Source organism: Triplophysa dalaica, chromosome 14, assembly GCF_015846415.1.
Source record: "Triplophysa dalaica isolate WHDGS20190420 chromosome 14, ASM1584641v1, whole genome shotgun sequence".
In the NCBI taxonomy this organism is placed as follows: Eukaryota; Metazoa; Chordata; class Actinopteri; order Cypriniformes; family Nemacheilidae; genus Triplophysa; species Triplophysa dalaica.
This window is the reverse complement of record NC_079555.1, coordinates 9,546,191-9,618,279: the sequence shown is the minus strand read 5'-3', so window position 1 is coordinate 9,618,279 and position 72,089 is coordinate 9,546,191. Positions and strand designations below refer to the sequence as shown.

Here is a 72,089-nt window from a genome sequence, read left to right as displayed (position 1 = left end):
CGTCGTTCGTTTGCAGAGCGTAAGGATCTGGCAAGTACATAAGTTTGCACAGTTATGAAAGAGTTTTGTAAAGGCCAGGGAAAGTATTTGTACGTGTGGACAAAGTCTGTATTCTTTGATGGCAACACAGAAGCATATGGAACTCTAATTGAAGGTTTTTGTTTTTGCCTTTAGGATTTAATTAGCACAGATTGTTCTTATAGTTATTGCGTAACTATTGCATATTGCTCTTTTGACATTGCGATTAATATGGATGTACTGTTGTGCAAAACTGCAATATGGCTAGTTAGTATGTTTTTTTATTTCAACTGAGAAATTGTGAAGAAGCAGTGGGCAGTGAAACATTAATAATGTTTGATGTCATTGTTTAGATGTAAGGATGATACTTAAATATGATGTATGTTTGAGGTAAGATCTGTCTTTTTGTTGTGGCTAGGAATTTCTGACTGTATTAAAATTAAATTCTTTCATCGTTGGAATGATCATTTTCATGATTCTAACCCTATATGACTTTCTTTCTTTCTTCTGCAGAACACCAAAGATATTTTAAATACTGTTGGTAACCAAACAACATTGGTCCCATTGACTTACATGTTTTAGTTGAATAAATGATGAAATAATTTTTAGATTTCAATTCTATTTTATTGTATTTTTGGACAGCTCAAACCTTTTCGAAGTTTTTAATTTGAACGTTTTTAAAGAATACACTTCAGTACCAGCTGTGTCGGGCTTTGCTGAGCGGATTCTCCAAGGTTTACAAGGTTTATTATCACGTCTTTATCATGGGTTATCAAAATCAACACAATGCTATTTTTCTTCAACAGCAGCACACTTGTTGCCGTCAGACTGTTTTAGACTCTTTAGTCCCTCTGTATCCTCTATATTGCGCATTTCCCCAAAAGGATAAACGAAAGAGATTATTTCAGTATCAGTGGAGTTAAAAGCAAGTGAGATGGCGGGGCCGAATTACCCGCCTCCGTCTCTTCATGTGTAATCAATCATGGACCTCCGTTCAGCCATGCTGTTTTAAAAACAGCTGTAATCTGTGGTCATTGTCGCCAGAGTAGATTGTTTGGCAAACTATTACCATAACTGTCAGGCCGAATCAGAAAAATAATCTCATCACTCCGGACAGATGCAGTTCCCCTGCATTATTGATACGGTCATCTCGGAGAGAGAGAGAATTATAAAACATAGTTCTATTTACAAAGGGAGATTGGCTGGGTCCTTGAGAGTGAGTGAGAGGGACAGGTACTTCCAGGAAGTGAGATATAGGCGGTCCAGAAGGGAGCAGGAAGGAAAGAAAAAACGAATTTCTTGCCTTCTTGGGGTCACCTCACCCCATGGGCTTGCTTTCTCCGCGAGAATGAATCACCCGGATACACAGACTGAATACTCAAAGTGCTTTGCCTGCCTCTGAGGCCTTGACACTTAATATTAGATTTTACCCCCTTTTTTATTGCAAAATGGGGTGGCTGGGGTTGATCTCAATAGCAAGGTAATCTCTGCATTTACTCTGGGAAGCAACAGCATGTTAGCATTCTAATATTTTTTTCTTCTACTTTGTGTTTGCGGAAGTTTACAATCTTGCTTGGGAAAGTGTAAAGTGAATTTGTAAGTTTGTTGGTCATTGGTAGACAATAGACAAATATACAAATAATGTGCTGTATTTTGTTTTAATTTGCATTATTGATATTTTACTTACCCTTGACTTTTCGTGGCCCTTGTTTAGCATACCTTTGTAGCCATACATTATAGACGCGTATAAACAATTATTAATTATTCATTTATTTTATTCAGATTATCTTATCATATATATATAATATTATATGATTATCTTATTTCGGTTTTGCATGTAAAAAGTTACCCCAATCTCCCTATAGATGTGCATTTTGTTAGTCATGTCCGTCCTTTGAAAGTATGACGTCTAAAGCATGTTGTACTGTAATATATATTTGTCTCACATCATTACATTTACACTATGCATCTGGCTGACGTTTTTATCCAAAGCGACTTACATTTCATTGTCCTATACATTTGTTTCTAAGTATGTGCAATCCCCTGGGATCATACCCACAACCTTGCGTTGTTAACGCAATTCTCTTACCACTGATCAGGTGTACTTCATGTACGTACTTCAAGTCTGTTCCTCTTGACCTCTGCAGCCATGTTGGGCCTTTCAAAGCCCTAAATTGCAGGTCTGCTGTTTGACCAGTTGCCAAACTTTGTGTTGTAAAAACGTGTCCTTCGCTGGCACGGGACGAAATTTGGCAGGATAGCATACAGCGGCTTACAAGATCAACATATGGAAGGACAAATAGTCTCTCACCCAATGCATCAGGTCTGTGCCATCTTCCCGCACAAAAAAGGAACATGATGGATGTTGGAAGATGAAGGCTGGGAAGGATCCAAGCAAGACTCTCAGCCAATAGTTACTAACAGCCGGGTTAGAGTTACAGCACCCTTGGCTTGGGAGGGCTTGCCAGAAATATCCGTTGTCAGGGTGTCTTGATGTTTTTATAAAAGTAACCCAATGCCCTTTGCCGGAATTACTTTCAGTGGCTAATATTTGCATGTTATGTCGTCTGAGATTGATCAAAACTTTGATTCAGCCTCGTTTAGCCCGAGGCTCGCTTTGGAAATGAAAGTGTCCAGGCTTATTAGTTTATGAAAGCCTCTGTTAATGGCTCAATAAACTGTATCTCTTTGTACTTGTCATTTGTAATTAATCGGATTTGTGGAGCACCTTATTTTCTTTCATTACCAAACTCAAAATTCCTGTCAATGCGGTTTTATTGTTATTGTATACTGGGAGTAGAGTTTGAGCTTCGAAAAGGAGGGCTGGAGTGAGCCGTTGGTTGCAACTTGTAACCTCACCACTAGATGCCAATACATTTCATACACTGGACCTTTCAACACCCACAGCAAATTACAATGCATGTTTCATCTGTTTCCATACGTGCGATTATGCCCCTGAATTACACGCTTTTTTAATGATTAGTGCATTAATAATGGAAAAATGATCAGTCCCTGTTTCCCCCCCGACACAGCGAGTGAAAGTAAATGTGCTTTGTCACAATTGATCATTTCCGAGGGGGAAAAGAATGTCTGAATCAATTGAAACTCAGATTGAGAAACATTTGCTCTGGACGCCAGGCGAACCTTGCAGTACGGCTGGAGGACCTGAGTGTGATAAATTTGTCCTTATTATCCCTATTGATGTTTAAATTTCTTCGGGGCTGTAAGTACACAGGCACCAGGCAGTGACAGAGGTATGGCGACCTCCTTCGATCCATAATTTACACCTGTTAGTGGACTCCCCTATCGTTTGTGAGTACACTCAGGCTTAAAGGTTAACAAAAGAGACGCTGGACCGGCTCGGCTGCCGTGGCAACAGATCAATGTCAAGTAAATAACCTTTTCTACCTTATTTCCCGAGCAGTATTGATCCGTCTCCCCCCTCCCCGTTTTTCTTCTCCATTCAGCGTTTTGTCATGTCTCTAGCCAGCACGGGACACGCAACAGCAGTTTCCTATTGGAAGTGCAAAGCCTCATTTCATGACAGCGCTGGTTTGAATGTTTTTTTTGTGTTATGGATCACTAAGGGAGTCGTTTCTTGGGGGGAGCTTGTGAATTCTTTAGATTCAGAAGTGAATCTTGAATGAAACATACAATATATTGCTTTACGGTGCATTTAAACAGTCAAAGATTAAGATTGTGCCATGTAACTGGTAGCAAATGAGCTTTTATAAAGCATAGGGTCATTTGATAAGCTTCATATATAAGACAAGGAAAGAAACATTAAACGGAAAAGAGTTTTTCTAAGAACAGGTTGAATAATCTTAAAACAGGCATCTCGAGAGGCCACAGTCGGTCACAAGTGTTTCGTTCACTTCTCTTTTTGCTCATAAAAGCGCAGAGCCATGGCGAGAAAAGATGAAAGTTATTTTCTTCGAGTGAAAGCCAGAAACGAATGAGGTCAACCACAACTTAGAATAGAGAGACCCTCTCCACATTTTCCCATTGCTCTAGTTAAGGATGTACTGCTCAGAGAGATTTGTAATCGTACAGTCCACTTGAATCAAAGTTTTCTTTCAAGACGAGAATTCTGAATGAGCAAAACAAAGTCTTCCTGGAAAAAAGAGATGTGTGAAAGGGATGGGATGTTATGTGAAACGTGTTTTATTCCTTTTCTTGCCACTTAAAATATAGAGGCTTTTGCTAAACGTTTTTTAGATAAATCAAAGGAGCTAAAATGGATCTCGCTGATGTTTGTGACAATGATTTCTAAGAGCAAGGTTATTGGGTTATAAAGAATATTGGGATGTGTTTGCATGGTGTTAAAAAACAAAATTGAATTACCCACAGCTACAAATTCATTTTAATTTATCCTAAAATTGTGGATTATATTTGGATTAACAAATCTTCTCCTATTGAGTTTATGAAGTATTTATTATATACATATACATATTTGAATTAACAAACCTTCTCCTATTGAGTTTATGAAGTATTTATTATATGCATATACATATTTGGATTAACAAACCTTCTCCTATTGAGTTTATGAAGTATTTATTATATACATATACATATTTGGATTAACAAACCTCCTCCTATTGAGTTTATGAAGTATTAAAACTTGTATTTATTATCTCTGCAGCCAGGGTCAATCAGGCAATTGTTTGGTACTGAAGGACACCCTAGTGCACTAGTAAGTGTAAATCCCTGCGAGTCAGCTATCTCTGGGGTCGCTACAGCCATCTCAAAATGTCGCTAGATTTATGCATTTGGTCCCCCAAGGTATTTTTTTTTAATATATATGAATCATTTGAACAATTTAACGATAATAACATGTACAATATTATGTTAACAATTTAATATTCCAATTATAAAATGTGCTTTCCTGTTGCTAAGTGGTTAGAGCATAGCGCTAGCAACAGCATGGTCATGGGTTCGATCTCAGGGGATTGCACATACAAATCTAAAGTATAATGCAATGTAAATCACTTTAGATAGAAGCGCCTGCCAAATGCATAAATGTAAAGTATTAGTATTCATTATTATATGACTTGTTTCAAAATAACATGTACTTTTTTAGGCTAATTATGAGAGATGATCAAATCCTACATGAGGAATATTGATCGAGGTGTGTTATTAAGAATACATACTTACTTTTTTATGACTTAAAGGTTCACCCCAAAATTCACCCGTATGTTGTTTTAAACCTGTATGATTATTTTAAGTTCACCCTTAAAAATAAAATTATGTAATACACATGTGACTTTCTCTGGAACACTAAAAGGAGAGGTTACTCCGAATGTGAGGGACTGAATCTCAGTCACTATGACTTTATGCAGAACACTAAAGAGGATATTTAGAAAATATTTTTTCCCTACTATGGTAGTCAATGGTGACCCAGAACTCTTGTTACACACATTCTTCCTAACATCTTTTGTGTTAAGAAAAACAACGTAATACAGATTGGAACATGAATAAATGAATGACAGGCAATTTTTGGGTGACCGTTCCCTTTAATATTAAATATAATTGAGTCATCAGTGTGAGTTTAGGCAATCTAAGCCCTTGGTAGTGCCCAAAATACATAGCGATTCACTGCGTAGTGAGTGACCAGGCAGATGAATGAGACGCACCCTCTGGATTGTTTTGTCTAGGCTGCTGTCCAGTGAACTCCTATTGATTTTCCCCGGCCTGTGCGAATCCCACTCCAGCATGAGTGATTATCAAGCCTTTTCCTGGTGATGACACTGCACTTAGGTTCCATCAGCTCAGGCTCTCTTTGATGAATGTGGCCTGCGCCATGACTCCCTCCCCCCATGACATACACGCTGGGCTGCGATCGCTTGTTAGTCGGCGAGCTCTTGCACTGTGCGGTAAGAGTTCCACATCAAAGCGGTGGCTACATGCTCTGTTCTACCATCCGCCTGGCGCTAACCAAGGGTATACACGCTGTATGCAATTATTCATGACCGTTGAAGTCGGCCATGGCGGTGTGTATAAAGAGGCATGCAAATACCAAAGGGTCAGACTCTATTTCGTGGCTACATGGATTTTGCGTGGTGGATGTGAGGCCGGTCTGTAAGAGGTGTAAATAAATGGAACTGACACGAACGGAGAGAGGGGGAAAGAATAGTGTTGCTTTCCAGATGCCATAAAATTTCTCATTTCCTACTCTCTGAGTGAGCAAATCACTCACACGCTCTCTGTACAGTTGTCACGTAGGAAATAATATGGTTGGAGACTAATCCTCTGTGGCTGCTTGTCCTCGGCTGAACTTGTACACACAGTTGTGTACATCTGTGCCCCAGACACAGTTAGATCCTGAACTTCTATTGATTTTTAGGGGCCACTATGGGTGAGAGAAATAGCGCTGAAACAGAAGGTGAATGGGGGTCTGTGTTCATGCCCTTGTGCTACAAGAACACCTAGTTTTGCGTGTTTGTCGGAACAAGTGCTCTCTGAGGAGAACAGCGAACCAACAAAACAAATTAAATCAGAGGGCAAACTAGGAGCGGCGGGAAAGAAAAATACCGGGCCATACAGTGCGCTAACAAATGGTCACACTTTAATTATATTACCTGTAATTACAACAGTGGGCCCACATGGAATCTGTGCCATGGTTTACAGCAGACCTGTTAAAACAGAACAGCACACAACGTTCCCCACATGCCTGTTTATATAATATTTGGGCTTATTGGTCATGCTTTGAGCTACTGATAAGAGTCTAATGTGCTTAATTCCGGTTAACATATTTTATTACATCAAGATCCGTTCTGTCAAGTATGTTCCCTGAAATCAGTGCAGGAAATGAGGAATAAAGTTGGCACGTTCTGTATACAGCAATAATGGCAAATAATAACATTTATGTTAAATTATTCTGTGAAACTGCTTGTAAATACACTTTAGAAGTCAAATTACCATTTAGTGTCATTTTTACATTTTAATAAAAGCATTTGTGACCCTGTCTGTAAAAAATACAGCTAAAGTAATTTTGGTGATTTAATCTTCTCTAAAATGAAATAATCCTATATAATTTAAAGAACTTTTCTTAAAAATATAACCTTAATGTTTTTAATAAAACATGCATGTCAAAGATTAAAATCGATGTTCAGGAAGCATAGGTGGACTGTATCATAGGTGGAAGCATAGGTGGAAAGTACAATCATCTGTACTTTATCAGAGTGTTTTTATTAGGAAAAAATTAGGGAAGATGTACTTTAATATTATAGTATGCAGACGTGTAAAGAGTCGTTTACATGGAAACGCTACTTGAGTAAAAGTACAGATACCTTGCAGTGAAAATGAATCCATTACTAGGTACAAGTCACTAATTTCAAAATGACTTGAGAAAAAGTCTTAGAGTATCTGATTTTATCAGTAGTCGAGTATTTTACTCATACTGAATGTAGGCTCAAAGCAGCACTAGTCCTCAACACTTATGTCAGAGATACGTCAGAAACGGTTTATTCGTCAGGAGAGCAAACGCATCTAACTGAACACCTCAAAATTGCAACAAATCAAGGTCATAGCCTACGTCTATTACATCCAAGTCTCAGTTAAGCTCAAGTGCAAAAAAAGATCTCTTCAGTAAAACGGATAAATAAAATAATGTTAAGAAGAAAATAACAAAAGTCAAAGCCTTTTTGCACATGACATGCTGGTTTTGGCCTTATTGCATAAATTAAGCCATGTCCACAAGTTCAGCAAGTAAGAGCAAACTGCACAAGATATAGTACCTTTAATGCCCTGTAAATGGCAATATTACTTCTTCTGTAGCAGAAATACACTGTAAAGAATACATATTCAGTACTTATTCAAATATGTTTTCAAGTAGAGAGTAAAAGTTGCTAATATCTTTGATACTCAGTACAACTCCAAAGTAGCCAAAAATATACTTAAGTACAGTTACTAATTACATTTACTCCAATACTTTATACCACTGAGAGTATCATAATGTAGCATATATCATACTTTCATTTCTGATTTCTATTTCTTTTCTACATTATCAAAAAAAGAAAACATGCTTATTTAAGCTTAGATAAACTAAGCTTGGCTCTGTACACTGTAGTAGGCTTTGTGAGATATGTTTTTATTGCTCTTAAGCTTTTTGTTGTCGTAATGTTTGACCCAATTGCTTCCATTGTTTACCCAACTTGTAAATCGCTTTTGATAAAAGCGTCTGCTAAATGACTTAATGTAAATGTTTTTACTCCACTACATTTCATAAATACATGTTGTTTAATTTACCTTTGATATTTATGTACTTTAAATATCCTGTAGTCTTTTCTTTAACTCAAGTAAAAATATTTGAGTTAAACACTTGAGTTAATGTACTAGATTTTTATGTAATCTATAAAAGGTAAATAAAAACTTTAAATAATAAAAATATAAAAGGTAAATAAATAATAAAAAGTGTGATATATGCTATGCTTTATAATGCAGTGAAAAAGTTCAAATCTATCAAAGTAAAACCATTCTTATATAAACTACAAAACTACAGAATAAATACTTACAGGTCCAGTGGTTAATTTTTTGAGTATCTGTTTACAGAAATGCAATTTAATATACATAACTACTGTATGTCTTCAGATGTGTATAAAGACGTTACATAATGAAGTGTTATGTTTTTACCTTAAAATGAGCTAATCCTATCTACATACACTGTGGGTGCCCTTGCATGGAATTTGCAATGTTGATTTTACAGTAGCCCTAAACGGACAAACTGCTCTACAGTGCACATTTCGTAAATACGTTATCTTCTTCTGTAAAGAAGCGTAATAATTACGACACGTTTGTCCTCTGTCAGTGGCTGTAGTGTTTTGAAAGAGACAGGTGCCGTGAGCCGTTGGTTGCAATTCGCCACCTCACCACTAGATGCCGCTAAAATCTCCACATTGCTCTTTCAAGTACTGTTCAAAAAGTATCTGTATTATATACAATGTGGACACTTCTATAGTATTTCCCCAGTGTTTTGTTTTCTGTGTGCTCTTTTACAAAGCATTTGGCTTTTGTGTGCATTACATTTGTGTTATGAGAGATTTTGATGTTGGCTACAGATGCCAGAAGTGTTGTGTTTTACACAAACCGCATTGTCTGTTCATACAGCATCAGTAGACATGAGCTCAGGCAAGATTTATCTCCATGACCTGTAAGCCATAAGTCTGAAACTTTCCTTTCCTTTCTGTTATGTACATGACAGATGTAAAGCTTAGAATGGCTTTCTCATATTACAGACTAGGATTCCCCCTCGCATTGAGCCCTAGGTTACGGAGCAAAAGTTTATCAAAGAGTCATTAGAAGGCATAAAAACACAATTTAATGTGCATTTGAGTGTGCTCCTCTTATGGGTCTTGAAATGAATATTCCGCAGAGCCATATTTCATCGCGAACTCTTGACACGCCAGAACAAAAATGGCATTGAGCCGAGGCTACAGTGTGAAACAAAAGAGTGCTGCGCTGAAGGGCGATTGAAGGGGCCCTTTGGCTGCTATTCTGGAGTCTGCGAGCATGTGCCGCAGGTCCAGTGACAAAGAGCACCTGCTGGTGTCACAGAGCTCCGGGGGTGGCTGGAATACGGTCGGGTGGTGGGGGGCGGAGTTGTTGTCTGAGGGAGAGTCATGGATGCAGGGGTTATTTTCAGTAATGCGAATTCATTTCAGTGACTGGTGCTTGGAAGGGACCACCAGTGCTTCGGTTTCCGTCAGCTTAGACCTTGTCATTCACTTTTTAGCAGGTGAAAAATGGCGAGCGGTTCCCTGGTTCTTCAAAAGGTGTAGGGCTTGCTGACAAAGAATAATGAGCCAAAGTTCATGAGGTTAGTGCACACCACATGTGTGGTGCTGTAGATGTTGGATGCGTACAGTTACTTCATCAAACGGTGTCATCTGTCTGGCAAATGTAGTGCTTAAAGGCATAGTTCACTCTTAAAATAAAATTCTGTCATCCACATGTGACTTTCTTCTCTGGAACACTAAAGGAGAGGTTACTCAGAAAGTCAGGGAATGAATCTCAGTCACTGTTACAATATATGAAAAAAGATGACCCACAGGAAAAAGTTATACATTCCTTTTCAAGTAAACACTTTAACTTAAGCTTTCTAACCAAACATTTCAACATCAAATCTGCATTGTGCACCCAACTAGAACATAATAGATGTCGTTTCTACACATTAATTTCCTGTGCTGAGGCGGGAGGAACCTCTAAATATGTTTGAAATACTGCAATAAGAGAATGACAGAGATTGTAGTGTAAAAGCCCCAAACTTAACCAGCTCCCATTGTATAATTATGTATTCCTACACTCCCGGCTGAGGTTTGTGCTGAGGTTTTGGCAGTGTATCAAATGCATTCATGCTTAAATCAGTCTGTGGTTTTAAAAGAAGGAGAAAAGACACACATGAGAAGTGACAGCTCAATCTCTGAATACTGTCTCGCGGCGTTGTAGGCAAAGACAGTGTCGCTTTCTGCTTCTCGGTTAAATGGTATCCTTGGGTAAGATAGCTGGTGGCTAATGTTAACAAATCATTTGAGCTTGTCAGATAGGTTAGAGTTACATTCCTGTTTAGATCGGAGTGGTTACAGCAGTTAATAGAATATTATTGGCACTGAGTCAATGACATATAAAGTATACAGCAGGTGTGTCACTGATAGAGTAACTCTAGCTCTGCATGCGGCCTATTTTTTGCAGTTTAAAGGGATAGTTCACCCAAAAATGAATATTTTGTCATCATTTACTCACCATCTCGTCATTTCAAACCTGTTTGACTTTCTTCTGCAGATGATATTTTGAACGGCCCCATTTACGTCTATTGTTTGGACCAAACCAATGCAAGTCTATGCGTACCGCCATGGTTTGGTTGCCAGAATTGTTCAAAATATCTTCTTTTGTGCTTGCAGAAGAAACAGCCATAAAGTTTTGAATTTACTAGAGGGTGAGTAAATGATGACTGGGTGAACTATGCCTTTAAAAACAGTTAAAATATTTTCAGTAACACTTGGGTTTGAAATTAAAGGATTTTTTTTAGAAAGTGATGGATTTTTCCAAATCTTGTTTTCGAAAGGTTGGCAGTGGACGTCAGGGTGCTGCGAAGCAGCAGTTAAAGTGTTGGCTGCAAAATGAAGTCAGGCCTCCAGGTTTTTCTGGGAAAAAATGTTCTTCATGGTCCAAGGTCAATGACCCGCTCTGTAGCGCTCTCCAGTCCACCTCGGGGCACCTGCTAATGTCAGGCCACTTTCAGATTCCCCAAATCGCAGCTCACTACTGGTTATTTTCAGCAGCGCTTAAGTGATCTCTCTGACCCAAGAGGTCTAACAACGCTGCTTTTTTTTCCTTCACCAGAAGTCAAATGCCATAGCATTGCCCCGGGATCAAAGCCTTCAAAGTCAAACTCTGCTTAGGCAGCCATTGAAATCAGACCCCTGAGCCCAGTCGAGGATGCGGATGGCGCAGGATCACGGCCGGGCTTTAACTCAGATGGTAGCCGTGTGGCGGGGGCAAACGCATTCTCTCCCTCCTGTGAAATAGCTTTTTTATTGGGGTCAAAGTATAGCTAACTGTCGCAGCTCTGAAGGCTCATTAAGTTGCACCTAATGGACGGAGTGTTGAATATTTCTGTAAAGCTGTGAACACTGTGTTTGTGTTTGTTTTCCATGGCCTCATGGCACATGTGGCTCTATTTAGGGAAATGTTTTTCGGGAAGTCTTGACAGTTTTTGTATTACTTTTCCACACTAATATGCGATGACATGCAGCCCTTGAACTTGTAAGAGCTAACTAGTGGAAAATTGATAATAGACAAGGATGTTATGACTGGCAATTTGTTGGACCAAAAATGACGAGCTGTTTGTTTTCAAAGTATTAAAGTACAGGTCATTTTTATTTATTTGTTTTAGAAATACATGTCATTTTTCTTTAAAGTAATATGTTAACATTCAATGGTGTTTTTAAAAATGTTGGCCACGTTCCTGCCGACTCTTCCTGCACTCTTGACCTCAGTATGAATTATGTGCTTACAAACATATCATCAAAGTTGTCACATTTTTTTTAACTAAATCCTGGGCCGTTGAGCACCGCTTACACACAATGTCTCCTTTCGTCCCTCCCATGGATGTCGATCTGTGTGTTCTTTCCCTTTCCTGTCCCCTACTCACCCCGTCCAATATGCAGGAAATGGCGTCTGGCCCCTTGACAGATAATGTGACACACACGTGTGCGGACGGAAACCGGGGCCGTGAGCCACAAAGGGCCACAGTGGGTCCTGGCCCCTGATAACATCAGGGAAGGAGAAGTGAAGAGAGGTGTCTGCGGGAAGTTGCCAGGTTTGGGCCTGGAGAATCCCGGTTATCTCCCAGTGGAGTCAGGAATTGGAGCGTGGCCGTCCACGGCGGCAGGCCAGGCAATGGACTGCGGGGACCTTTGTTTGTCATCACCATTTCCCCTTCATCCTGTGTCTTGACCTTACCGAGTTCCTTCCAAGCTGTCATTGACTGGTCTTGTGTAAAGATTGGAATGTGGTAAAGATTGATCAGTATTCATGGCTCCTTGTAATGAAGGAATTTGATTAGTTAACGGGTATTTGTTCTGATGAACACAGAGAAAGATATGTGGAAGAATGCATGTAACTAAGCAGTTCTTGGACACCATTGACTACCATAGTTGGAAAAATGATAATGGTAGTCAAAAGTGCCTCAGAACATTGTTCAAAATATCTTCTTGAACCGAACAAAGCAATTTATGAAGATTTCTTTCCTACTATGTTAGTCAATGGTGGCCAAGAACTGTTTGGATACAAGCATTTTTTCCAAATATATTTTGCTGTTTTCATCAGAACAAAGAACCTTGAGGGTGAATAAATCAAGAATTTTCATTTTTGGGCAAACTGTTCCGTTAAGGAAAGAAAGTGCGTTCAAAACTATTTTGGCACTGCTTTGGCATTCTTAATGAGACATATATACATTTTTTGATTACTATTTTTTTTTAAACTAGGTCTATAAACTGTGTTCCAGCCATTTTTACATCATCAACACAAATGCACACTGTTAATAGGGTAATACATTATGCACCTAATGTAAACTTAGTTTAGTATAACATGAAATACATGTGCATCCTCTAAGCATTAATAAAAGGCAATAAAGCTGCCTTCTCTCAGTCATGTAAGCAAATCAAACCCAGATCTTGGCTTTGAGGTTAGCAGTACATCTGCAAAATCAATGACCTCAGCATGCACACTCTGTACTGTACGTCTGTTGCAGAAACCCAACTTGAGGCGAATGGAAATGTAGCCAAATCACTTTCGTTTATTCTGAGTTTATAATTGTGTGTTTACCATATTGTAGTAGAAACTTTGCACATCCCTTTCACCTGCTTGGTTTTTATTTCATAAAGGCATTTCTCCTTTGTCCTCTAAAAGGGAACTTTCCTCAACTCAAATTTACAGAGAGATGTTTCCTGGAAGAAGCCCAGGTTCTCTCCCGTTCCTCTGGATCAGACTAATAGCCTCAAAAGCTTATTTCCCAGAGTAAAATAATTTGATTAAAGGTTGTTTGCGGAATGATGCCATACCCGTCATAATCTTTTGATGTCTGCCTATAGCACAATGTTAAACCAGGCTTGTGAAAAGATGTGCAACGTCTTTTTTTCACCCCTCTTATTATCGACTCTTGGCACTCTCTCAGTTGTGTCTCTACAGGGGCAGACTGCTCTTTATTGTGGGTAACTTGCGGCGGAGTTTGTGTCTGGCCACCCGGCGAGGGAACTGATGCGGCATAGCAAAAGCGAAGTAAATCATGCCGGCGTTTTAGACGCAGACTATAAAGTAAATCTAGTGACATTTCCCTACTGACTCCGTTTACATTCCTGTTTCCTTAATTCTGTCACTCCCTTAGTTTTTCTAATGCGCCAGTAAATCTTTCAGGCAATGAAAAAAGCTAAGAGACTGATTCATGAGCCATGCAAGGTGTTGTGCCTCATCAATGTTTCTCTTAAAAATCTGGTTCCACTTGTAAATTTCGCTAGCGCAGTCATTAGCGGTCCGTGAGGCATGGCAGCCGCGAGGCTCTCCTTTTCAGCGGGCTTCACGGCAGCCAAGCCAGTAAATTCAGCTGACGTTTCTTACATATCCAAAGTTGTTTTTGTCGTTCTGCCTTTTATGTAATTGCACTCTTCTTCTGCTTTCAAGAAATCTTGCCCGAAGCAACGAGAGGTTGAGATCTTTTTCAATAACGTCCAAAGCAATAAGAACCACCTTTCTCAAAGAAGGTTGATCTCATTAGGAGACAATCCCCATGTCCACGCTGCTCACAGTTTGCCAGGAAGGAAGGTTCGGGCGGGGGGAATAGCTTTCTGTCCCCTCTGGTCGTACATAACCGAAGTGGATGGGGCGGGAAGTTAAGGTGGAGGTTAAAAAGTGCAGCTGCTCCTTAAACTTCAGTCCTCTACTATAAGCATGCCGTGATTTATGAGAGTCTCCAATGGTATCTCTGTCCAGATCTGTGCTGCCTTTCAGGCCTCTCTCATCCTCAGCTTTAAACTCATCAGGTTCTTTCAGGGCCCCTCGTTAATCCTGGACCCTACAAAGAAAGGTACGGCTGCAGAGAATTAGGGATTTGGGCCCTCCGCCCTCTGCTGTCCCCCGCTGAATGATGAATGATAAACTGATGAGCAGACCTAATCCAGAGGAACCCACACCCGCTGACTGCCTTACATACACCATACAGATGTACGCCTGGGTGGAAATTTGCCATGAAATCGGCAACCGGTTTGTGGAGAATTCCTAACATGATGGTTTAGTGAGTGAATAGGTACAGTTGACCCCTGGACTCGAGGGTTGGGAGCAACATTCCCTGGTTATGCTTTGTTGCATAATAGTGGGTGGGCCACCAGGTAGCCATATTTCAGTCTCTTCCAATGAGAGAGATCATTTTATTATTTTACATTTTATTGCATTAGTATCTTAAAGGGATAGTTCACCCGAAAAACACAATTTTTGAGACATTTACCCTAATGTTATTTCACACCTGTATGATTTTCAAAATTAAACATTTTTACTCGGACTCATGTGTGAACTGCATGACTTTTAAACATTTTTTTTTTCTTTTTTTTTTAGGAGTTTTGAAATGAAAATATGATTTACTTACCCGCATGTCATTCCAACATTCTTTCCTCTTCAGAACACAACAGAAGATATTTTGGAGAATATTAGTGTCCCAACAACATTAGGAACCCATTGACCTCCGCTGTATGGACATTTTGTCGTCTTGAAATTATAAGATTCTATCTGAAATATTTTTCAATTTTTATGTCATTCTTATACCTATTTTTATTTTGTTTTATTTCTTTACAATGGGTAGATTTTGCAAAGTCAAAAGTAACGGAAACACTTTTAAGCTCAATATCTCAAACCTCCTCAGAATGCAGATAGAACCTTATAATTCCAAGGCAACGAGAAACTTCTTCATGTTTGAAAAAAGAGTCCTACATGTTTTGAATGACTTGAGGATGAACCAATGACGTCACCTTTTCATTTTTTGAGTAAACTATCCCTTTAATTGCATTTTCTGAACTTTATTTGAATGCCTCTCAGTTTAACAGTAACTTTAAAACCAACCGCTACTCTCAACCTACAGTTATGGTAAAACCTCTCATTTTATCTGTAGGTAATGATATAGTAAAGTGTTATGTAATATGATAATTTGGAACCTTGTGTTTAAACTTGGGGCAAGCTCGGAGCCAGCGAGAGCCCTCTTTACGGTTTTACCTGAGGCTTACCGCACACACCGTTGCAGGTTTATAATTCTAATAGCATGTAATTTTCATCTTGTCTTTGTAAATTAGATGATAATGACACGGTCAGCCAGTAAAAGTGACAAACCTATCCCCACCGTGCGGAGGGTCTTTTGTTAGACGATATGCTAAGTAGCTGTGATGGAAGGCTTGATGACAGTTGTGCATATTGAATGATGTAAAGCCGAGGCAATTTGCTGTCATCGCCAGATAAGCAGACAGGTATAAAGCAGAACGGGGAACGAACCGCTGAACAGACTAATAGACTTAGGTGGCTTTGAGGACCCCCCTGGCTCGACTCCGCCAAGAAAGCCTTTTGCCTTCGGGGAACGTTTTCCCGCGGCGTCTGTGCCGGTGGCGTCCGTCATCCAGCAAAGAAGAAAGTGATCTGTGTGTCGATATAAGATGACATAGTCGCTTTCAGTGACTGACTCTCTGTTTTTCTTCCTCTTTGTTTGTGTAGGGGAAAGGAAAGCCAGGCTGCCAGAAAGCGAGAGAGTTTGAACATATGTGCGAGATCAAAGGAGTGACCATCATTATTTTTTCCTGTCAACATTCTGGCATCCTGTTTAGCTCATACTGATAGAGAACAACCCCTCCCCGCTCACATCAAACATATGGGGAGACAAGGACATCAGATATCCCGTGTCAAAATGTGTCTCGCGTACTAAAGATTGTACGTCGGAATATGTATCGGCGTTGGGTTTTGAGTCCGGAGATAATGTGGTGTTGTGTCTTTCAGCCTCTTGCAGACTGCATGCAGCTCTTGTAGACACATGGAGTGGTTGTGTTCCAGCTGTAAAGTGCTTACGCTTAATCCTCTGTTGTTGCCGTTCAAAACCGCCTTTTATTCTCGAAACCGTCGCACTGCTTGTGTGCAAGCCACGGCCGCGGCAGAACAGAACCGGCCAGCGGTCTTTATTCTCGTTCATCTCGACTTCTCCAGCTTCTGGCTGTGAGCATGACAGTCTGTTGTGATCTCTATGACAGGATCCCGGTCCCCAGGGAGCCCCTAGAAGAACACACACACGGTGTCACACATATGTGCGCGCACACACGTACACCAACCCCCCATCTCTGTCTTCTTTCTCCACCTATCTCCCCTTGTTCTCTGTCTTTCTGTCTCCATCTCCCTCTCGAATACAACAATCCTTTTCCCCCTCCTTCTCCCTCTTGATGTAACCTCTCTGGCTAGACACAAAGAAAGCGAGAGAAGGGCCCTTTAAGGTGGAGATTGAGATCTCAAGTGCTGACACAAGAGGAGGGCCGATGGGGCTCGGGAGTGATGTCTTTGTATTATGCTCATGGTCTCATGGTGCACATGGCCGCTAGATTACACTCTGATCTAATGCTGACAAAAATATCCAGAAGCAGAAGTCCAGGAAAACGCCTCCGTCGTGGCTTAGAATAACACGGCAGAAAGCAAATGCTCGTTTCGGCCACTTCAGAAATGAAATGAGATTTTGCGTTTCGGCAAATGAGATCTGCAGTTTGCATGTTGATTTACGGCACTGAAAATGAAGCACGGTTAACTTTACGACCGCTAAGGAACGGTGCTTTGTTGTTTGCTTGTTATAGTGCATAAGTATTCTCATTGGTGCCTTTTAATGGTTTTTAATGTGTTTCATTGCATGGCCAAAATATGTGGACGCCTCAACGTTATACACACGTCTGCTTGTTAACATTTCAAAACCATCCGCGTTAATCCTTCTCTCTACTGCTATAACAGCTTTCACTCTTCGGGGAAGGCTTTCCACTAGATGTTGGAACATGGTTACGGGGATTTGCTTCTATTCAGTCGCACAAGCTTCAGTGGGGTCTGGCTCGCAGTTGGCATTCCAATTCATCCCAGAGGTGTTCGGTGAGGTTCAGGTATGAGCTTTGTGCAGGCCGGTCGAGTTTCTCTGTACTAGACTCAATAATACATATTTTATAGGTCTTGTTTTGGGGATGGTGTTGGAGCAGAAAATGATTTAAATAGAATCAGAAATTATTGCCAAATAATTAGAGCTGCAGTTTTATAGGATGTTATGTCATGTTGTATGGATTTGTAACTGTAATTACTGGGATTACACTAGCCATGATGTGTGTTGTAATTGATTTGTTTATTGATTTTAAATAATACACTCTTAAAAAAAGGGTGCTTCAAGATGCCATAGAAGAACCATTTTCGTATAAAGAAACTTTGTTTACTAGAAGATTTTTGTAGTGGAAAGATTACAAACAAGTAAGATTTATATTTTTGGATTAAAAGAAATTGCGTTAATGTTTCTTCTCTTGAAGGTTGTGAAGAACATTTTGAAGCAACTTTTTTGAAAAGAATGTAGATATGTAGTTTCTGCATCATAAGCATTACCAAATTTCAGGTAGTTTATGGTAAAGCAATGTACGAAAGACTATGACTGCTTGAATTTACGCAAATCTTTTAGCAATGAAAACATTGCACTTCTAAAAATGTATGCAATGCTGGTCCAAAAGAACTTCCTGTTTTCAGTTTTTTAAAGGTCCAATATGTACGTTTTTGGAGGATCTATTGACAGAATGGCAATATAATTTACATAACTATGTCTTCAGAGGTGTATAAAGACCTTACATAATTAAGAGTTGTGATTTTATTATCTTAGAATGAGCTAATTCTCTGAATATGCACAGCGGGTCCACTTGCATGGAATATGGCATGTTGTTTCTACAGTAGCCCTAAACGGACAAACTGCTCTTCAGAGAGTGTTTCCTAAATACATTATCTCCTTCGGCAAAGAAGTGAAAATGTGACAACATCTTATTTCTGTGTCAGCCACCGAAGTGCTTCGAAAGGGAGGGTTGAGCTGTGTAGTCAGCCATTGGTTGCACTTCGCAACCACACCTCTAGATGCCGCTAAATTTCATACACTAGACCTTCAACACTACACAAACGTTTAAACAAAATACGACCAACAGAACATGTATTACCCAATCAAAATGTTAATCAAATATCTTTAAGATGTAATTATAAATGTAAGATAAAAAAATGAAACCAGAGGTGCTTCTGGACCGGTGTTTACATCTGGCAAAGTGGTCTGCACAATGCACCGGATTTTACTTTGCACCAGACGTCTCCTAGAGGCAAAAAAAGTTAATTTTAAAAGATCTATTTGAAATAGGGTGTTCTCTGTTGGCCAGCAGATACGTAAGAATGTGTCCTCCGTCAGGCACTATACCTAATCTGAAATGACTTCACAAATGCCTCTGTCAAAGCAGACAATCTAAAAGTAACTTGATGATGATCTCATGAGTGCAGGCACCCTTCCCCATTTGAAACGTGATTATCCATCGGAGACTACAAAAGTGATTTTTGTGGAACTTGCATGCATGGAGTGATTGAAGCTGGCGTCAGGCATATAATGTCATACTCTGTCCGTGCTGTCACAATCCATTACTTCTAAATGGACTTCCGTCTTCTTGAGTGAAACCTAACAAAAACAGTTGGGACAGCAAGCAAATGTGCCGTCCACATATTTTTAGTAATGCACTGTACATTCAATTTTAAGGCTGTGGGTTAGTTTCCAGCCAAACCACGGAGGACTGCTGTTCGAGTCTGCGGAGGAAGCTGATTTGACAGAGATATCTGACAGCTGTGATTGTTGGCTACTCAGCCATCAGATCAGCCGAGCGAAATCGAGTTGAGAGAAATAGAACATGATACAAAGAGAAACAAGCTGATCGGTTTAGATCTCCGCCGGGCAAGCACGGCACGATTCTCGAACAAACGTTTTAACAGTCATGTCCTCTTCAGGTGAAGCCGGTCACAGATGCCTGTGTCGGCTGACTGTTTGGGTGACATCTGGAAAAAAATACATTTGGTTCGAAGAACGTTTGAAGTTTGCGTTTTCTTGCCGGGTTCGAGCGGACAGCCTGAGGCGTGCTAACAAGGATGGACACAGGTATAATAATTAGCTTAGCGTAGTGTGCTATCCGCACACACACAACTCTTACAGCATGATGAGGGCCTCTAAAGTCTTATTACTGTTTTAATGTAAGCACTCTGCAGGGAGAGAAGCGCCGCAGGCACACACATGAAAGACTCTCAGCTCCAATACTTCACTTCTACGTGTTTACATAAAGGACCAGGCTAAGAGAGCACACTGCGGTGCCTGAAACACACACTCACACGCCACTCTTTTGCTCCAAGGTAGAGAGGAAAGTTTGAAACTGTACGATTTAAATTTTGGCTATGTTTCTAATGAATATCATTTTGGAAATGGACTATATCTGCAGAAAAGGTTGAGTTAAAATGTATTTTATACTGTAGTAACTGTGTTTTTTGGTGTATTGAGTACTCTTGGCAAAACCATGGTTTTACCACTATTACTTCTTTTTGTTTGTTTCAACTGTAGTAAAACCATGGTTCATTTTTATGAGGGCACACACACTTAAAAATGTTGTGTAATTGTAACCCAACATTGCGTCAAAAATGGACAAACCCAACTGTTGGGTCAAATTAATCTAGCAAATGGTTTATATTTGACACAACAATGGGTTAAAACCAGCTATGTAATGTGATACGCAGGTATACACCGTATACCTAGAAAAGATAAAGGATTCCGTATGCCCACTTAATAAAGTGTCATCATTTTGTGTCAGGAAAGTGGACCATTGGTACAGTAGCGAAACAAAAGGAGATCATGAGAGTCAAGCATTTAAACTACACTATTTCAGTATTTTTGTAGGCTTGCCCCTAAAGCTACTGCCGCTTCGGGTGATGCCTGCAGGTGGTACAGAAAATGAGGTTTGGGTCACAGGGTCGCAATCGTGTTTCTCTGTTCACCGGTGTATTATACATGTATTATACTTTCTGCTGATAACTCCCCCCCACTTTTATAACCACTGCGTATTCTTTAATAAAATGGGCATATTTGTTATCATTAACATAACTATAAGGATATTGTTGGTATGAAAATTGCATCTAACCAGCCAACTTCACAAACGTTAGTTTGTGTGGTGAATCAATAAATGAGGGAGAAAGGGAGAGAAAACGTATACTACATTGTTCATAATTGTTTTGGATGATAAGAGAGGAGAACTCCTGGCCAGCCTTGTGAAAGTCAGGCTAGAGACACTGCCAGCAATCTATAAGTCCAACGAGTGCTTGATAAAACTGCTTGAATGTTCATTGTTAATTGTTAGAGTTAACCATCAATGTCAATAATAGGTTAAACTTGCACTCATAAGTGTGACCCAGTGTGTGAAAACTAGGCTAAAAATGTGAGAGTTTGATTTTAACCATTTTATGTCTTCATTTAAGTTTTTATCATGGCCTTAGTCAGTCAATCAAACTAAATCAAAATCTAAAGATTATACTTTCACAGGATATTCTTTATATTTTGTTGGTTCCCCTGCTGAAAAAGTAATAAAACCCTGTCCCAAACAATAGATGCATATGGGAATCAATAGAACACCCATTAATGCCAAAGACAAAAAAAAGATTTGTGGTTTCATAATGGTATGTCAATGTCAACCACTTTTATTTATGTAATGGTTTCTATATTTTTGTAGGGTGGGTTTATGTAGAACTAGTATATCACAAATAAATTACTCTATAGCGAGGCTTTCACATGGATCAAACCTGACTACACCACTGGTTAATAAACCTAGCAGTTTGGGCTGAAACAACCGCACAGATTAATTCATGACCCAAATTGTTGGGTTTTTCTTTTTTAGGAGTGTACAGCTGTGTAAAAAAATTGTTTTCCCCAAAATTAAAATCTTTTTATTGTTTACTTACCATTATGTCTGTCCATAACGTTTCTCTTATTTAAAGATCCATATGCCCTTATCAAATATCAGATGGTTTTCTGCTTTTGTGTTACACAGAAACAAATAGAAGCATGTGGCTTTGAAACCACATGAGGGTAAGTAAATAGTGACAATGTTTTCTTTTTTGTGTGAACTGTTCTTTTAAGAAAGTACAGAAAGATTGTGACCCCTAGTAAAAAACATATTATACAAAAAAGGATGAGAGAAGAGGGAAAAACACATTTTGATATATTGCCATGATTGTCTCACAAACACACACAAAGGCCTGCATGCAACCATATTTTGAAACGTATTATTCTTGCAGAATCCTGTGCCTTATGTTCCAGAGTTTGGATTGAAACGCATCTTTTCATTAGGTTCAGTTCCATCTGTTAAAGCCATACCTTACCATTAGGGATCACGGTGATAATGCCACCTCTGTTACAGAGCTGCTAACCTTATTATACATCTTTCAGATACAAGACATCTGTGAGCCACTTCTCTCATTAGGCGTGTGATGTATGGATGCAACGGCCTGTGTTAGGAGTATATAACGTCCTATTAAAGATAAAAAATCATCTTTCTGATCGACGGCTCTGCTTTGAGTTATTTGTCTGGGAGTGACGTACAAGCAGGAGCTGAATCGGACATAAATCCTCACTGTACATAAGTTCATCCCGGTGAGCTGCCTAGAGATGCTGTGTTTTAAGTAATCCCATAATGCATTGCAGTTAGCAAAGAAAATAAAGATTAAGTGAGGGAAATGTTCCTTTTAAATGGAAATTTATTCTATACTCAAATCATAAATCTTAAAATCAGACTTTTTTGCACAAAATGTGAGTGGGCCATGTGTATTCATGCATGTTGGTGTATGACGCTCATCTTGTAGTGCAAGCATTAAATTAGGTTAAAATGCAGAGCATTGCTGCCTAAATAAAATGTTGCTAGTTTGCTCACTTATGAGGTTCCATTCTAGTTAGATAGCTGCCTATGCAGACAGCAGGTTTACATCAAAGTGCAAACTGGAGATGCATATCAGAGGTCACTACGGAGAACTAGAAAATTTCCCATCATTCTTTTTTCCTCTTCATTGCATTGTCACCTTTTAACTCCTCCCACAATTCTTCATTTTTTTTAAATGCACCTCACATACTTTGCTGTCATCACACTGATGTTTTTGTCAGGTCTGGCCTTGGGGGTATTGGAACAGCAGGTTTGTCCTGTATGTTTTTTTCCCCTCATCTTGCTGTTTTTCATTATTATTGGTATCCGCCTTCGTATTTGAGGCAGGCACAGGGCTTGTGCGGAGAGGAGACCAGAGAGGCAGTAAAAGTCAGCAGTGGTAACCTTGTCCGCCCATGGTCACGGGTCATTTGGCAAGCGCGCCACGGAATTCATTTCACTAAGAAGGGGAGAATGCGAGGGGAGCGTGAACGAGAGGAAATAGGAGGGGACTGAGAGGGACGTTGATGGAGCAAGAAGGAGATTATGAATTTGAATAGCAACAATTGTATGGTTACGACGGATTGACATCTCTTTTAACCTTTTTAGTTAATAATATAAGTGACAGTGTTACAGTAATGACTGAATATTGGGCTGTAAAATACTTGTTTTGTGGGTATATGTGATGGATAATGTTAGGAAATGTCATTGGTCATACTTTTAGGCACTTTCATTGCAAAAGAGATATCAGTGTTTATAAATAATTTACAGTAATTATCAAAATTTGCTTCATGTGCATGTTCATTGTCGAGTCTTTGAAAAGAGGAACAGCTTATAAAGTGTGAACAATCTTTATTACAAATGTTAAGATAATTAAAACTATTTTTTTATGGAGGAAATGTCAGTTAAGCTTATGTGGAAAATTCTAATTAAAACATTTCTTAACAATATTTAGCTTTTTTGTCACAGATCAGATTTTTTTACATTTATCAACATAATTTTATTTGTTCAATAGTTCAATAGTTAAAAATGTTATTGATACTTTAATGAAAAATGATAGGAGGCACAGCAACTGTTTTATTGTATCACGATGATACAAAAGTTGAGAATAGACTGTACCAAAATAATGATACATTACTTTTTTATAAAACATACAATTTATAAAGACCCATTTCAATTGCTTACCATTCTAAAGCGTTGCGGAATGGTTAAAATTCAAAATTGTACTTTCTTCAAAATGTAAAAAGCACCTGTTTCATCAACTAATTCTGTTTGCTTTTTCAGTGAATAAGTATTTATAATATGCCATCCTTTCCTATCTTGGATACTCCATAAGTTATTGTTTAATGCAACCAGTACGTCAATAACAAATCGACTAGTGTAACTGTTATTACTGCTCCGCCACTTTGTTTTCCGAAGCAAGAATCAAAAATAATATATTTGTTTATAATCCATGTCCGGTTCCGTCTAAAACCAATCTTCCCAGCTCGCATGTGTGAGTTTATTGTTGAGGCTGTGCTGAGCGTTGACACGTACATCTCCAACAACAGACAGGAATATTAGTATAAGGCATTCCTTGAGAAATTAGAGCGCATGACTCAAGTCAGGACATTGTGTATTTCACTGGCATAGACGCACACATTCCTCTCCCCTCTCTGTGGCATAATTGAGACCAATTGGCCGAGACCTAGGTGTGTAATGAATATTACAGACAAGATAGTTACACAACATCTCGAGCAAGCATTGTAGCCTCCCTCCCTAAAGAAAGACAATAGGGTTTTGTATTTACTCCCATTTCCTTCCCTAATGAAGTCACAGATTAAAGCGAAGTGACACAAAGGGTTGACTGTTCGCAACGAGAAGCACCTATCCAAACAGAGTGAGCGAGGGTAGGCCGTTGCAATTAACCCTCCGGGGCCGGAGAGGGCTGGGCAGATTAGCTCGCGGTGTGTTACAGTATGACACTGACGCTCTTGGCTTATTGTCATACTGCAAGTCATCCAACAAAGGTGCTGATGTCATAGGGCATCTTTGATTTTTTTACCGATATGAAATAGGACATATTTACATCCGTAAGCATAATGTATAAATAATACAATATTCATTTTAATGTCAATTTGCGACTTAACACTAGGCTCCTCCATAAATACTATTAATAAGACTACCGTTACAGTGGCATATAAGCATTACTCATTTCAGACATATAGCCACTAAGGATACATGCGCAAGCAGTTTTTACGCTGATCACGGTTTCCATTGCTGTATTAGGCTGTTACCGCATGTAATAGATGGTCAATATTTGAGACCTGCAGTATTTCAGCGTTTGGAGATCTCCCGTCACCACACACCACTGCTCATGTAGTGCCCAAAGCTTAATTAAATTGCTGCAGCACGCTTAATGTGTTATGATATGATACAGCCCCCCCCTTCCACCCCACCCAGTCCTCCACTTCTAAATAAGATGTAGTGTTAGATGTACTGTAAGTCATTCCGTTCTGTTTTGCACGGCTCCCTCCCATTAGCACCTAACACTTAAGAGATCACCGGGTAAATGATCGACTCTCACGACAGTTATGGGTCTCTGGCTGCAGATGACAGGGCTTTTTAAAGACGCTGTAAATTATTTTGAAAGTAAAAGCAAAGTCTTGCTGGAAAAGGGGGGGGCGGGTAATCTCACCATTAACATTTTTTCTATTAGAATGTGTAATGTTGGCATTTAATTTATTCGCCTCTTGCCTTTACGGTGATGTATTTGTGACCTTTGGAGTTTTTCCGCGCACTTGTGCAACACGACCGTTTAATGTGCAGTTATGGTGGAGCTTAAGTTTACACAGCTCCGGTCTGGTGTTTTGAAATGCTTGGAATACATTTAATTGGAGCAGTATGGGGTTTTATGGAGGAGCTGTCTTTAGTTGCGTGCTTTCCCAACCTATTGACCCGGAGGCATACACCTGGTATGGGGTCAGGTTACAGCCTGGCTTCCAGGCTTGCAGGTCAAGACCTGGAGCTTCACACACACTAATCCCTTGCGTGGCAACATACTTGATTCAAAGGACTGGACCGAGCACTTCTAGTCATCCTTGGAAAATGACAACACACACACACACGTACACGCATACAACCTCTCTCCCTCTCCATTCCCCTGTTCCTTCCCCAAAGTGATGATTTAACTCTTTAAGGATGTTGAGGGTCTTTTGTGGGGCATTAGCCTGCTGAGAATTATGGGCTTAAATGAATTATGATGAGTGCATCTGTATGCACAGGCAGCCTGGTGTGCTTTCAGGATGGCAGTGTGTGTGTGTGTGTGTGTTAGAGAGAGGGTGAGAGCACATGTGCATTTAACCCTGTAGGGACTGAGCAGCTCGACATATTTAAGTCTGCTCTCTATAGTCCCTGAATGGGGTTTAAAGCATAAGGACTCATAATAGCGGTCTTATGTGATTCACTGCCTGAGCCGTGCTAGTATACTGGTAAGTAACTGATAGGTAGAATTTGATGGGATGAAAATCAATGAATCTACATTGTCCATTTTAAAGTAAACAAAATCATAGAAATAACTTGAGGATCATTTGTAAAAGAAATCTATATATCTAATACTTAATAAATGTAGCAGGTTTGTCAGCTTATATATAAATAATGCATGTGAAGGTGTAAGTGTGTTCATTTTATTTTTTAAGAACTAGGTCCCTGTGTTTTACACCATTGTCGGTTTAAAAAATAAAAGAAATAAATCCCATGAAAAATAACAACCCACGAACAATAACAAATCATTTTGGCACGTCCAGTGTGAAACCGTGGGATAATGGAAGAGCAGACACGTATTCCTCCAAATGGGTGAGACACTCTAATTGGATTCATTGAGCAGAATTAGTGTCTCCCAGCTTTCACCCAGCCATCTTAGAGCCAGCTGGGTTCACAGACACCCCTTGGTGAACTGTGGCCCCCGTCTGACTGATACTAATAATGTACACCAGGGGGAGCAGTTATACTGCAGTTCCAGCGTCTACGGTCAGGGCACACAAACTCTTTGTTTCCTGCTGTGAAAGCGGCTGCAATCCATGAAACACAGAATCAGCATTGAGATGGAATAATAAATACTGTTGGATGTGTATCAGAGTTCTTAGTGGTTCACTAGAGTTTGAGAGAGAAAGGAAATAGATGCAAGATGTTTTACAGATACACTGTTGTCTGAGGTTTTCCGGTGTCTCCCTCGCTTTTCCTTTTGAGGAGTCGTTTTATTAGACAGTGCTGAATACACATAACATTTATTTTTTTCCTTCAGTTTAAAATATTGATTTATTTTATTTAGTCTATATGTATATATTTTTTGACTAGTAGTGTTACTGCAGTGTGAGCGTGTATGTGTGTGGGCACGCGTGTGTGTACTTGTGTGTGTGATTGCATTTTGGGCACACTTGACTGAATTACTGTCATTTAATATTTAGATCATATGACTACATTTATGCTTAAATGTTGACAGTTGTTTAGAAAATTATTATTATTATTAGTAGTAGTAGTAGTGTTGTCATTATTATTATTACTTTTTAATTTAGATGTATATGATAATTTTGTATTTGTAATTTATGTTTGTATTATAATTATATATATATATATATATATATATAATATTATTTAATTGTATATTTTTGTTTATTAAAAAAAATAATATATATATATAAATATATATAATGTGTACAGTGTGTATATGTGTACAGTGTGTATATATTTATATTTATACATAAATGATATGATAAATAATAAAGGTATATAGATATATAATAAACAAAAATATAAAATAAATGATGATACAAACATAAATTACATTTTATATATATATATATATATATATATATATATATATACTGTACACATTATATTCATTTTTTATCACTGTTATTAATAAGTATATATTTTTTTTACTTTGCAGTCTCAGGTTGATGCTTCATAGGTTGGTTGAGAGATGGAAAGAGTTCAGAGTTACTTTGCAGAAGCTAAAATACATCATTTTATAAAATATATGGTTTTGGTAATTTTGTATCCGAATTGTATACTATGTGTATTTGACTGCTTGCTTTTGTGTTATTATAGTTTTGATCACAGTATAAAATAGAAAGAATAGTGCAATGTAATGTTTTGTCAATTATAGACAGATAGAAAGATTGATTGATTTATGGACTGTGAAATAACACTATCAGCTCCCATTGTAACTTGGAAAAAATCAAGAGCAAAGCCCAACAACAACAACACTGTCTTTGTTAATATCATCACTCGGGTAAAGTCCTTGTTAGTGGCTGTCAATCACGCCGGCTGCGGTTTGATTGGGTGCTCGGTCTAGCATTGAGTGGCAGCTGCAGAGAGATGACATAAGTGGCCGGTTTAGAATTTTCTCTCTTTTGTACATGTCCTATTGTGGTGTGATATTGGTGCCTGTCTGCTTTTAATGCGGCAGGATTACTCAGCGCTTTCACACTGTCGCTCAATGTGGCTCAGAGACGCCCTGCTGAACTATGCTCTCCAACCATCATCTCCACCATGATTACCTGTTTCAACAGCACTGCGCCTCACTCGCTCACGGTTAGGAGCTCATCTACTCAGGTCTGCCTGATGACAGCAGCGGGGCTTCTGTTAGCAAATGAGTCTGCGAGGGGAATGTTGTGTGATGTTAGAGCCGGTAGAGAGGTGACAGTGGAGAATGTTGCAGATGCGTGTATTAAGCCACTGACTTTCCAGCAGGATCTTAGAACAGGATTGTCAACAATGCTCTACGAAATTACACGAGAATTGATCCGCGCCGGTGGCGAGTCGCGTGCGTCCTTTGTCCTGTAGCCTATTAGCGGTGTGAATTTTAATCAGAGGCTGACTTAGTGCCGCTACGTTTCATGGCACTTCAACGCTGGCTTCCTGTCTCGTCTAATCTCGTGGGAAACACGAAAATCGAGGCAACATGGCGAGGCTGCGCGTTACTGTCTGCGTCTGTCTCACGCCATTCAATTTCCTATCATTTTATAATTCAGGTATATAAATTAGGTAGGGCTGAAACGTAAGCAACAAAATAATGGAGGCTTCATAAGTGAGTAAAATCCAAACAGGATTTTTGCTTTTAAGCGTTTGTCGGGATCAGGTGAATAGCTCTATTACTCCACTTCTTAAAACCTGTTATAGTGCCATATAATTGACATATGGCATTGCCTCCATTTTGATCCCGGACATTTATGGGACTGTAGTGAGCGTGAGGAATATCTCTGGTGCCCTTGGTTTAATAGAAAGGGTGCCAAACCTTTCTGTGATAAACAATCAGGACAAAAGTCTTTATATTTGTAGTATCTGAGGTGTACCCCTTTTTAAAGTCAGCCCACGGCCACGTTTTTAAAACATCAGTGTTTCTTTCTTTCTTTCTTTCAATTTTTTGCAGAACAAGCTTTTGTGAAAGAAAAAAAACTCACGTTAGTAGTTGACGTTGACCCTTTTTTCATTGGTGATCATTGAACCTTTGCTTTCATGATCTCTCTTCCTCGCCGCTGACTTCCTGTCCTCGCTTTCCCAAACTAAAGGGAACGCGGCGGCTGTCCGCCGCCTCCGTGTTCCCTCTCTCCCACTCTTTTCTTCTCTCCTGCCAGGAAAAGCTCTCGCTGGTGTCACATTTGACTGATTGCTTGTTAAGGCTTCATGCTCTGGTGTCTCTGTGTAGACTGTGGCCTCTGAGGATGTGCTATTCAACATCCTCTCTAAGTCTCCCTGATAGATGACATGAAATACTGTAGGAGTATTAAGAGGTTTTAGGCTGGAATGCTGTCTGCCATTTCTCCGCATATATTACTCGCTGTGATTATTAACACATATTTTAAGGACAGCCTTGTAATTGACCTGACGGTTTCCAAAATGTAAATCAATTTAATGCCCTGAACTTTGCTTTCCCCCCTTTTATGAATTTATTTTGAGTGGGAGTCTAAAGAGTTTTTTCGTTTTTCTCGTGGTGTTTTTTTTCTGCTAACAGGGTAAAAATGGATTAGGCTTAGGAAATGGATTGAAAATATTTTAATATAAGCACTTTCCATAATAATATCACTCAGCAGGTCTGATAATTACAAATAAAGGTTACAACAGAAGTAAATGAATGCAGACGTAATTGTAGTCTAAATGTTTATGCACAAAATGTGTTTAACACCGAAAGGAAACCATTGCAAAGTTTTTAGCAGTCGCAGATGGAAAGGAGCAAGATATCAAACTTGGGGTCTGAAATGTACCAAATCTCTGAGAGATTTTTCTTTGTCTGCACTGCTTGTGTATGCACGTTGCATTACCTCAGATGTAATGCGTTCAAAATGTTAAACAAATAAGAGAGGTCTTTCATCAGGGGCTAAATGGCAAATTCTATTAAAAACAAAGTTATGTTGGAAGTTGACAGATGGGTGCAATGAAAAGTTTCTTTTATTTTGCGAGGATAGATTTGAACTTTTGACTCGTAAGATCAAATCAGAAAGTGTGACCTTTGAAGTCTGTGAATGACAAACTATGGTGCTGATAAACAAATTGTTTGAGCGAAAGTGCAGTATAAATTATTTATAATAATGTTTGGAAACAAATGTGTACAATAGATGGCTTCAGGCTTGTAGTTTGGGATTTTTCCTTAATAGTTTGTTTTACACTTTTAAAATAAACTCTTATTGTTACTATTACTATTATTAATAAAAACAACAAAACATTTTAAAGACACACTAAGAATACAAAATGTGGTTGAAATTTAAAAGCAGTGAAAAGTTCAGTACATTTAAATCGACAACAAGAATCTGTATTTTGCATCTTTTCGTTGTTACACTTTAAAACAAATTGTAAACTAAGTTAATGAAACAAAACTTCATACTAATTTGATCTTTTTAATTAATAAAAAAATGCCTTTTTCCTCACATATTTTCCATTATTTATTATCCAGCATGTTTTAGACATGGTAAGGTTGTTTGGATCTTGTCATGCACTATTCCCACACCATCGAGCCCTGAGTAGAGGTATGTCTGTGATCATTTGACTGTGACTGCTGGAAAAAAGGCCCAGTTTATCTTGGATTTAGACCCATTCCTGGTCATTGCCGGTGAGAGTTTGTCTTGGGCTTGTGGTAGGGGGCGGGCGCCATTTACACTTCTTATTTAGCCTTTTTCTGAAGTCTGAAATCCTAATGGTTAGTCTCCATTTTCAGCTCCGTGGCGGTACCCCCACCAGAGCCCTGTTCAGGATATCCACTGAGCCGTTTGTGTGTAAAAGGCCTTCCCTTTTCTTCGGCTCTTAACCACACAGGCTCGACTTCACAGGCCGGGCGACGGCCCGTGGACAGCACATGAAAAACTAAGGCGGCATAGCCTGTCCCTGCTAAGTCCTCGACTAATTAGCAAAAATGGTCTCTTTTCTACTATTTTTCCTCCCCCTTTTAAGCGTTTAGTCTCGGGGGGTATTGAGAAAGAGAAAAGAGAGAGAGAGAGGGAGAGACAGAGAGTGAGAGAATATAACAGAGTGAAAGCATAGATGCAGACGGTGTGTGTGAGAGAGAGAGAGAGAGAGAGAGAGAGAGAGAGAGGGAGGAGAGGTATCTGAGCTCTCAGCTGGGCTGTTTTGAAAACACACTTTTGAAATCCTCTCCCTTAATTCATGCCTTTTGTTTTTGGATCTTTTGTATTTGCCAGTTTGACCATATAACATCATACATCTGGTCTATAGCTTGTTTGGGGCTTTCTCACCCAGAGACCTATTGCCTCCTCCTGAGCTCAAATTCAAGTGATCGTGTAACATAAAAGCGTCTAAAGTGTGGGCTTAGAAACACAGTGCAGAGCTAGACACAGAATGTGGACTAAACTTAAAGCATTTCTCTACTTGTTTCTCTCTCTTTTTCTTGTCTGCTTGTTCCTCTTCTTTTTTGTTTCGCTTTTATTTAAATCCACATAGAAATATAATTAGTATTAATATTAATATTAATATTAGCAATATTTAGTAATTTATCTTTAAGGTTGTTTGTTTGCTAATTTACACTTCAAAAAGTGGACCAATGGTATTGATGACTCATGCTGCACAACACAGACTTTGATCCAATCAAATACATGTTTTGCACTAAAAGTCTGCTGAATACGAATAATAGCTGATTGTAGATTCTTATTGTTGCAGAAAGCATAAAAAAAGATAAAATAGGCCATAAAAATGGAAGGGGAGGAGCATGTGTAGAATTCTGGATATGATGGGTGTTCTGTTTCTGTTGAAATCTGTATATTAGGTCTTGCTGTGACCATAATACAACATTCATATTCATTGTAGTAGATGCGTTGAGGTGACAATTTGTTTTGCCTAAACCTGATGAAGCTAAATAGGTTAAGCTTACAGGTCCTCGCTTGTGCAAACCGTAAACGGAACATCAATTTGTCAGCATTATTTTCCCTACGGGTTAAGAGGGTCACGTCCAAATAAATGAAAATGCAAAATCAGTTCTTTCTTATCAATTGCAGGAAACTTCATGCGCAGCAAGAAAGCCGCTCAAGGGCTCTCAGAGGAAAAGCATTTGTTTGCCTTGTTTTGGCTGTTCACAAGTGAAAGGATATATTTTAAAGATCACCTTTTGTTTCGTACATTGACGCACCAGTTGCAAGGAAGTGGTACAGATATTGTAGTGATGAATGATTGCAGTTGTTATTATTCTGTAAAACCTAACACCATTGTTAACCTAAAAACATGTGTAACCTAATTTCATTGATCATGAAAGTGTCGTTGAGTGTTCTCGGCGTCATGTGTGAATGTCTCAAGGGGACTGTGGGAAACAGGGCAGGCCACTGTATGATGCTGTCTGTTTTGACTGCACACTTGAAGTTCCACTTCCTGTTGTATTAATGCTGTGTGTGGGATTAAAAGAGCTTGGTCTGTAATTTCAATTATAGAATGGAGAGTTGAAATACTCATGAGCAAAATGCAACAAGAGAGATTAGTGCGCTTATGAGTTTGTGAGTGATTGTGTTGGGATGTCTGTTTTCTTGGAAGGCATTCATTAATTTTCTGCTGTAATAAACCAGTATACACAATGTTAAGAACCAGACGCGTTGGTTTGAAGTTTAGAGTCCCATTATAATTACTATATATATATATAAATAACAGATGTAACTGATCATGTAGAGTCATAATAGTAAAACGTGCAATTTAAGTATGCTATAAGGGGTTTTAGAGGGTTATAATCTCTAATGTATGTATATAAAGGTTGCTTATTATTCATGTATATATGTGTGTGTATGTACAGTTTGTATATGTATATACACACAGTGTTTTTCTAAAGTATATATATGTCCGCATGCACACCCACATCCAGTTTTGTTTCTATATAGAAAATAGACAATTAATCGCAATTAATCTCATCCTGAATAAATGTTTGTGTTTATGCAATAATATGTCTGTACACATTTATTTAAGAATAAAATTGCATGTAGATGTTAATGTTTATATAAATATAATTTATATTATGCATAAACATTTAATCTTTTTTATATTTCATATTTTAAATATAGATTGTCATATGCACTACGCACAGACATATATTATGTAAACAAAAACTTATATCCTGGATATGATTGAGCGTGATTAATCGTTGAACAGCCCTATTATTTACCTATACTGTCATATACTGTGTATTTATATATATACTGTAGAACTGGTCCAGGCCTTAGAGTAGGTTATATATATATATATAACAAAGTAGCTTCCATTAGTGTATTAGCAAATCCATATGTACATGTAGGCCTCAACATTGTAGTCTGCTACAAGGAGCTAATCATACTGGGTGGGAACCAGCTCATTTCGAAGGGGATTTTACCAATCGCCTATTGGCGGCTTTACTCCAATGAGAAAAGAGGAAAGAAAGAAACAGAAAAGAAATGGACTAAGGAGGTTTCTCTCACAGCGAGCTGTCACCCACCGCACATAAAGGCCCTCATGATGGGCTGAGTTAAGCACCCCAATATTCACTCATTTGAAGGGTTTAGGCCACAATGGCAAGGCCTAAAACACCCATCACAGGCCTTTGGGACTGCAACTTTTTTTTAACACCCTTTCTCTTTTGCGTTCATCTCCCCCAGTGCATGAATAGCTTGCCAGCAGAGTAGAACAGCCCACCTTTTCTCATTAGTCTTAGCGAAGGGAATACCCTGTCTCTTCAATAGAAGTGCTGCTGGTTAAAATATCATTAGCCTGAATCCGGATTCAAAAACGCGCTGCCCAAGCTCAATTAGTGCACTGTGCAATGGAAGGTGCCACAAAGCATCCGCAGCCCATTATATCAGGACACAACTAAAATAAACCCTCACAGAGAAGTCTAAAAATGTCATCTTTGTATGTGATCCGCTTGTAATTTGCTCTCAAGCTATACAACGGATTGAACTGTTAAAGCCCAGGCCTTACAGTAGGGTTCATTTTATCTTTTCAGAATGAATTTTAATGATCTGTGATGAAGTCCCCGCACTTCAGGTTGTGTGTCTTGCATTCCGGACCGTGGCATTATCCGGAGATCAGCTCATGTGCGGGTCCGACTGATGTGAGAACATTTGAGAAGAGACTCAGATGCTTGGGCCTGAGGCCTATAAACCCTGAGCCTACACAAGCGGAGAACCCCATAAATCAATAGGGGAGAACAGCAGGGCCGAAACAAAGCCCCCCCCCCCACGCACACCTCCCTGACAGAAACGCAGACCCTGGAACACCGCCCAAAGAACTCACACACGCACACACATGTAAGCAGATACATACAGACATATACAGGCTCAGCGGACTGATACATATATCTACGAAATGCAAACTTCACGTCTCTCCTTCACACACAAGCATTCATATGCTCCCAACCTCAAAAAGGATCCCCTAGACAAGGATAGAGCAGAGAAAAAATGCTCTCCACCCCGGCAGAGGGGTTATAAATTAGGAGTTGTCAGTATTACAATGTATATTAATAGTCACACCTCTTTTTAATGAGTTTGGCATTGAGAGCTGAGAGGAAATACAAGTCATCATGTTGCAGCTCATGCACACCCCGATGAAAGAAGCTATAATAAATCTTGCGGAGCAGGGCTCACCATAAATATGTATCGCATAAGGCATCTGTTTTACATTCTGCATATAAATCAGCAAGAGTGCTGAATAGCAATGAATCAGGCTCCCGACGCTTGATTTGATAACAAATTGACTATGAACCTGGGAGGGGAGAATTTAAAGCTCCCCCCTCAACCGAGGAAGTAGTCAGAACGAACAGGTAGAAACCCCAGAGCCCGCCTCGGCCCGTCCCGCCCGCCCCCTGCCTGGGGATCAAAGGGAAGCCCTCGTGGAGGTGATGTCAGGGAAAGGGGAAATAAGAGAGCTCTGACCCAGGTTTCTTTATCATCTGTGAGCCGTCGGCTGGCACGCTTTGCTCCTGTTCCCTTAAGTCTGATTCCAGGAGAGTGCGCATCGGATTGTGTGTAATGGAGTGTTTGCCTGAGATATACAGCAGTCTACAGAGGGGGTGTCAGGATAGAAATGACATGCTTTTGTTATCGCAAACAAAACAAAACATGGATCATAGCACCTTTCATTCAGTAGGCTATATCAGATTGATATAATACATAGTTTACAATCCAAGACCCTGTCTGTTTATGCTATGTGATTCTTGGCTTTGTGAATAGAATAGAATAATTGTATTGTCGTTGTACATTGTATAGTGACATTTTAAAGGGGTAGTTCACCCAAACATTTAAATTCTTTCATCATTTAAAACAATATTAAAAAACTGTTCTGAGGCACCATTAACTACCATAGATTCCCCCCCCCCTACCATGGCAGTCTATAGTGCCCCAGATCAATTTGGCTACAAACATTCTTTCAAATATCTTTCTTTGTATTCAGCAGAAGAACAAAATGAACACATGTTTGGAATAATGTGAGGGTGAGTAAATAATGAAAGAACTATTAATCTCCCTTTAAAGTCTCTGTTTGCACAAATATGTACATTATATAATTGTAGGCACATATACACATTATACTCATAACAACAAATCTATAGAATTGTAGATTGTTGTCCGCATCAACATTTATACATTTTAAAATGTCCATTCCTTCCATAGATATACACAGAAATGTTAATGTTCTGTTCAGAAGGCAAACCTGTTTGAATATATAGAATCTATGATATAAATAGCATTATAGCACTAGTAAAAACACATCAACCAATACTGACCAATACAGTCTATCCATAGAAAGAATTCCTGTTCAGCTTTGTTGCTGTGCTGCTGTTCTTAACCAGGTCAGTTTTAACCCCCTTTTTTTTAGCTTATTGCCTTCGTGACGTGGTCAGTCAATTATATTATGAGGAAGCTGAATTCGAAGATGGTCATCTGCATCCCTTGTGACTAAATGTATGTGTACAGTAGATGATGCCTGTCTGATCTTACAAGTCACTGCAGGCAGCATCTCTCTTGTCACTTGTGTGGTCTTATCGTGAACTTTTTTGGGGGACATTTTATACTTCTGAATCAGAGGCTGTGATTCACTAAAAGTCAATTTTTGTTAAGTATTTATTGTAGTTTTTCATTGCAGTGTTATTGTTTGGTTTGGATGACAGATTAGGTTTAGTTCAAAGATGTAGCACAACTTGGAAGCCAGATTCCCTGTCTTTCATTACACAGCGTTAGGCATGTCGAGATCTGTCCTGGATAGATGGTATTAAGTCTTCTGACATGAGAACAATACGAGTAAAATCAGCTTGATTAGGTGGTTTAAACACAACTCAGAATACAAAGACTGGAATAATAAGACTGCTAGCTGTTTGTATGTATGAGGTCAGATTGAATAAAAACAACAGAATCTAGGGCTTTGCTCATTCAAAGGAGTAGTTGAGAGATCAGTACACTTACATGACATTCTGGCTCGACGCTTCCTTACCAGCACAATGTATGAGACAATGAATATATTGTGTCAGTGATTATGTAAGCAAGTATCTAAGGAGACTTGAAAAACTAAGCTTCAAGGGGAAATTTGGTTTCAGATTGAAAGTAGTGACTGTATTGTTATCGCTTGGATATTAGGTTGTCAATGTAGCTTCAAATACAACATACTGTACTGTACTAACATAGATGTAGTGTCACAAATAAACAAATAATTGAATTCAGTGATTTCTTTATAGACATTTGCTATTTACAGTCAATGATGATTGATCAGTTTTGCAAGAGTGTCAGGAGTGGTGTACAGTAAGTCATGTGATATCAACATGTCTGCCCCCATGAGTCTGCGTCTCATGTTATTGTACATGATTTTAACAATATTTTGAACAGTACTTTTTATGTTTTATGTTGTTATTAAGGGATTTTTTCAAGTTTGCGCAATAAAACTTGTTTCTTAAAGGTCCAGGTTATGACATTTAGCAACATCTAGTGGTGAGTTTGTGAATTGCACCCCTCCTACCTCCCTTTCGAAACACTGCAGTAGCCGACACAGGACAAAGATGTCATCATGTTTGCGCATCTTTGCAGAGGAAGACAATGTATTTAAGAAATGGACTCTGTAGAGCACTTTGTCTGTTTTTTAGATTAGATTAGATTCAACTTTATTGTCATTACACATATACAAGTACAGTGTAACGAAATGTAGTTTGGGTCTAACCAGAAGTGCAATTAGCAAGTGCAGGATATACAGTGTGAATAAATACAGAATACAATATTAGGAAAATACTATAGGCAACTGTTTAGGGCAACTGTAGAAATAACTTGGCAAATTCCATGTAAGGGGACCCGCGATGTATGTAGATAGAAATAGCTCATTCTAAGGTAATAAAAACATAACACTTCATTATGTAAGGTCTATATACACCTCTGAACACATAGTTATGCATATTATATTGCATTTCTGTCTATAGATCCTCCAAAAAATTACACACTGGACCTTTAAAGAAATAGTTCAACCCAAAAAAAGAACATTCTGTCATCATTTACTCACCCTCTTGTGACTTTCTTACTTCTGCAGAACACAATAGAAGATATTTTGAGGAAGGTTGGTAACCGAACAGTGTACATCTATTGTACAGACACAGAACCAATGCAAATTACTGGGTACCACCATTGTTCGGTTACTGACATTCTTCAAAATATCTTCTTATGAAAAGCAAGAAAGTCATACCGATTTGAAATGACAAGATAGTGAGTAAATGATGACAGAATTTTCATTTTTGGGTGATTTCTTTAAGCTCTCTGACATGATCGATGAAATAGAATAGACAGAATGTGGTTACAAAATCTCTCAATATTCTTTCGTTTTATTTCATGACATAAAACCCAATTATCAAGATTTTTTCATGATTCAGTTGCTAACTAGTTGCTAAAAGCGACTACTTTTTTTGGCAAATCTCTAAAAACGTAGATGCGTATTCATTCATTCGGATTTCATAATTACTTACAAGGGAACATCTTTTTAATAAAGTTTGAAAGAGCTGTCGAGGCTTGGTGTTGGTGACCTTGATATTGAGCGACTGTGTAATCTGTTAGATCATGTTAGCTTTTTACTTCTGGCGAGTATTGTGTTAATTTGCAAAGATTATCTTGAAAAAACGGGAAAATATCATAAACCTTTATTAATCACAGAGGTTATTTTTTTGCGATCTTCCAAAAGTCAATGGGAAAAATGCAGAAGGGACCACTGCAGTGCAAAGTTCCGGGTTGGCGTCATCTCTGTGTCTCCGTATAGCAGTGGTTCTCAACTGGTTTGGCCATGGGACCCACATTTTCCCATGGTCATCAAGCCATGGCCCACTTTTTAGGACATATGACATCATATGTTGTTCGTCCAAAAAGATCAAGTGACTAGTACTTAAATACTAACACAAATGTATGCCTGATACTGATGAATGAACAGCTTTTAAATGAAGGTTGAGGTTTTTTAGTAGCAGTCCCAAACTAGTTTTTTAAGAAAATTGTTTATTTGAGCCACCACCGTAATATAAACATATACAAAAGTTATAACAAACATATAACAAACTTAACATTTGCTTCACACGTTGCATGCCATGCTTTTAGTTTCTTTCGCGCTTCAGTCAAAGACTTTCTGCATTTGCTTGAGTATAGCACTGTGTAACATCTGACAGGGCAGTCACACGATAGTTTGTTTTTCTGAGGTTAAATACTTTTTATTTTGTAACAAGTTAAGAAAATAACGATAGAATAATGACACTGACTTTCAGCTTGACAACATCTCCCCTAAACGCAGATATTGAATTGGTACAGCAAAGGCTCACTCGCTCTCAGGCATCTGCCAACAGCTTTCACGCACGTCCTTCAAAATAAAAGTCATGCATCAGATGAACATTTAGAATTACCTTTTTTTTTATGTAGTTTCTTTGAACGGTCTTGCGACCAACCAGTTGACAAAAAACCCTGCCGAACACTAATTGGATAGTAACTATGATTTATTTATGATAAAACACAGCCATAACCGAGATCTGCATCACTTTCCATCACCTGTAGCTGTATCTTTTTTGTTGCTTAGCAACATTCTGTAACTGTTTACATACCAGGCACTGTTTACAAGTGATCATAAACAAGAGCACAGCAGTGTATTATTTAAAGAAATGAATAAACCTTCATGGCGTGATGTAAAGACATCACATCAATCTTTAATGCTTGATTCCAAAGACATAATTGAAGTCAACATTTGTATGCAACTCCACACAGCCTCTAATACATAAAATCTCACATGTTCAATTCTTGCAAACTCAGCGTTGTAGCTTAAAAACACATTTTTACAGAAACTCTGATATACCTCTCTGAAGATGCGTTTTGGCATTGTGAATATCTGCACAGATGATTGGTAAAGCCTCCGAGATAGCGAGCATGTGCATATATGGAAGATAATAGGAAATCCCGAGCTTATGCTGCAGGGTGGGCCTGAAGTACAGTGAAGCCATTGTTTTTTTCACAGTATGTGTGTTCTGTGAGAGTGTGCGCTCGTGTGTGTGTACGTGTGAGAAGATGGGAAAGAGGAAAACAGGCTGCGATAGAGCTGTAGGAAGATTATTGTGAGAAGAAGGGGGGAAATAATCATCAGAGGAAGCCCAAATGGGATCTATCTCCTCAAACATACAAATGATCTTGTGTTAACAGCTGGGCTCCAACATCTGTCTGCAGAGTCACATGCCCGGAGAGCAGATGCTTCTGCTGCCTGGGCTGTTTGTTATTGTGCTTTGTGTTGCCCTTGGGCTGGGCAGAGGAAGGTGGGCCCTTTTTGTAACATGTTGTATGGCTGCGGGGCTCAGACTGTACATGTGAGACAGACACAGCAATCAAGTTATGATCAAACGTCGTTTGACTCGGAGCCTTTAGCCTTTCACTGTTACGCTGTACGAATTATCGGATTTCTGTATTTTTCGTGCTCGGTATCTCATGTGTTCTCATATTCAAGGCTGAGTCAGTACTTTTTGTCTATTTTAGTCAACGTTAATGCGATTTGAGATGAACTTGCAAGAGCAACAGCCCAAGTGAAACCCCCCCCACCGCACTTCTAATGAAAATAATGCATGTAGGTGGAAGATATCGGCTGGCGACAGCTGTAAGACAATTCGGCAAGTGTCAGGGTGTGAATTTCACAGCCTACCTTCTTATATGTCACTGTAAAATGTAATGATATGAAGTGGGCCGCAAAAATACCTCCCCTGATAAATGGCGAGGCTAAAAGTCGACACACATAAAGCCGCCTTATAATCAGATAATAAACATCTTTCTCATCAAGCCAGGCAAAACAAAATCATTAGGCAGGGGACTGCAATTTACTTTCCCTGACCCTGTATCGATTACGCAACGGCTTCTACACAAATATCAAAGTAATTATTGATTGCCGAAGGAAAAGAGAAAACATAACAGCTGGATCCATAATAGCCGAGTGTGAGAGAGAGCTTGAACGTGTGGAAAGAATAACAGGGGCAGAAATATGATACTGGTGCTGTGGTTGAGAGCATCACAATTGGAGCAGCACTGGGACATGATTAGATATATTAATTACCCAAGCTGGCCCTAAAGTGGGTTTGGACACGGAGCCTCAGTGGGAAAGGAACTGGGAGGAAGTTTAGCGGCAAAAAACATCAGACGCTGTCGAGTCCTTCGAGGGAATCTTCCCACAGCCCCTCTCTCGTTCCTCTGGTTGTTGTTTTTTTTAGACGTTCCTCATGCTGAACGGGCCCGAGGGTTCTCGTCTGGATGGTGGGGTTCGTGTCTTTTGTTGATCGGGATCAGCTTCTCAGTTAAAAGGTGAATTAAAGGGCTCCATAACACGAGAGTACTAGAGAAAACACAGATTTTATTGTCAGGCACACTAACATGTCAAAAGGATTTTAAATGTCTGTTTGGATTGGAGACGTTTGTGGAATAATATAGTGGCTTTATTTTAAACTCATATTGTCTTGCTGTTTTTTTATTTTATTTCGTGGCATTATCAGAAAGTTATCATGTTGTTCAGAGACATTAGAAACACAAAATTAAGGATAGTGTATCATGTTGCTGCGCGAATTGGCGGTTTAGTCTATGAAATGTCTTTTCTTCACCAGGATAAACTGAGGTTCTGACGCTGGATATGTGCAGTGGTTTTAATTTACCTGCTGTTTTATTGGTCACTCTCATTGTGTTTCTGACCACAAACTACTTCAGGCTTCAGGAATGTTCATATTAACCAGTACATTTTTTAATATAAACCATTACCTTTTTTTTTGGCACTCCCTGTGAACAATAGGTGGCCTATTACAGTAACCGGCCTATGTATATAACTCCATAAAATAATCTACTCTCTGTACCGTACAGTATATGGCCTCTAGCTGACAGACAACACATAAGTAACCCACATGTTTTAACTTACATTCATCGCTTGCCTAAACTATGAAAAAATAAAATCTTATATACTATTTTAAGTTAAAGTGGTATTTTACAAGAGCTAAAAAAAACTATATAGCATCATTTATTTAACTTTATAATTTTTTAAAATTGTATTCTCTGGTTAGCCTTGTCTTTTTAGGGTTTTTAGAAAATTGGTCGCGAATAGTCGTTTACAGAATAAAGGTTTTTGTTTACATAATTTATATGAGTGTACTGTGTTTAATAATTATGCATATATAAATACACATGTGTGTGTATAATTTTATGTAGAAAAATATGTAGATATTAAATATTTATATATAATATAAATGATATATAAATATAAAATGTAAATACAGATTTTTTAAATATATACATGCATTTGTGTGTTAGTAATATATTATGTAAACAAAACATTTTCTCAGCAAACGATTATTCGCAACTAATAGTTATGCAGCCCTACTATACTTCATTTATTTTAACACAATATTTTGTGCAAATATTTGCCTTCTATCTTTTTGATGTTAAGGTTTTCTGCTCATTTTCTATTACTCTTAGTTTACAAAATAAATGAGAAACACAATTGCTCGTATGTACCGTCTAAAAAAAACTAAATCAATATTGCAGCATGTTTATTAGCTTGCTAATGTTAACACTAGTGTGAAAACAATGTTCGTTGCATCAGCACAGTAACTTATCAAGGTGAATGCTCACAGGACATTCTCAGATTGAACTTTGTTGAAAAACAAATAACAGGAGCGACAGTACAGCGGGAATATAGGAGCTAAGGAAGGAGAGCACTGACTCGGGGAGGAGTTTTTCAAGCAACTTGATTCACACCTGCACTCTCTCCGTGGCAGCACGTTGGGCTGGGGTCGTCTGTTGCACGGCAGGAGGATTTGGGGATGATTAATTGCGCTGTCTGCTGAATGGAGCTCTCGAAACAGCGGGATTCTCTGCATATGTAAATACAAGCAGTCTCAGCACAGCACCAAGGAGCAGGATTAACAAAACGACTCTGCTCCCAGATTCCGACCAATTCACCAATCTTTTCTATTAGCACTGACAACCCACAGGCGTGTGAGAAATCCCACAGCCCTTTCATCTTCCCAAATAAAAAACACATTAAATATTAGGCAGCTCTTGTCGTGCACAGTGGAGCAGCCTGAGAAATGTAAACCCACAGCTTAGCACCATTTCTGCACAATTGCTACCTTGTAATGAGAGTATAACATCACTTAACACAAACCAAACATAAGAGTTGTAAAACCTGCAGTATTTCGCTTCAGTGGTCTTTGCTAAAACAAGCAACTGAGACTGAGTATGCTACGACCCTGGCGTAAATGTAGTCATCTTGTTCACCCAGGTTGGACCTGGGATGCAAAATAATCAAATAAAACTAGCGAAGGAAACACTTGAGAAATTGAGCATGAATAGGAATATTTCAGTATTGCATTGTTTTGGTAAAAAGTATTGATAGTCTCACGCATAACATAACGTACTTCAATTTTTCATTCGAGTTTTGGAGAAAAGAAGAAAGTTTTAAAATCTGTTAAACACACTGTAGCATCACATCAACTCAAACTTAATTATTTTTACTGGACCGAAATCCAAACGTACTAAAAATATAACCGAGCAAAGCACCGAGGTCCAGCACAGATAAGAATAACAACTGAGTGAAATATCACAATATATCACAGTTTAAAATATTTATACACAGCATAAGGATATTATAGTAACATGACCCAGTTATTGACATAATACTGTATCGTATTGCCAGGTCTCTGCTAATTCCCACAACTACAATGACTCTTAAAGATAGCCAGTAAAATTCTCCCTCTCTTCTTCGTCAAATAAATAAGGCTGCTAAAATATTTCTACTGTTATTAATTATTCTACACTATTCACTGAATTTAGGGCACTTTAGGGACATTTTGAAATGGTTATAAATCCTAATTTAGAAATCATTATCGCACCTTTGTTTTACGTTTTAGAGGGAGAATACGCGATTATGGATTGTTATTCACAATTTTAATTAGCACTGTAAATTATGAACGGAGAATACCATGGAGTTGCAGTCAATAAATTAATCTTAACTGCTCCTGGTCTCCTCTTAACCCGCTCTTTGTTTACAGAAACTCCAGCTCTTCTTTAAGTATGAATTAAGGGGTTTCTATATTCCCATAATAGCCCATTCATTTCTCCTCGATTTATCCCCAGGGTGCACATCACCCTAGGAATTATTCATTTTGGCCAAATGTCACAAAAATATAGTTAATCTATATGCAATATATTAAGGAGATACATCTTGAGATTTCTCTTGCATTGCAGGAAGCATGTATTGTGTATATGTGTAAGAGAGAGAAAGGGAGGGTGAGATTCACCATAAATTACGAGTGCACATTTTGCTTTTCATGGTATTGATTGTACATGGAGGGGATAGTTTAGATTGGAAGTTTATTCTTCTTTTTTTGGTCACTGGATCCCAGGGATGTTATAAATTCCGGGCCACTTTCATCAGAGGAATATACTTTTCGCCTTCATGGTGACCTTTAGAAATCCCTCTGAAACGCCAGACACCCCCAGAAGTCAGAGATATCACATTATCACATTTTCGTTTTTTTGGTGAGCTTTTATTCTTTTCCTTTTCTACTAGAATCCATACTTCTTTATGGCATTTAGAAAGGTCAGACATGTGTTGAACATCCAAGTTGTTAATGTTTGCAAAACTTCTTCTCATTGATAGAAGGGAATATGGCTGGATTGTGTCTTTGAACACAGTCAGTCAGTTTGTTGTGAATAGCAAGCAATACGCAGTCACACACATTGTCCCGTAAAAATAATTTGTCCACTATGATGTTCAATGTGTAAATTATAAATCTTTTTTGAAAATAACTAAAGGCTTCCAAAGATTAACAAGATTATTAAGATGTAGAAGGATTAGAAGATAAATTGGCTGAATATTTGTGCGTTTTGAATGCGATTGTATGTTAAGGGTGAAGTAATTGGCTGCTTTGGAGTTGAACTGGACATATTGAACTTCATTTCCTCCGGAAGCCTAGTGACTCCCAGCTGATCTGTCCGCCAGAAGCGGAGCAGCATGCAGTGGGAGGGTCATGAATTACTGTACGCCACAGATACATTTAATTTTCTTTATGGTAACAATTATCCTCACCCCAAAATTCACCCTGTTCTCCAGAGGTCAACAACCCATATGTGCAGCCTTTGTTCTGGCTCGGCTGAACTGTACTTTACCCCACACACAGGTCTGCTGCATAGCTGTGTGAATTGTGCTAACATGCATGAAAATATATTTCTCATCATATATTTTTACAATTGTTCATCAGTTGAACCATAGTTGGAGCGTAGTAAAATAGCAGCAGACACTTGCCAGTTTTTACATAAAACATCAGTAATAATATTAACAAAAATATGTGAATATACTATATTAATAATAATAGACTGGAATATATTATTTGATCAACTCTTTAGGTATTGTTGGATTTAGGACCATTAATTGAGGAATAGTATTGTATTATCAGAAAAACATAATGCATATAAGACACTAATTAATAGGAGGTTATTTAGAAATAACCTAATAATGTGGATGTACTTGAACTGATATATTAAAAATAACAGGATCTTTGTTAAAGGTCCAATGTGTACTTTTTTGGAGAGAAAACGCGACTGCATCTTATTCCTGTGTCAGCCACCGTAGTGCTTCAAAAGGGAGGGGGGGCAGAGTGAGCCGTTGGTTGCAACCACTAGATGTTGCTAAATTACATACACTAGACCTTTAAAGACTATTTTGTTTACCTGTGGTTTATTATAGTGTAACTAGGTTTTATGTAGATTAATCAGTATTTTGTACTGTATATTATCAGTCCATGATGGTTTCTAAAACAAGCATTTTTGTAACATAAAAAGGATAAAGTTGAAATAGGATCTTTCCTGACACAGTTTCTATAAGACTAAATGAAGCAGCCTTACAAAATTAGGTTATGAAATCATACTGATCCTAATATACACTCTATAAAGGAAATATTGTGTTGAAGATTTAACTCTAAGAAGCAAACACAATATAAACAGCAGGTACGTGTGTGGCACGCATGCTGGGAGCTTAATTAGTTTAGTTCGGCATTCATCTTGAAGAAAACCATGGTTCTTTTGATGCACCGAAAAAAGGCACACACATGCACACACACCTCCTCTCTGTGTTGTTAAATCACTGCTTCACCGTAATTTGACAGTTTAGTATTAATTAGTGAAACACCCCATATAGTTTAACACACTATTATTGATGACCAACCTCACTTAACTCGCCCTCCCTGTGCAAACCCCAGTTAGTTAGCCGCTCTCTGGAGTATCTCCTACTTTAGCAGACTGCCACTAAATGCATTATATTCTCACGGCTCCATCTCTCATACACCCTCCTCGCCCTGGGAGTCTGAACCAAATGCATAATTTAAAAAGTCCTTAATCTGCGATGGCATTCCCATTTGGTCGCCAGCAGACTGCACTTTATGATGTCAGCTTTCTTCCACAAAGGTCAATAGCAGTTTTCTCTAGCCTTTCTCTCCCTCCCTCGTTTTCTCTCTCTCTCTCTCTCTCTCTCTCTCTGAGGTCTGGTGTAATGCGCTTTATGGGCTAGAGTCCTGACACCTGGTGACATGATAACCTTCCCTCTGCTCCAGTCTCGGCTTTTTGCCGCTTTCTTGTCACTGTGCTTTCAGATGTTGAAGCCGGGTCATTATACACCATACGCATACACCGTTCTGTCATTATAGACACACAAAACCCTTTTTAGCGTCAAGAAGTGGTGTTGCCTTTTCGTGTGTTTTATGAAGTCGTGAGCAATTTACCACTGTAATTTATTTGATGGAAAAATCCTTGGCTGTATCCAAGATAAACGTGAAGAGAATTTAAGCTGTTTGTAAGTGGAAATGTCTAAACACTGTGGAGAGGGATTCGCTAAGAATGAATTGCACCCATTTATAGCGTTGTTTATTTTGACACTGGCTGCGTTTAAAAGCTTGCCATTGTGTTGGTATTTCATGTAAAAAGTGGAACTGTTTAGTTTTTTATTGTCTGCACAATGGAAGACTGTGGCACTTTAGAAATTATTATTTTTGCAGTAGGTACATTTGGTGATGCAAAGTACACAACAGCTAAATTCGATTAATAATAAATAAAAATCAGTTATTGAGTACTTAAACAATCAATGTTTAAAGCCGTCTTACCTTAACTCAATTCACAATGGTCAGATTATTATAATGATTTCTAAATTGAGCTATTAGATATTAAAATGTTTTTCAATGTCATTCAAACAAAGATGGCGATATTGAGGATTTAAAAGAGTAGTTCACCTAAAACTTAATCTCCATTACTAACCATCCCAACCAGTATGATTTTCTTTCGTCTGCAGAACACAAAAGATAGTTTGAAGAATGTTGGTCAAACAACATTGGCCCCCATTGACTTCCATTGAACGGACACAAAACCTTAGAGTTACGACTCAAGATATCATCTTTTGTGAATTTTTGAGTTAACTATAGCTATGAAATACGTTCCAATAGCCGGGTTCAATTTTTTTTTAAATTTTTTTTAGAGAGTGTGTGTGTGTGGGAAGTCCAGATACCACAGATGTTAGCTTCACCTTATACCTTACAGTGGCTTCCAGGTTAGCTTTCATCCACCCCACCAAACCCACCTACACTTAGCCATAAATCTGAAGCTCAGGGCCCTGAGAGAGCAAGACATTGGGCTCCACTGAAAGGACATCAGATGACACCCAAACTCCATCACTGAGAGAATAAAACAGACATCAGCTCGCAACAAGCCGGTGATAAAGGGTTCCCGGGCACGGACGAAAATTAAGACTCTGTAACAAGGTCCCGGGCTCCCAGCCTGACAACCATTTTCCTCTGTATTTATCATCCCTCCATGCCATTGGCTATTACGTGTGAACCTGCTGTCGTGCGGCAGACCTGGAATTTATGGACGCTCCATTATTAGGGGATTGTGGGTAGAGGGGGAGGAAGGAAAGGGGCGCAGTTCTATGGTTTTCTGAGGATGTTACGATTGCCTCTTAGATTATGCCACTTGACAGGTTTGTCATCCCTGTGCACTGATGTGCTCTGCAGAGTGCTCTGATATCATTAGCTTCATTGCTCTTAATGTGTCTGCTCCCCTCCGTAGCAAGACAGGTCATATATTGTGCAAATAGGTGGACAGCAGCTGAGAGCTGCGAATTACAGAAGGGAAGAAAATGCCGGGTGGTTTATTTTTGCCCATTTCAGTGGGACGTTAACTATTATTGCAAGAACTATTCAGAGGTCATGAAAAAGTTATGACAGTATCATAATTTGGTATAGTGCAACTACACCAGTAAATTAAGCAAAAATAATGCAACGCAACAATTGTTATAGCATAAGAGCATGAGATGCTTTTCCATAACCTTGTATTTTAGTATTAACATATGAGAAACACAAAATAATCCATGTCCCTCTTGATTTTAATCTGTTTTTATGGGTAACTGCCTTGACATTTTGCCAGTATCAGAGAGGAGTGTCTGAGCAGACGCTTGTCAAAACGAAGTCTGTGACCTTCAGATACTTTATATTTTCACATTAGCATCAGACAACACTGTATTTCCAGCACTGGCACAGCCGCAAAGCTAAGTGCTAATGGCATATTGCAAAGCCTGTGCAAACACATATTGACCCAGTTAACAGCTGTATGCTACAAGGGAAGATAGCAATTAATCAAACCAAAGACTAGCACTGTGCGAAGGCTAACTTTAAGCACCATATTCCCTATTCAAAGTAGTTTGAAAAAAAATACATATGTTATAATAAAAATATTGTAATTTACTATTTAATAGTATTACTAATTATTATTATTATCATGCATATATAATATCACTAATCATATTTTTTTAATAAATAATAATATAATAACAACAACATTAAAATATAATACTAATACTAAAACAATAATTCATAATAATTCCCAGAATTATTCCAAATTAACATATTTTTTTTGTTATTAATATAATAATAGAGTAACACTTTACTTATATGTATAATGCATTATAAAAGTAGTTATAATGTATTTATTATGCTTTGTAATGCACCTTAAAATGCATTGCAATGTCTTATGTAACTATAGAGTTAATACATTGTGACGCTTATCATTTCATTGTTGCGATTGGCATTTTTAATTTGGTTATAATTCTTTACAACAACATCGAATGTATTGCAGCACACATTATAAACAATTCTAATGCATCATACCATTTAATATCAGTTTATAATGCACTGTAAGGCTTTAACTAAAGTGTTACCAAGAACAGATTTCTTTCACTTTTCATATGAAGATTTTTGTCTCCACAAAGCACTGTTTTGATTTCCTACTGACAGTAGGAGGAGTTAAGAGAGTGGCGGGTGGACAGGGATGATTTGTGAAATCGGGACAGGCGGTCAAAAGCCTTGAAATGCAGAGCTGCATGAAATGGGTCAAGCACTGGTTACATAATGAGCCATGCTTAATAAGAGGCCAACGTAACCCCACAGTCAAAGCAGCAGACAAAAATAAAAGCACATACTGCTCTAATTTCATATTCCTACCATTCTTATATTTGATTTAAAAACAGTGTGATCTGAATTTTGAATAGGATCAAAGATGTTAGACTTCCCTTGATCACAAAACCAGGATGTATTTAACTAATTGCACATGGCTAGTTGGAAAAGAACAGGCTTATCTGTACATAATTGAATATCAATTCATAATTTGTGCCGTTCCAGGTTTCCTTTTGGCCTGCGCTAACCAGCCTGAGACTCACCCATCCGGGTCTCTCTCTCTCCCGGCTGATTCCACTGGCAAGGTCCTTTAGACCTAATGGAAAGAGCAAGATAAGGATCCGCTGAGACCAGGAGAACGGCCGTCCAGATTGTGGCGAGGGAAATTAAACCAATTGAGGAAGTTGCTATTTTTCAGGGACCAACGTGAGTTATTGGGCCAAGACAGGGGGTGTATATTTTTGTTCGGATGGAGAAGGGAGTTGAAACGAGCGAATATTGCTGAAAGAGCGCCGCTCGCATTCAGGCCCAGACAAAAGCTGGAAATGAAATAACTTCCTTTCCTGAGGAAAACACTGCAGCCCCTGACAGAATAATAGCATCGCTGGAGAAAAAGAGAGGCCGACAACGCTCGCTTACAAACACAGGAAACTGTCCGGCTGCCTGCTCAAGCAGTTAAAAGCACCCGGACACACACACGCACACTCACACACATACACACACAAACACACGAACACACACACAAGTACAGATATTAATGCCACACAAAAAGGCCTCTCACACTATCTTGCATAGAGACACATGGAAAAGTGACAGTAAGAGAAGCCGGCTATAAGTCCTTGGAATAGTGGTACATTTACCTTTGACTCAATGATAAACAATCCATCTCTGACCTTCATAAATATTCACAGCCCTCCCTGGACAAACTCGAAAGTCCTTTTACCATTATCTATTGTAAACCTCTCGTTTACTATATAATTTAATTTCGAAGGAGGAGTTTTCATGCTTGGCAGATTAATAAACCCTTCATAACAACATTTATACCTATATACATACATAATCAAATCTTTAAGGGTGAATTATATCGTTTTTTTTAATACTGTCATGCTCATACTATTTAAAATCAAAAGGCTCATTATTTAGAGCATTACCTTGTTGTTCTAAAGTAGCTTTCCATTACATTTTTGAGTACCTTTTTTCTTTATTACACAAAAAATGCATTAAAAGCACTGTGAAAGCATCGAGCCTGTTCCTTATAGGCTCCTTACATTTAAATAATGTATCGAGCCATGTTTGACTTACGAACTTAAAATGAACTGTAAAAAGGCTATCAATCCCATCCCAAGATTTGAATTAGATATTTTTGCAATGAATCAAAGTATAATAAAAGTCTGACAATACATATATATATATAACATATTATATAACAAAAAAGTGCAAATTTTTGGAGTAAAGAGTCTTATTATTTTTATTATTATTAGTGTTATAGGGTTAGTAGTTTTTAAACTACTTAGAATACCACAATAAAATGATGGAAAAATGATCTTGTAACCCTTTACATGAATTGTATTTTCATTTGCTCCAATTGGAGCAAAAAGATTATATTTTGACATTTCATTTCTGTAGACCTTTATTCTTTAACCTCTCCGACCTCAACTGGGCCCTAGACCTCTTTAGTCAGGTCCCTATTAGGCAAATAAGGCCTGATAAATCTTTGGCACATCTTTAATGAGGACTCCTGAGCCGAGTGATGTTAATTAAGAGAGGTTAACCAAGATGTGAGTCACTCTCTCCTCTCATATTTCACCAAGCTAATTTCTCCTCATCACTCTGGCCTTGATGATGTAATGCATTTATCTAGCCAAGATCACGCTCTGTATCTCCTGTCCCGTTACTTTAGAGAAAACGTGCAGATCCATCTTTTACTTCTGAGTAGTGCGCAAAACACTTCAGTTGGCGAAGTTGAAAATGATTCAATAATAAGACATTTCATCCTCTTTTCTTGTTTGGTCATGATGCCTAGCTCCAGTACAGTGATGTTTTCCTAGTCTTTACGTGCTGTGTGTAGTTTTCTTGATGATTTTTTTGACAGAAATGCAACATAATATTCATAACTATGTCTTCAGATGTGTATAAAGACCTAACATAACGAAGCATTATGTTTTTATTACCTTAGATTGAGCAAGTTCTATCTACATTCACAGCGGGTCCCCATCCATGGACTTCGCCATGCTACTTCTACAGTAGCCCTAAACGGACAAACTTCTCTACAGAGGGCATTTCGCAAATATGGTATCTCCTTCGGAAAAGAAAGGAAAACATGAACACAACATAGTTCTGTATCAGCCACCGTAGTGCTAAAAAAGGAAGGGGTGAAGTGAGCCGTTGATCTCACCACTAGATGCTGCAAAATTTGATACACTGGACATTTAAGGTAGTAGAAGACGTCCACATTAATCGCCACATCATGCAGTTGTTAGAGACTAGCCAAACACTGAGTGCGTTTGATGCACAGTCTTACCCCGATTAGGCTTAAGAAGCAGATAACTTGTAAGGTCATGTAAATGCGTAAAACGTTTTTCTCTCATTTTTTCTTTATGTGCACATGTCTGACGCCGCAATGGTACAATTCCCAAACGGACGTAACAGTAAAATAATGTATAAAAGTCTGCTCTCGAATCATGCAGTTAATATAGAAATGGCAAAATTAAATACTATTGTTGTATGTGCAGGTACTGCGGACATGAGAAGAGATATAAAAACACAGCTTCTGTTTTCCCGCTGCCTTTTTTTTATTACTAGTCGGACTATCGATGGTGAGGTCACTGCATGTAAGAAACCTGACAAGTCTCAAATTTCCATCTAAATGCGGTTTGCATAGCCCGTTCATCGATATGTAAACACGTAAAAAACTTTTTATATAACCGTTTATTTTGTTATATTGATACAGTATGCATGTAACCACGTGAAAATGATAAGATGATTTTTTATAGATATCATTTTATTTTGTGCATGTAAACGTACTCACTTTAGTGTTTGTCTGTGTGTGTTTTTACATTACAAGTGTTGCTATCCAACAACAATGCAGCTGTGTGTGTGTGAGTGAGGATAACAGTTTTAAGATTAGGCATCGGTCTGTGTGTGTGTCAGTGTGAGTCATGTAAGTGCTTTCTTTAAGCAGTCTTAAAAGCTGTTTTCAATCAAGCAAATGATTCCTCTTTTGCAATATGTTAATGCAGGACTGATTTATCCGTGTTGTAAAAGTTAATTACCATATGTTTGTGACTCCTGTAAGATGATGTATTTAATGTTTATAACTGGGATTATTAAAATGTCCTGACTGCTGATTACAGGAGACTCGATTCCCGAGACTACAGCTCATTATGTCTTTCTATCATATATTTGAGTTCTGAACTGGACAACCAATAAAACTAACCATGAATCAAATTAAATAGGGGAATTCTTTCTTTTAGCTATTTAATAGGCCTGTTTCCGTAAGGCTGACATAGTGGCATATTTCAACTATATTTCTTGATGGTAAAAGCAAATTTGGGTCATTTGTAGAGAAATGTTGAGAAAACCACATTAATTCTTTCATGTTTCACCGTGAGAAAGACCCTGGGGGTAATTTTAGCTTCACTATCTTACTACATGCCTGTTTATTCTTTATGGCAGGTTTGTGCGGAGAGCTTTAGTTGCAGCTCTGTTTATGGACGCAAAGGTTGATTCCTGACCTGTGTGGGTTATCGTCTTCACATAGCCAGTTTCCCCCTTTCCAGCGAATCAATTGTCTGGTAATCTTCTACCTCAGCTTTCAATTGTGAGAAAAAGTATCCATTACAATATACCCAGTTTAATCACTTGACCCAATGGTCCTCTCTCTGGTAAGAAGAAAAGAAAGGTTAGAAGACAGAGGAGCCATTCTAATATGAAGGAAGGTTGACGCATTTAACTTCGAAAACTTGGCTTTCATGAATTGCTTTAGGATGCATGTCTCCAGAGGCCGTCTATGATTTTGTGGGAACAAACTATGCAGCTATATCAATGCCTTTTAATGTAAAACAAAACACAGTTGCATCTAATATCGCCCTTATTGCACTTGCACTGTTTTTAAAGATCGGGTAACATGCTATGTTATGCATTCTGACTTCTTTACATTGTTAAACGTGCTGCTTCTCATGCTTATCATGGTCGACTTATTAAAAAACGAGTTGGACGTATGACGTAATGTTTCTGTACTTGATACACTCCTCCAGCACTCCAACTTGTTTCTGAAAGTTTTTTCTAATTCTGGATTCCTGTGCCGTCACAGGGATCCTATTCCTTTTATTTGACAAAAGCATGGCGAAGGCGAAAGAGCCCGCCCACGAGCCAATGACGAGCTAGTCTTGCTTACCATCAAGTTTATCTGCGCTGTGTCAAGATGGGCTGCGCTGCAGCTCGTTACTCTTGCGATAGCGAAGTTTAGGTTTGTCTGTTTGTTCATGGCATTTCAGTGATGGATGTTATATAAACGGTGGTTATAACGCTGGATTTGGAGATCGTTTGAAACTGATCGATGACGTGGTCCCAGTGCTGGGACATGAACTGCAAGCGGCAAGTCAAACTAAATCATACGTCTGTGTTTTGTTGGCAATCGGCGTGTACGTGCATAATGTACAAAACAAGAAGGGATGATGTGATGATGTGTTGCTTGCTCGTGCTGTAGTTCCGTCCCACTCACTCCACCAGTCACACCTCTAGCAGCTCATGTTTTTCCAGAAATAATCGTACAACTGTATCTCTCTTTTAGAAATTTGATCAAACTGAATACTCTTTGAAGTTACAACGTATGCAATACTACTGTATATGCACTCAAGATAAATTGGCAGATTGGCATAAACTTCCTGTGATACACGATATTTAAGGTCATAATAGCAAAGATCTAATCCTAAATGAAAACATTAATTGGATAGTTTACTCAAAACCGTGCTGACCTTCATGCCATTTAAAACCTGTATGACTTTTTTCCTTCTGCAGAACACCAAAGAAGATATTTTGAAGAATGCTGGTCACCAAACAACACTGGTTCCCATTGACTTCCATTGTGTAGACACAAACTATTTCTCAAAATGTTTTCTTTTATGTTTCACAGAAGAAAGAGTCATATACATGTGTTGAACCAAATAAGGGGTACATTTTTATTTTTGGGAGAACTATCCCTTTAACCTACAACATGGTTGTGTGCAAAAGACTGCACACTGTTGTAGTAGGACGATTTGTTGCATGTACTGAGGGCCTCCAGATCATTGTATCAGTTGTACAACAGAATGTGGTTTGCAGTACAGTATCAGATATCACAGCCACCCGGTGAAACAGAGCCCTGATGCAAGAAAGACATTGTGCTTCACGGCCACTGAAGCACTAAAGCAGCTCTAACGCTTTTGTGTACCACAAATTGCTGTGGTTCCATACACTTGCACATTAGTGAGATTCTCATTACCCGTGGCCTGTGTTCTAAACATTTAGCAGTAGGTCCCTTACTTTGATTTTCTTGCATTGCTTTGTGGGTTGTTTAAATGGTACTTAGATTGTTTACAAAATTAATGTTTTAAATCTTAACCTGCTTAACTGTTGGAAATTATATTTGCAGACATTGCATGTATCACAATACAAACGTACTATAATGCTGATTAATATCATCTCAGGCATACGTATACATTAGACTATATACTGTATAAATATATATATATATATATATATACTTTATTTGTGTGTATATATACATATCAGAAGTGGTTAAGAAGTATTTCTGGATACCGTGCCATGCTGGCTTTTCTTATAACAGTTTACAAGTCGTATGACTTTGCCATTGCATAATAAATAGACAACAGTAAACAGACAAACAAATCAAAAGTGCATGTTTTTGAAGTGCTGCGGTGATTATAATTTCAACTGGATCTCTATCAGCTGCAACACGACAAAACAAAAGCCGTCTGTGAATGCCTCAACCTTTGCGTTCAATCCTATTGCCTGTTTGCATCACGTAGGCGGTGGAATGATGAGCTGTTAACTTGGTTAAGAGGATCACTGAAAGCTTAAAGTGATCCATAAACCGAGGGTACCAAGGTTCAAACTTTGGTCAGGACTTGCATGTTTAATTTGCCCTCTAAGAAAGGATGTGAATACATTTTGCTGCCGTTCTTAACAACTAATGCAGGTTCAGAAACACATAAATGATCTCATGGCTGGATCTAAACAAGGACAAACTCTTATTGATGTACAGTATTTTTTCTTAATGCTGAATATGATTTTATTTGGTAAATCTCAGTGTTGAATTTTATAAACTAACTGCGTTCTTAAATACCAATGGAAAGATAAATATAAATAGAATAGAACACATATGGTGTAATACGCATATATAAGGTTTAGATTTTTTTGATACAATTTAATTACCATAAATATGTATAGAAAAATATAAAAATGAACATAAACAGAGTGATAATGCCTAACCTACGTTCAGTCAGATAGCTGTGCTATACTACAATAAAGGAGAACCCATTAAACAGAATCATTTCAGCCAACTAAATATCAAATTACTTCCCACAAAAATCAATGCTTTTTTTGTTATACAGAGGCTTTCTTCGTGTAACAACAATAACATGTGTATGCGAGTACCTTTGTGATTCTATAATGTTGTAAAATATGTTAGGACAGGTAATTTAAATTTGCCTGAAGTATCTGATGCATCAAACACCTAATCAAGTATTGGCTTTCTACCTGATGCATAACTCTAAAGTCTATTTCTAATTTCGCACCCCAAAATGTAATATTTATGGGCTACTTTTATCCCAGTGTAAGTGTGCCACATGCAAAATACTGTTCATCTTCTTTGGCTGAGACTTGATCTGTCTAATGAATAAATGTATATTTTATGCAAATCAGTCCTGCGTTGAAGATTGATGATCTCAGCATATTCAGTGTTGCTGCTGGAAACCAATCAGACAACACGCTTTTAATAAGGCACGCAGTGTTTTCCTTGAAGCCAGAGAAGGTGAAATACAGTTATATTGAACTGGCTTCAAGAGGAATGATTTAGCATCTTATAAATGAGGAACAAACAGCTAAAAATGTCTCATGAAACATTTTGGCGTATATATCCACGAGGAAAGCCCACCTGTACTTTATAAACCCTGAAGGATTTCTCACTGGAGAAAGCAGTGTTTTAAAAACCATTTGCAGAAAAATAATACCGTAATATTGTAATGAATTTGTTTTGTGCTGCATATTATGAGGTTTTGATCACAATGTTATTTACGGTGTTATACATTAGCTGTTTATTTGAGCTAGTATGTTTTGAGAGCTTCAGGGTGACCATTAAAAGTGTTTAGTTGTGTTTGCAATAACCAGGAATGCAATTAGTAAATGATGGCATGTCACAAGTTAATATTTAGACTGAATAATAACTGTGGTCAGTGGTCAGTGAACTGTCAAAACATTTTAAACTTTTATTAGCCACTCATTGTATACCTGCAAATGTACAGTAAAGAAACATCAAAATAATTTGATTAAAAATCCCTTTATTGTCACTCAACCATATACACAACAGAAGGTGAAAAACTGCAAAACTGGAGCAGTTCCGACCAACATGGCAGTATGACAGATGTGTAGATAACAAATAACAAAGAATTACAATACTTTACAGTAGACATTTCTTGTACACATTTACACAGTAAACTTTTCTGTGCAAGTGTAATGACCACAGTATAACGAATGACACGTAATTCACATCTAACTACACAGCAGCAAATGTATAAAATGTGCGTAGTGTACACATAATAATGACACACAATTTACATTTGGGCAAAGTTCATAGAGACACATAGAGACAAGAAATTCGCTGATGTATATCCAGTACGGCAAACCAGCAATCCAGATGGCTGTTTGAAGACCTTGATTTTCAGAACCAAAATCTTAAAGGTTTGTTTTCCTTCTTGTTTTACTCCTGCATATTATCAAACACATCATAGCTATTGCAGATCTTTTGTTGCAAAGAGTTATGAGTATTTTCACCCCTGCAGAAATATACAGAGCTTGCTTCTGTATTGAATCTGTTGACTAACGAGGTTAAAATATTACTACAATATTACAGTTTTCCTGGTATGATTTGAGGATGTTCTAAGGAGCATGGATGCAAGGACATGCAAGGAGCATGGTCAAAAAATGTGCTTATTTGATGAATAACCTAGCAAAAATGCAAAACAGTAAATATTTTCTATTCATTTTGAAAACCTGGCAAAAATGTGAAAGTTTGGAAACGCTTAATATTTTAAAGTGGCCTTTAGACCCCACTAAACAGTATGTAGTATGTGTGTGTACTATCCTGTGCTACATGTTTGTATTGTAAACCTCCCCTAAAGCCCAAATTTCATTTTACAATATCCAGAAATCATCATCAGATTATGTTTCCAGAGCATTCGATTTAAACCTGGCCTCACACTGTTAATAAGGATGCAACGTACCCACATGTACACTAGTAAATTATTGTCATAGAATGAACTAAATGAAAAAGAGAACAAGAAACCTTTATTAAAAAGACTTAAATCTTCTTCAAAGGTTTCTCTGCTTAGCACTGGAGATGTGCTATTACAGAGGATGAGCTGCTAATTGTGAACTGAATTATTGCTATTGATCTCGGCTCAGCCTGAGCCAAACAAACAAAGGGCCGAAATGCTAAAGGGGAGGGAAGTCTAGGAAATATGGGGGTGACATTTCTGTTCAAACACATATTTCCTACGATATTTGGCAGCCTTGTGAAGAAGCGTTCACATCTCTATTGCTATTTGCGTCGTTATAAGGCCAGAGAGGCATGTTGGCTCTGTCATGCAGTTTCATAAGTTGTCACTGGTTTATACTGTCATATTGAGAGCGACTTCAGTTATTTTTGCGGTAATTATCACCCAGCCATTGGTTTATATTTTCGACCTGGGGATCCTAATTTTAATGTCGCGGGCGTAATGAGAATTTCTTAATTTCCGACTAAAACCATACTGAGGATTATTTTTATAAAAATACACTGAAAATGCTTACATGTGGAGCTCTGTTTGTTGAATAAATAAAATACATTCATTTCAGGTCATAAACTTCGTATGAAGGGCATGCTACACTTTGGAGTACAAAAATGTACTGTGTACTAAGCACATAGTATGCAGATTTTCTGTATTTTTCGAATATCAATGTTTATTTCTAATATTATTTACATTTTTTTAAAGACAGTATCTATATATTCAAAATAATGACATATTATAATCATTTACAGAGTTAAAGGGATAGGTCACACAAAAATTAAAATGTATTCACCCTCAATTTCCAAATCTGTTTAAACAATCTAAACAAAACAAGATATTTGGAAGAATTCTTGTAACCAGTTCTTGGTCACCATTGACCACCAGTAGGAAAAATTGCTTTATAATTGTCTTTGTTTTTTTTTAATAAAATTTTTAAGAATGTACTAAAACAAACAACAAACAATTCAATTTTTTCTCTACTATGGTAGTCAATGGTGGCTAAGAGCAGCTTGGTTACAAGCATTCTTCCAAATATCTTTCTCTGTGTTAATAATACTACAATAAAGACATTTACACAGATTTGGAACAACTCGATAGTGAGCTAATGATGAAGGATTTTTTTTGTTGATGAACTGTCCCTTTAAATGAATTCAACAGTACAGTCTACTTTTGTAGAGGATTAAAGTCAAACTCTTTGCCACAGGGCATCCTATTAACCGAAGATAAGACCTTTGTTTAGATCAACATCTGCCCTAGCTGATAAACATTTAGCCTATGGTTTGTAACTTTGTACAAGTCACTGAACAAATCCTGTTTTGTTTTTTTTGTTTGTTTGTAGGTCTGTTTTGTTTCTAATATGGTGCCCAGTTTAACTTGGGAACACCTGGGGCTGAAACATTCCCTAATGAAGACCTATTATACTGACTTCTAATTATATGATCATTGTGTTCCCAAAGTCCATGTCTCTCATATTAGAATTAAATGGAGTGGTTTGATGGTTTGCAAAGCAGACAGAGAGATACAAAGCATATGTTTGCCTCTAATAGCCCATGGCAAGATGGGATATTCTGGGATTGTTGGCTTTCCCCCTTATAGTAATATCAATTTATCATTCATGCCATCACTTTTAATTTGTACGTATTAGGTAGCACTGTTTTTTTAAATGGAAACAAGAACTTGAGCACAAAAAAAGGCTTTATTTATTACGAAATCTCCTTTATTATAACGTGCGCAGTCCTCTGACAAGGCTATCTTAATATGCGCAGTTTGTTGCGAACAGCATGTGTACCTCGGCGAGATAATATCAAACACCTGCCACAAAAAGAGGTCGTTTGACCTTTGGCAAATTGTGCTATACAGCACTTAAGATCTCTCATTGATACAAAGCGACTTAATGAGGATGTGAGCTCACGGGCCGTTTCTGCACCTCTCTCCCTTCTGCACTTCTCTCCTACCTTTCGCTTTCCTTTTTTGTCCTCTCAAGCCAGAGACAAATCCCCATGCCTTGCCTGCTGCTTTTATTAAATTCTCCTCAATAAAAAAGCTCAGACAGGATTTATTAGGTACTCAGCACAGGCGTTTAGTATTTCCCCCCAGTTATTAAGTGAAAATCAATAGAAAGCAAAGAAAATGGAAGTCATACAAGTGTTGTCGCCCTGATATTATGTCGGCTGTCGGGTTAGATTCATGACAGGGCCTCGGAGCGCTCGCGAGGTGGACTTTCTGCTTACATTGCAAGACCTAAAGTGGAGGTTATTCATTAGAGTAAGCCAGCGGTCAGATACATTTCCAGGCCATTTCACTCATCTATCTTTGAGGGGCCAGTATGGAGTGGGGAAGGATGCTGATATACCCTGATAGAGATGTCAGCTTTTATGCACCAATCCTCCGATTTATCGTTATTTTGTTCCCAAGACCTCTTTAACAGCCCGGGAGCCTATAATATGAAGTGTAAACTAGAGACGTAGCAGTATTTTTTCGCAGCGTTTTTCACTATCAGAATGTATTTGATCATTTATATGACAAACGAATAATATAAAGTACTGACCCTACATATAATTATTCAGGTGTAAATGAAAGCACTTGAACTTCACTATGAATATACTTTAGAGAAACGAAACATTGTTTTAGGACTTAATAACTGTTGGTTCAACACCATTCGGTGTGCCAGTCATTATCATTATCAGGGACTAGCAATAAGAAAAGGAAAGTCGTCCATTATTGCAGCGCTCCGTGCCAATGAAATTTATCACATGGAGACAAAGCCTTTGTCACTGTACGTTAGCCTCTTTAGTCAAAGTGAGTATAGTTAATATACATTCACGAGAGGGGAGAAAACCTGCGAAATAAAGAACTTAGGTGCCGCACTAATTTAATTACTCTTAAGACCTCCACGACAGTAATGTAAATATTCTAACGCCCGGACCCGAGACGCTCGGATTAATTACTTAAAGCTTTCCCTCCGATCTCTCCCGACTTTTTTATTATCCAAAAGCTTTTTAACATTAGCACTGTCTTCCTGACAAATTAAATGAAATTTCATTACTCCAGGCATCCTAATGGCAAGAAACTGTCTGCCGTGGTGTGGCGGGGCCTTCTTGCCGACTGCCCGGGCAGATTAATCAAATAGTCAGCTTTAGAGACAAACCGAAGAGAGCATCGATCCGGCGGTCTGGGTGCATTGAAGGATTTGAGGGAAGGGGAGATTGAACTTTGAGTGAAAGACACCCACCAACTATTGATCTCCATATGTTAAACACAAAGACAATTCTGGGACAATTATTTAGTGTCAGACTCTTGAGTTGGGCTTTATGATTTAAAGTAAGCCAATTATGCAAAATATAAAGTGTAAGAGATATCATCTAGAATGTTGTGTGGCGTTTCAAATGTAGGGTATACAAACAATCAGATCGGGTTGGATTTCTGTGTACCAAGCTGTGAAAATAGCATAATGATAGGCTATATATATATTTGCAGAAGTGATCATATCTCAAATATCTCTAACAAGTGAACGGACATTAGGGAGGTGGTAAACGTATCTTGGATGCAACTGTGTTTTGCCATTAGTTGGAGATGTTTAACACCTTTAGGTTTCGCGAGGGTTAAGCTGCTTGGCCTTTGATCTCTCTGGGGTAAGGTCCTGCCAAAGGGCCTCTCCACCATCGTTTGGCTCTTCGGGGACTTTCAATCCAATTGCTGGCCCGGAATGGATGCAGATCTCAAGGTTACACCTGAGTGTTCAAGGGCAGGTCCAAGTGTAATCGGCACTTAGATCATAGATTAATCTTATTTGCTATCTATTAGGCTTGATTCCGCCTTCCCTCTCTCCCCCTCCTAAAGCCAGGATTACGGTGATAGTTTAAGATAATGGATTCTTATGGAAGAGGAGGTCAAGAAGGCTTCGTGTTTCAGAAGCAACAGATAATATGATTAATCTAAAAGCCTCTTTCAAAGGGGGTCCCACCTTCACAGGCCTAATTGCCAAAGAGAGATGGAGGAGAGAATAAATCTGCAATGTTGCCTGCTAGCGCACAGGATGAGTCGCTTTAAATTCAACTGGAGTGTTTCATTAATTAAGGCTTTATTGTGTAACCTGTGTGTGGGTGATGACAAAGAGTCTTCTTTTATATTTCGGTGTGTTCCTCATCCACTTATTTTCCTTTAGGGATAATCCACGAAAACAGATTTTCGCGTACAAGAACCGACCTACTCGGATGCTTGGATAGATTGTGGGTAATTTTCATTTAACCTCTTGCGAAATGAGAATGTTGCGACATGTTTGCATTGCGCATGGAACGTAGCACTATGTGTAGATGAATATTGACATTATCAAGGGGTTTTACCTGGGCGCCATTGACATTTTCTTAATACAACCAAACGATAGCAGACATGCTTTGATGCATGGCTTTCATTACTATATTTACTCCGGTCTCAAAATTCACTATTAACATTTATCCAATACGTGGTGTAGGGGAAAGCGATGCGTAATCATTTCGCCGAGATACTCAAAGGTTATGTCAAGTCGCGCGGATTCCCTTAGATACAGCTTAACTCTGAGGGGGGAAAAATCCTGTTCTTTCTGTGATTTCTATAGGTAGCCACTAGCCAAACTGATAAAAGATAAGTAGTGATAAAAATATCCTAATGTGACAGCCCGGCAGATAACCTCGGGAGACACGTTGGTTATCGGAGCCAGTCATCAGCAAGTGAATATTTATCACAAGGAACAGACTCATTGCAGAATCACCGCCTGCATGTTTACTAGCTAATACAAGCGAGGGACATGTAATCTTTTCAGGATTGAACAATTCCTCCTTCAATCTTATAAAAACACAGGGGCCAAATACATGTAAGCACAATACGCGCTGACAAGAGTCCGCAAATACCCCCAAACTATTATGCACTGTATTCCGCTGTCTCTATGGATTGTCTTTTCATTGTGTGAATGTAAATGATAGTATATGTATGAATGCAGCGTCGCAGGGTAGATAGGCAGTGAGCAAAGCCTGCTGCTGGATCATAATACATCAGTGTTTTTCAAAGACAATCTAGCCGCTGGATTCCCACTGATTATGTGGAAGGTCATGTGTATTTATGCATTTTTCGATAGGCTGTTTAGGACTGGTATTTTGAAAGAAATTCTTTTTCTTATTCGTCGGAAGGTCACGTATAAATAATACATACGTATGATCTATTATTAAACGATCAGGAAATACCTTAAAACACATTCTAAAAATATCATTACCATAGGGTGGAAGTGATATATGGGGTATAATGTTCCTGCCATAATGTTCGTTGCTCACACCATTTAGAGAGGCGAAAACAATCAAAATCCGCACATTTTTTACTCTGTCAAATCACGCCGCAGCTCAATCACGAGTGACTGATAAATTCAGGGAAGGGAAAGGTCTCGGAGTATGCCCTCGTAGGCAAGAGAGCGCTTTCTTGTCAAACATAAACCAAATTAATGTTAGACCTTGTACTGCCTTTAATATGAGAGCTTTATAAAGTCATAAGATGGGAGGAAAATAGAACGGGGGGACTATCGTTTAAAGATTTACCACAGGTTAAATGACGGGGCTTTTTCAAAGCACCGCTGACATCCCATCCATAACACATGATGTACAGTGAGCTGAGAAGCACTATTATGTGATACCAACGAGATAACAAAAAAACTTCCTTCGATTACCTTTTGTCAATGAGTCAAGTTCTCATCTCATTTTCATCCCACTTCTATTTTCGTTTTAAATTGGACTAAATTAAAATACTATTTAGTACTTATTCAGGAATCCAGTCTTGTATGCTTTCCTACATTCTTCAAAATATCTTATTTTGTGGTTTAATGGAACAAATCATTTTTTCCTACTATGGTAGTCAAAGGTGGCCAAGAACTGTTTGGTTACAAACATTCTTCCAAATATCTTTCTCTGTATTCATCACAACAAAGAAACTTATACATATTTGAAGGTGAGTAAATGATGACAGAATTTTTGCGTGAACTGTTCCTTTAACTAGCGGGAATAAGGAATTTGGCCCTGAACGTTTACCAAGTGCACTACAGCACAGAGGAGAAACCAGCAATGATACAGCTCTCACATAAACAACGGACGGAATTGAAATATATCGCGAGCGCTGGACTTGCCCTTGAGGTTTTCGGCTGGGTTAACTTTTGCGAATGGACATCCACAGTATGACCAATGTAAGAGGGACGCTTTTGCAAACCCAGCATCTTTTGCACACCAAGTCAAGGCAAATGCAGTGCTTTTGATATTGCATAACGGACGATGAAACGCGTGAGCTTGCGCTACCCGTCCGGGCATTCAATTTCAAAGCATTGTATACTTCAACCCGCTTGACATATTCTATTATTTTAAGGCCTCATCAGGCCATCAAGCCACACTGCAAGACATCTTCGCTGTGATCCATGGTTGCAATATGGAGCGGTAACCTTGGCCCACCAGACTGTTCTTTGATATTAGTACTTTATAATAATTTGCGACCATCGTTTATGTTGCGGGTTCAGCAGTTCATTCCTCTCCAAAAAAATTTGGTCAAATATGAGTTGGCTCAAAAAACAACTTTAACCGTGAGAATATGTTCAAAATTACAGCAAGTTTTTAAAAGGTAAATTTATCCTTGGGGACATCCATTTGTATCAGTAGACAAGTCATGTACTGAGCGCTGTTTTTACCATTAAATCATCTAAAATGGCCAAAGGGGAAAAGGGATTTACTGTATTACAGTAATGTGAAATAATATGCTTCCTTTCAGTGGACTCTGAGAATAACACCATAGTTGAGACCGTATCCGTCTTTACAGGGCCCTCTCAGAAGCATCATCTGAAATACCCATTTTCCTCATTGGTAATTGATAGATGCTTCAGCTATCGTAGTCGATTGATGTACAAGATATGGCTTTGGAATTGAATATCTCAAAGATATTAGATTTAGCAGCAACCTCGCCGCTTGTTAGCATATTCATTTACCTATGGGAGTCCCATTAGATTTTGTTAATACATACTGCTTCAGTCATCCCAGCTCCCCGCAAATTGCATTAATGTTGCTGTGTTATGTAGCCACAGAGCACAATAATTTGATTGAGTGCCTATGTTTGATATAATTAGATTATCGCTTGAGAGAGAGGGGTAATTGTCATGCTTTGTCACAACCAGATAACTGTTAAAATAAGAAAAACCCCATATATTACTGTCTTTGCCTTTTAGCGTTGCGATGGTGACACTGTAGGGTTAGTTAGAGATGACTGAATTTCTCCTTGTTAACACATCCAGCGATGCGAAAGGATAAAAAAGCGAAAAAGAAAAACGGCTCGTATTCACATGATGTGGCCTCCCTTGTTGTCGCTGCGAGGAGATATCACTGTGGAAAGCAAACATGTGATGTGTAAATTCAAACTCAAAAATGGGAAAATCAATTAGGCAGATATGATTGTCAGCTGAGCTCTTATCGTCAACAGTTAACTGCGTTGTTAAGAAAAAGGGACGTAACCTTTGCAAAGGTAAAACCAGGCCTCATTTCCATCAGCACCTGACACTGTCACACAGCTCTCATTAAAACCCGTCAGTCATCCCCCCCACACACAGCAGCGCACCGCCGATGTAATTTATCAACGTCAAAACTGTCACCGGCTAATGTGAAATAAAGTTTCACACATGAGGAAAAGGGACAATTACGAGATGCACACTTTGGATGCAAAATAACAAGAGGTGCGGCTAATGCGTATTAATAGGACGTGGAATGTCCGTGGGCGTCACTGTGAGGAAGACAATATCATATATACTGTATATAGATACTGTATTTATGTCATATGCCACTTATTATTTACACGGAGAGGCCATTTGTAAGGTAATTGTGTTCTCATTAAGAACCGAATGAATGATCAATCACCAAAAAATATCAACAGTTATATTGAGCTGCTTTTAAATACACAAACAACGAAGATAAATAAAGCGCTGTTGTCTTTTTCCAAAGTTATTTTGAGCAGTTGAAAGTGTCCACAGGAAGCTAAACGGATGGATCTTTTAAGATGGTCATTACAGTGGCTTGGATTTCTCACAGCTCTTTGCCTGGTGTCAGACAGTCATCGGTGCAGAATGAAGGCTGGATATGCTAATGACTCTAATTGGACTACTAATAGAGCATGTCTGTGTAGTTTTTAAGCTTGCGGATGGCTGTGTAATCAGTGCAGACAGTCGTTAAGGGAATGAAGAGGCAACTAGCAATGTCAGGAGAGGGCCTGCTGGTTCCAGCTGACACTACCCCAATCTTCTAGGACCCATTAAATGGCTGTTTCAACGCATTACCTACCATAACATCCTTGAATATCACTGATTTTATTTGCAGTATCAAACATTTCATTTCACGCACCATTAATGGAAAAGTGCTGAGGTTCTAATGCTGCCAAAACATTTAGTAACTACCTGAACTCTACTGGAGAAACCAATTAACTCCAGAGACAATATGGCCAATTACACACAAAAATAGGTAGGTCCACCCCCGTTTCCTGTCCAGCGATTCGTCCTGTTACTTCAAATGGCATAAACAGACCAAAAAAGACGCAAGACCCAAATATATGAAAGAAAGAAATGGTCTTCTTTAAAGGGACAGTTCAGATAAAAAGACAAATTCTGTCATCATTTATTACCCTCATGGGGTTCAAAACCTGTACATGACTCTTTGTGCGGAACACGAAAGAAAATATTTTAAATCCAGACTTAAAACGTATTTATTTAGGCAAGCTTTTTTTTCTAGTTGTAGGTGGGCAGTGTTGGTTTTGATTGATTGTATGATGCTCTGATATTATTGATGTACGGTGTCCTTGAGTGCCATGAAAGAAGCCTATAAATAAAATGCATAAAGAAATAAATACATTTTGAGAAATGTCTCCAGTGTTGTCTGGTTACAAAATATGTTATTTTGTGTTCTGCACAAGTGAGGAAGTCAGGCACAACGGCGAATAACTGATTAAAGAAATGTTATTTTCGAGTGATCTTGGCAAGAGTTTGTTAGCCCGTCAAAATACATAGCACAGTTAGGGATAGTTTACCCCAAAATGAAATTTCTGTCATTAATTGCTTTATTTAACCTTACATCGATCTCAACCTATAACCTTCCTTATTGTATTTATATGCCTGTGATCCGTTTGATTATTTATTCTAAATCTTCTTTAGTTTCAAGAAAGAAAGAAAAAAGGAAGGTAAAAGTAAAAATGTAGAAAAACTGTAGTTAAGCAATAAAGAATGAATATTTCAAAAGACGTGTGGGTGAGTAAATGATAACAGATTTTCTTTTGAGTGTGTATTCAAACTATTTATTTAGATTAAGTGCTTCGATTCGCTGTCATTGATAATTCTATAAACTATTAATAGCTTTAGAGACTATTTAAGAAACTAGAACTAATTCTAGTGGTCAGCTATTAGCTTATATTCCAGCATTTTTTACTACCGTTAGGATCTTTTCTTTTTATTTCATCACATTAAAAACATCCATTTGCTCTGCTTAAAGGAATGAAGGACTAATTCCATTTTACAGCTTTTAAGTCGCTGCTAACTACCAGAAACACTTAATGAAAAGGCTGCTGGCTACAGAAAGAAGTGATGAGGAGATCAGCATTAGCCAGCCCTCCTCTGACCCCTAATGCAGTTATGCCCAACACAAAATTCAAGTGCCACTTCAGAAGATGGGAAATAAGCAGACCTCCCTCAAATCAATTACTTTATCCAGTGTGTGTATGTGCGCGAGTGTATGTGGCTAAAGTTCTATCAATGTAAAAGGGTTGCATGAGTTTATCGGCTTTTTATTTATATTTAAAGGGGATCCCTTCATGAAGGCAAAACTGGCCGTAAATCTCTCAATTTACCTTTATTTTACCATTTAACGTTTTTAAATAGTAACAGGGCAAATTGAGTCTTTTATGCTTCACATCTGTCTGACAATCCATGGAAGCAACACATTTACATTCGTGCATTTATTCGAAGTGACTTGGAGTGAATTCACTATAGGTTTTTCATAAGGAGACAAGACAAAATTATTGGTGGTTTAAAAGTCTATCCAGCTGTGTTTATATCCAGCAGAGAGAATGTTTGTTTATGGTTAATGGGGTTATAAGGGTCACCGTCTGCCACATCACAGCCATAATCCTAACCAGTTAGCAGCCATGTCCACCTCTGGTGTAATCCGGCATGTAAAACCAGCCCTCGGCTCTGTTTACACCACCATCTCTCGCTTTGTGTTTGAAGTTGAAAAAAAGCACAGGTGTTGCTCTGTGAACCTTGCATATTGCCCGCTAACCTCATAACCTCACCCCAACCAGCTAATCTTATTCTTATTGATTTTCCAGCCAGCTTTCAATAGGTCCTGATGGAATGATGTCAACATGAAGCTAATGACTCCAACACACAAGCAAAGAGAAACATAAAATATCATTACTGTTGCTATCTTCATCAACGCCCTCTGATTACCTTGTGCCATTATATTGGGATTGTAATGACCTTGTTCGAAGATAAGGTGAGAGAATATGATGTGGCAGGCTCTTTATAGGTATATTCCCAGTTTACTGCTGAATGGAAATCTGTAGAAATCATCATTTATTGACCCTCATGCTGTTCGAAACCAGCAAATAGAACGTCCTCTGTGAAACATAAAAGAAGATATTTTAAGAAATGTATACATTGTTTTGTGTCCATACAATGGAAGTCAATGGTGGCTAATGACGTTCTTCAAAAAGTTCTACTGTCACCCGTTCCGTATACGGGACACCTAAGTTTGCGTTAATATTGTGCATACAATTTCTAATCGAATCATGACAAAATATACATCATTGGAAAGGTCTAAGACTCTAGAATACAGATTTCTTTGGTGTTTTTTTAAATAATTTATGTACGGAGAGTAATTGATTATTTTTTTAAAAGAGTGTGCTTCGATTTTTTGTATAACTTTTTTTATTTATTTTTTATACAATAAACAGCATACCTTTATTTTTTGTGTGTGTGTGTGTGTGTGTGTGTTTCTTTTTTTTCAATAAGCAGCTTCTTTTCTTTTTTCAAACGAGAACAATCGCAAGTCTGTATTCCAAAGAATTCATGAGTTACCGCCATTTTAGTTCCAACATGCGTTTTCATATGAAGGCTCAAAAAGGACTCCGACAGATAACAGGTTTTAAGACATCTTCTCTTGTGTTCTGTAGATGAAAGTCATGCAGGTTTGACATGAGGATGAGGTAAGATCTCTCATTGCATGTGTGGGAATTGCTGAGCTCAGTACCCAGCGGGACACCTGTGTAAACTGTATACTTTGTATAGTAAGACGCTGACCTTTCTTTGTACCTTTTTCAATAATGTTCTCACGGCGTTCTATTAATTAAAAGGAAAGCGACCACAGACTCACGCACTCATGCCTTCTGTGCTGTTAATTACTCCCCTTGTTTCACAACGCTGGTGACTAATACATTTAAAGTCACCGGGATTTACCGTACGGGGTGGCTTGTGGGGTAAAAAGTGCGCAGGAGGCTACAGTTGGGGGATGGTCTGGGGCTAAACTGTCTTTGATTACTGTACTTGCTAATGTATGCATGAACCACAAAAAGGTAGAGTGTGTGGCTGCATATTTCAGAGAAGACATCCCACCAGGAGTCTAATGTGCCAAATCACTCTTCTGCCAGCCTGGCCTAGTTTTGCTGTTGCCTGGGCTCCCCGATTTTCTCCAAACCCTCACTTCCCCTACATTCATTAATTGGCTGGATTAATATTAGTTTCATTGTAAATGTAGCATCTAATTTGCGTAATTGTGGACAAAACAGACATTAGATTAGAGTGTATTGGCAGTGAATTGTTTTTGTTTTAAGATAATGAATATTCTGTCATCATTTCAAACCTGTATGACTTTCTTTCTTCTGCAGGACACAAAATAAGATGTTTTGAAGGATGTTGGAAATCAAGCAACAGCAGTATCCATTCACTTGACATGGACGCAAAGCCAATGCAAGTCAGTGGGTACCTGTGTTGTTCGGTTACCAACATTCTTCAAAATATCTGCTTTGGTGTTCTGCAGAAAGTCATACAGGTTTGAAATGACAAGAGGGCAAGAAAATGATGACAGTATTTTCATTTTTGGGGAAACTATGTATTGTTGAGATATATGCATGTATACTGTGTAAAATGTAATTATTTTATGAGGTGGCAGTTTTGTATGAATTTTGTACCATGTTAGTCATTCAGAACATGGTTACAAAAAACAACACAAAAGAAGTCCACCCTTAACCACACCTCTAAACAGCTGAATTATGCTGAAAGTGGATAAAGCTTTCCTGTAACTCAGTGGTTAGAGCATGGCGCTAGCAACGTCAAGGCCATGGGTTCAATCCTAGGTATTGCACATACTCAGCTACAAATTTAAAGTATCATGCAATGTAAGTCACTTTGGATAAAAGCGTCTGACAAATGCGTAAAAATGTAAAAAAAATGAAGCATTAACATACAACCGAAGTCGTACAAATTTATACAAATATGCCACAGCTCACTAAAACGTTAAAATAGTAACAAGATTGTGATGGCATTGTAGACAGTGTATACTTTGTAGTTTAAAACCCCATCTCATGTGTTTGTAGTGTATGTATGCATATATAGTTGTGGTAAAGTAAAGGCTTTTGAAACATAGTTATTGATTTTTAAACAACATCTGCTATGCCTACGTTCAAAGGCTTCCCATCTCACCTAAACCCTACAGCAAGCGATGGCCGAACATGGGCCTCATTCATCTAGTAGCATCCCGGCTTATTGTTCTGGTGCATTGGGGTTGCTATAAGGCACCTCACATACATCGGTCTGGTGTATTCCTCCGTCCCATAGGAGCCCAGATACAAATCAAACCGCTCTGACCCCAGTGTCCTCTCCACATTCCCAGTCCCCTAAAGGCGAGACAGCAGTGCAAGATCCTACCTTGCCCTTATTTATTTTCCCCTTTGTGGTTCTGAAGCTAAGGGCATAAGCCATATATATTTCCTTGGGTAAACTAAACCTGTGTTCAGAGTCTGAAGCCATTTTCATTTTAAATCATGTTTGCTAATAATAATACCTGAATATCACGACGGGGAGCGTTTGAAAAGGGGAATGAAGGCTATCGGAAAGTGGATGTGTGAATAGGGTAGCATTTTCTTTCCATTACCCCAAAGAAAACACAGATATAGAGAAAATAATATAAGTGCATCAGACGGCGGTCCTGCATTAGGATCAAAGAGCTCGGGCCATTGTACGAAAGTACAAACACGTTTGCTTGTGTAGCAGATGGCCGTAGCTCGCAGACTAGAGAAGAAGCTGTTGTGGAGTGAATAATGACATGGTTAGTAAGCCCAAGTGTAAATATGCAAGTAAACACAGGCGCCTAGAGAGCCAAGCAGAAGCACTAGCACCAATGAAAACGAATCCCTTTTTCATGTCACATTGACCTTTTCCCGGCCAGATGAAATCAGTCTTGGCTTAAAACAAATAGCCACATTTCATCTGCTGTTACCCTTCAGACCGGGCCGCATGACCTTTGAACTTAATTTTCTATCTAAACCCATTTCCATGTGCCGCATCCCCCGCTCAACTGTAATAAGTGTCTGGGGTCCTGCGCGGCCGAACAGAGACGTATAAAATAATGTTTGAAGGGGGAGGCTGTACCCTCTAGTTGAGATGATCGCTAAATCATGTCTTTAATTTGACATTGTGCTGTAAAATTCACTTTTTCTACACCTGACATTATCATCTGGTGTAATAATGTACAAATCACTTTATAATGTTATACAATCAGGTGACAGTAACTTAAAGGTCCAGTGTGTCAAATTTAGCAGCATCTAGTGGTGAGGTTGCAAATTGAATCCAACGATTTACTCCACCCCTTTCTTTAGAAGCACTACGGAGGCTGAGAGAGGACTATAAGATGTCAATAGATCCTCCAAAAAATAACACACTGGACTTTGGCAATGGCTTTGAATTACACTCTTCTTTTAGAATTATTTTAGAGCGGAAGTGATCAGGGACGCAGAACAGTCAGGGACACATACCTTCAAGCCTTTAAAGAATAAAGACAAAAAGCAGAAAGAAATTCAAAGTGTTTGTAATAAATAGCATACACTCTTCATTTCCAGCATCGGCATCTTAACCTTGAGAGAAGTTCATGGGTAATCCATGGATATTGTGCACTCTCTGACCACATATTCACACCGAACATTAGCAACCATTTTAACTATGCACTAAATTCTTAGGTTCTGAAATGTGAGTTGGGTGCATTTTTGTGCTGCCACCCGTGACAAATGCTAGTTCTGCATTCATAAAAAGAAAAGAATATGAATATATAGACAGACAGAACCTCAAGGTTTTCAGAGGCGTCTTGAATAAACAAACAAAAAGCACTATCTGCCCCCCTATCTTTAAATGCACAGACAGCCACTTAGGTCACTTGAAAGGCTAATTTTCTGGAAATGTCACGTTAACTCTGAAGGCCTCACAAGGCATGAGAAAAAGAAGATTAGCCCAGATGGAGACATTTGCAACACCAATCGCAAAGGAACTTGGGATTAGGCAAGCACCTTGTC

At 38.5% G+C, this 72,089-nt stretch overlaps 1 long non-coding RNA gene across 1 annotated transcript; it reads left to right on the top strand.

The window, feature by feature from the left end:
* The first annotated feature begins 40,589 nt into the window (after positions 1-40,589).
* LOC130435190 (uncharacterized) lies at positions 40,590-52,232 on the top strand. The gene is made up of 3 exons (XR_008908785.1): positions 40,590-40,777; positions 49,180-49,380; positions 51,131-52,232. It is a non-coding gene; the product is annotated as an uncharacterized LOC130435190 (long non-coding RNA).
* Positions 52,233-72,089: the final 19,857 nt, after the last annotated feature.